At 45.6% G+C, this 60,948-nt stretch overlaps 1 protein-coding gene across 2 annotated transcripts; it reads left to right on the forward strand.

The window, feature by feature from the left end:
- The first annotated feature begins 25,418 nt into the window (after positions 1-25,418).
- On the forward strand, positions 25,419-60,296 carry SLC14A1 (solute carrier family 14 member 1 (Kidd blood group)). Of its 2 annotated transcripts, none has more exons than XM_053408525.1 (9): positions 25,419-25,801; positions 31,751-31,883; positions 35,529-35,718; positions 36,933-37,061; positions 44,669-44,861; positions 55,734-55,881; positions 56,805-56,939; positions 57,859-57,908; positions 59,243-60,296. In XM_053408525.1, exons 1-9 carry the CDS (start codon positions 25,655-25,657, stop codon positions 59,423-59,425), a joined length of 1,308 nt encoding a protein of 435 aa, XP_053264500.1. In that variant the 5' UTR covers positions 25,419-25,654; the 3' UTR covers positions 59,426-60,296. The 2 variants fall into 2 exon arrangements, with proteins under 2 accessions (XP_053264500.1, XP_053264499.1); XM_053408524.1 differs by lacking the exon at positions 25,419-25,801 and adding an exon at positions 30,412-30,884.
- Positions 60,297-60,948: the final 652 nt, after the last annotated feature.

The raw sequence follows: 60,948 nt of genomic DNA on the forward strand, positions 1-60,948 counted from the left end.
TTCCCAACTCTTAAGTACCCTTTGCTAATGGAGCTCTTGAAGTCACAAAAGCTAAACCCCTCCAAATCCTAAAGTACCATATTTTTCGCTCTATAAGACGCACCAGACCATATGACGCACCTAGTTTTTGGAGGAGGAAAACAAAAAAAAAAGTATTCTGAATCTCAGAAGCCAGAACAACAAGAGGGATCAATGTGCAGCGAAAACAGCGATCCCTCTTGCTGTTCTGGCTTCTGGGATAGCTGCGCAGCCTGCATTCGCTCCATAAGACGCACACACATTTCTCCTTACTTTTTAGGAGGGAAAAAGTGAGTCTTATAGAGCAAAAAATATGGTAATCAAATCAGTATCCTGCTGCTCATTAACTGACAATGTTGAGCACCCTGTGTTCTTTTGTGATCTTCCAAACATACCAGCCCAGCACCTGATGCCCCTCTTTCCAGAAAGTAGCCTGAAAGCTCCTTCCAGTAGTCACCCCAGCGTCTGTTTTCTAAAACAGTTACTTGGGGGTGGGATCAGTGCAAGTGATGCTGGACTACAACTCCCATCATCCTTGATCGTTATCCATGCCGCCTAGGACTGATGGGAGTTGTAGTCCGTTATATCTGAAGGCACACATGCTTTCCGCCCTAGCTATAGGTGCTCTTGGACCTCTGGAGTCCACACGGCACACAAGTCCCTTCCAGCTCCTGTTTGTACTCTCATCTTGTATTTCAACACAAGGACACACATACACCAGGTTTCTGCTCAATGGAGAATCAGATGGGACCAGGAATCACCTGAGATGAAGGGAAAGCATGGAGTCTTTGTGTTGGATATTGAAGCAGACGAAGAGCTAGTTAACTTCATGTTTTCTTAGAAGGCTTCCTTTCCGCTCCTTTTATTTTCCCTCATGTTAGAATATATTGCTGGCTACCAGTTACTTACCAGGCTTAGTTCAAGGTGCTGGATTGGTGCATAAAACCCCTATACAGCTCGGGACTAGGATACTTAAAAGTCATCTCACCCCTTATATACCCAATTGATCACTGCACTGTGCAGGTTAGGGCCTCCAGTAGATACGCTCTTCTCAGGAGATCATTTCTGTACAATGTAGGAATTTGCTCTTTTGTGTTATGGCATCACCTCCCATTAAATACAGACAGGCACCATCTCTGTTGTCTATTTGGCATCTACTGAAGACGTTCCTGCTCCAAAAAGCCTTTCAGGTTGAGAGCTTTCCTAGTCTGCACCAGTATTGGAATTGCTATATATATATATTTGTTATTGTTCTATCACTTGTTGTTTGCTGTTCTGGGCTCCTTTGGGAAGAAGGGTGGGTTGTGGTTCGAGGACCCGACCCCCGCGAAGTGAAATGAAGACACAAGGACAAGTGATATAAGGTTGATGGGCTAGAAAAGGCCACAACTTTATTGATTACAGCAATGAAAAGGTATTGGCTTAGGCATTGGATCGAAACAAGTGGGTTTATTCACCAGTAGGTGGAGCCTGTTGATGCTAATCCAACTATAGGCTCACCCCTGCTGTCACCGAGGGTCGTGCCATGGCCTCCCGCCAAGCAGGCATCGGACAGAATACACGACCGCCAGATTCCTTTAACGGAATACCCCTAAAAATTGAAGGCATAGGCGATGGCCACACCTAGCACTTCGACACACAACACATTATTCCAATGCCTAACCTGCCCACCAATACCACAAAAGTTGTGACGATTGCTACGAGGTAGGCGAAAAAACCAAAAAGCCTAATGCCAAATGGAAAAACTCCTACCAGGCCCCCCGGGCAACCAGGGCGACCAACCTAAGGTCCATAGCAAGGCCAATGACCTAAGCCCTAACTAAAAGGGAGTGGAGGGTGGGTGACTTGCGATGGGCGATGATGAGGAATGAGGCCAGGGAGAGGCTGGCACTGCAGCAAAAGGCTGCTGAACACGCCCCCTCCACGGCACCTGGTTGGGTGGCCATCGGGGGGGCGTGAGTGCCAGCCAGGTGAGCTGGAGGCAGGGGGATAACGCCCCCTGCTAGGGGCGGTGCTCGGGCTCCCGCCCACAACCACTCCCCTCTCTTTCAGGGAGGAGAGTCTTTGTGGTTCGAGGACCCGACCCCCGCGAAGTGAAATGAAGACACAAGGACAAGTGATATAAGGTTGATGGGCTAGAAAAGGCCACAACTTTATTGATTACAGCAATGAAAAGGTATTGGCTTAGGCATTGGATCGAAACAAGTGGGTTTATTCAACAGTAGGTGGAGCCTGTTGATGCTAATCCAACTATAGGCTCACCCCTGATGTCACCGAGGGTCGTGCCATGGCCTCCCGCCAAGCAGGCATCGGACAGAATACACGACCGCCAGATTCCTTTAACGGAATACCCCTAAAAATTGAAGGCATAGGCGATGGCCACACCTAGCACTTCGACACACAGGATGAGGAATGAGGCCAGGGAGAGGCTGGCACTGCAGCAAAAGGCTGCTGAACACGCCCCCTCCACGGCACCTGGTTGGGTGGCCATCGGGGGGGCGTGAGTGCCAGCCAGGTGAGCTGGAGGCAGGGGGATAACGCCCCCTGCTAGGGGCGGTGCTCGGGCTCCCGCCCACAACCACTCCCCTCTCTTTCAGGGAGGAGAGTCTATATAAATTTAAAGAAGGAGAAAGAGGAGGAGGAGAATAAATAATCCTCGGGGCAAAGACCTTGCTATTTTGTTCTGTCTGTCTGTAAGACACCAATTACATTCATAAGTAATAAGCAATAGAGATTTGTTTTTTGAAACTGGGCAATGCAAACCATCCAGAAAGTTGGCCAAGGGGTGTGTGTGTGTGTGTTGGCTGCTCAACAGAGGTTAGATTCAAACCTGAATTCTGCTGCCTGGCTTCTGAGCTCCTTGGAACCTCATTTAATATCCTTGGAAGAACTGCAAAATTCTAATTTTCCCATTTCCAGATTTCCAGCTTCTTAAGTATTGCAGCTCAACAGAAGTCACTCTCCCTCAGCCGGTCTGTCAATGTGTCAACCAAAGAACATTTTGGCAAAATGAACTGCCCAATACTTGTTCTCCATCTTCTTCCTCCTTCCAAAGTACACATATTACAGTATGTGCAATGCACCCTAACTCAGCCTGGGTTTATTCCAGGGCTGCTGGGCAAAGCAGCCTTTGCAAAAAGAAGAAGTAATAATAATAATCTATTTTGCAGAGGGATGTTTGCTTCTGCTGCAACTGAAAGGAGCTGGGGTGGGCAGGGTGGAATTCTCAAGCACAAATTATCCTAGCTTGAATTTGCTTGCAAATAAGTGAATAGATAGGGACTCGGGTGGCGCTGTGGTATAAACCACAGAGCCTAGGACTTGCCGATCAGAAGGTCGGCGGTTCGAATCCCCGTGACGGGGTGAGCTCCCATTGCTCAGTCCCTGCTCCTGCCAACCTAGCAGTTCAAAAGCACGTCAAAGTGCAAGTAGATAAATAGGTACCACTCCGTCAGGAAGGTAAACGGCGTTTCCGTACGCTGCTCTGGTTCGCCAGAAGCGGCTTAGTCATGCTGGCCACATGACCCAGAAGCTGTACACCGGCTCCCTCGGCCAATAAAGCGAGATGAGCACCTCAACCCCAGAGTCATCCGTGACTGGACCTAATGGTCAGGGGTCCCTTTACCTTTAAGTGAATAGATAAGCGATCCATTTATTTGTTAATTTATATGCCACTTAATGCCAGCATGGCTTCTAAGTGGTTTACAAAACATAGAAAACCAACAGCACAAAATTGATAAAATGCACAAGAGAACAAGCCCACACAGCCAAACAGCAAAATTTAAACCCCATTCATCGGCTGACGACCGAGACTAACATTTTTGTCAATTTGGCTTCACGCACCTCCCTGTGGGAGGAAAGGAATAAGTGCTTTGGGGAGCATCAGTCATAGGGCAGGCAAAGTACTTCCTTTCCCCTCTAACCCTGAGAAGGGGAAGATGCCATACCTATCTACTGCAGAACATATGGACATAGACAACTGCCTTATACGAAGCCAGACAACTGGTCCATCTAACTCAGTATTGTCTATCCTGACTGGCAACAGCTCTCCAAGGTTTCAGACAGCGAGTTTTCCCCAGGCTCATCTGAAGATGCCAGAAATTGAACCCGGTCCTTTCTTCATGCAAAGTAGATGTTCGGCCACTGAGCTACAGCAGAAGCAGGCTTTGGTTTTTCAAATTTCGGCAGTGCCCTGTGCAAGGCTAAAATCTGGCGTGCTCCCTCAACTCTCAGCTTCTGTTCTGCTCAATCCACTACAGTGGTACCTCGGTTTAAGAACTTAATTCGTTCCAGAGGTCTGTTCTTAACCTGAAACTGTTCTTAACCTGAAGCACCACTTTAGCTAATGGGGCCTCCCGCTGCCGCCATGCTGCCGCTGCGTGATTTATGTTCTCATCCTGAAGCAAAGTTCTTAACCCGGGGTACTATTTCTGGGTTAGCAGAGTCTGTAACCTGAAGTGTCTGTAACCTGAAGCATCTGTAACCCGAGGTACCACTGTATGTCATAGTTATGGCACCCTGTGGCGCCCCCTAGAGTCAGCGCCCAGTGCGGAGGAAGCAGTCACACTGCCCAAAATCCACCTCTGGCTACAGCCCTTGCCTTTGTCCTTTGGGATGATTTAGGGTTTACTTTATTTATTCAAAAAAATAACTGGATTGGTGTAATTGCACCAGGGCATCTACACTATTGTAGAGGTTTAAAAACTTTTTTTCCCCAGAAAAAGGAAGTTGGGTGTAAATAACTTCTACTCTAGTTCTGTTCCACAATCACTTAACTGGCGTTGACAGAAGATACTGTGCAGTGCTTTTATATTGAGGCATGTTTGCACAAAAAATAATTATTATTATTATTATTATTATTATTATTATTATTATTATTATTATTATGATGATGATGATGATGCTTCCCTTTCCTCATGCAACACCCCAGTGCAAGGTTTGGATTTGTCTGTGCAATATAAAAAAAATTCCCTGGCTTCCAGTTGTGAGGACCCATGATGCTGTTCTTATGAACTCCCGCTAGAGGGTGCAAGAGCATCAGATATAGAGGCCATTGTGATGAGATCGCTCGATGTGTTCCTTCTGCAATTGATTTATTAGAGCCTGCAATGAGATAATGAGGCTCTGGCGCAGGTCACAACAGCTATTTCACTTTGTGCCTTTCTTTGCCTGTGAAATTCCTCTCCTTCCCCAAGCCAAATGGCCTTGTCTCCTTGCATCTTGAAACCTCTGGCTTCCCCAAGCAGACCAGCCTTAAGAATATTTATTCAAAGTCAAAGCCAACGTGAAAGCAATGGGATTTACTTATGAGCAAACATGCTCTGAAAAATTTGGATGGCTTAGAGTAAATAGTCCAAATCATCAATTTGTTGTTCATGCGATCTAGTCCGGCTCCCTGCTATACTCAGGAATTTAAGAACTGAGGCATGCAAGAGATGTTCATTCTCCAACATCTCCATGTAGGGATGAAGAAGACTTCTGCTGCTGTCAACCCATGTCAACAATGCTGAGCTAGGTGGACATTGCTTGGTCAAAGGCAGCTGCCTATGCAATCTGAGGAATTTAATGCTACGAATTGTGGTGATGACTCCACCAGGATTCCTGTATCCAGTTCTGGGCACCACAGTTTAAGAGAAGTATTAATTATTATTTCATTTTTTTTAAAATATTTTTATTAAGCAATTTTTATATTAATACAAACAAAACATACATAAACAAACAACAAATAATAACAGAACAAAAAACAGGTACCATTTCATATCCTAATTTCTTAAACCTTTCTTCCTCGACTTCCTCTTGCCTCCCGTTTCTGTATTCCAAATTCTTATAATTATTCAGCGAATCTTCCCTTATTTTACTATAAATTTATGCTAATCATCCTTATTCTCTTTGTCTTAACCATTACTAATAGTAACCATTTATTTTAATCCAACATCATTCTAACTGTCATTAATTTTGTAGTATTTCTTTAAATAGTCCTTGAACTTTTTCCATTCTTCTTCCGCCGCTTCTCTTCCCTGGTTTCGGATTCTGCTCGTCATTTCTGCCAAGCCCATGTAGTCCATCACCTTCATCTGCCATTCTTCCAGTGTGGGTAGATCCTGTGTCTTCCAGTACTTTGCAATGAGTATTCTGGCTGCTGTTGTAGCATACATAAAAAAAGTTGTATCTGTCTTTAACACCCCCTGGCCGACAATACCCAAGAGAAAGGCCTCTGGTTTCTTGGGGAAAGTATATTTAAATACCTTTTTCAGTTCATTATAAATCATTTCCCAGAATGCCTTAATCTTCGGGCACGTCCACCAGAGGTGAAAGAATGTACCTTCCTTTTCTTTACATTTCCAACATTTATTGTCAGGCAAATGGTAGATCTTTGCAAGCTTGACTGGGGTTATGTACCACCTATAAATCATTTTCATTATATTTTCTCTTAAGGCGTTACACGCCGTAAACTTCAACCCGGTGGTCCACAACTTTTCCCAATCAGCAAACATGATGTTATGACCAATGTCCTGAGCCCATTTAATCATACTTGATTTTACCATTTCATCTTGTGTATTCCATTTCAGCAGCAGATCATACATTTTTGACAAATTCTTAGTACTGGATTCTAACAGTTCAGTCTCTAATTTTGATTTTTCCACCTGGAAGCCTATTTTACTGTCCAGTTTAAACACTTCATTTATTTGATGATAATGTAACCAATAGAAGTATTAATTATTATTTCAATTAATTTATTTATTATTTACACCCTGCCCATCTGGCTGGGCTTCCCTAGCCACCCTGGGCCCCTTCCAACACAATATTAAAATACAGTAATGCATTCAACATCAAAAGCTTCCCTAAACAGGGCTGCCTTCAGATGTCATCTAAAAGTCTGGTAGTTGTTCTCTTTGATATCTGGTTGGGAGGGCGTTCCACAGGGCGGGTGCCACTACCGAGAAGGCCCTCTGCCTGATTCCCTGTAACTTGGCTTCTCGCAATGAGGGAACCGCCAGAAGGCCCTTGGAGCTGGACCTCAGTGTCCGGATAGAACGATGGGGGTGGAGACGCTCCTTCAGATATACTGGACTGAGGCCGTTTAGGGCTTTAAAGGTCAACACCAACACTTTGAATTGTGCTCAGAAATGTATTGATAAGCTTGAAGGTGTGCAAAGGAGATTGACTCAGATGATCAAGGGTCTGGAAAGCAAGCCTTGAGGGGAATTGTTGAGGGAGTTGGTTACATTTAGACCAGGGGAGGAGGAGAGTGAGAGGAAGTACAATAGCCATCTTCAAGTAAAAGGTTTTTTTAAAAAAGGTAAAGGACCCCTGGACGGTTAAGTCCAGTCAAAGGTGACTATGGGGTTGTAGCGCTCATCTCGCTTTCAGGCCGAGGGAGTCGGTGTTTGTCCACAGACAGCTTTCCAGGTCATGTGGCCAGCTTGACTAAACCGCTTCTGGCGCAACGGGACACCGTGATGGAAACCAAAGTGCACGGAAATGTCGTTTACCTTCCCGCCACAGCGGTACCTATTTATCTACTTGCACTGGCGTGCTTTCGAACTGCTAGGTTGGCAGGAGCTGGGACAGAGCAATGGGAGCTCACTCCATCGTGGGGATTCAAACCATTGACCTTCTGATCGGCAAGCCCAAGAGGCTCAGTGGTTTCTCGAGGGCTGTCACATGGAAGATGCAGCAATCATGTCTATTCCTGCTTTGGAGGGTAGAACCTGAACCGATAACTTCAAGTTACAAGGAAGGAGATTCCGACTAAACATCAGGAAGAATGTTGGGACAGTAAGAGCTGTTTGACAGTGGGATGGACTCCCAAGAGAGGTGGTAGACTTTGCTTCCTTGGAGGTTTTTAAGCAGTGCTTATTAGCCATGAAAGGCTATAAGAACCTCCATGGTCAGAGGCAGTATACCTCAATGTACCTGTCACTCAGGGGTATGCAGCGGCAATCATAGACTGCTTGTGGGCATCCCAGGAGCCAGAAAGCTCGGGTGTTTGTTTGTTTGAATTTATATACTGCCCTTCATCCGAGGACCACAGGTTGGTTTACAGCAGAAATGCACAAAGATATAATAATAATAATAATAATAATAATAATAATAATAATAATAATAAATTATTTATATCCCACCCATCTGACTGGGCTTCCCCAGCCACTCTGGGCAGATTCCAACGAAAGATTAAAATACAGTAATGCATCAAACATTAAAAGTTTCCCTTCAGATGTCGTCTAAAAGTCTGGTAGTTGTTGTTCTCTTTGACATCTGGTGGGAGGGCATTCCACAGGGAGGGTGCCACTACCAAGAAGGCCCTCTGCCTGGTTCCCTGTAACTCTGGGTGGCTTCCAACAGAACATTAAAATCATGATAAACGATCAAACATTAACAACAGGGCTGCTTTCAAATGTCTTCTAAAAGTCAGATAGTTGTTTATTTCTTTGACATCTGATGGGAAGGTGTTCCACAGGGTGGGCGCCACTACCGAGAAGGCCCTCTGCCTGGTTTCCTGTAACCTCACTTCTCGCAGTAAGGGAACTGCCAGAAGGCCCTCGGCGCTGGACCTCAGTGTCCAGGTAGAACGATGGGAGTGGAGACATTCCTTCAGATATACTGGGCTGAGGCCATTTAGGGCTTTAAAGGTCAGCACCAACACTTTGAATTGTGCTCGGAAACTTACTGGGAGCCAACGTAGGTCTTGAAGACCAGTGTTATGTGGTCTCGGCAGCTGCTCCCAGTCACCAGTCTAGCTGCCGCATTCTGGATTAGTTGTAGTTTCCGGGTCACCTTCAAAGGTAGCCCCATGTAGAGCACATTGCAGTAGTCCAAGCGGGAGATAACCAGAGCATGCACCACTCTGGCAAGACAGTCTGTGGTCAGGCAGGGTCTCAGCCTGCGTACCAGATGGAGCTGATAAACAGCTGCCATGGACACAGAATTGACCTGTGCCTCCATGGACAGCTGTGAATCCAGAATGACTCCCAGGCTGTGCACCTGGTCCTTCAGGGGCACAGTGACCCCATTCAGGACCAGGGAGTCCTCCACACCCACCCGCCTCCTGTCCCCCTAAAACAGTACTTCTGTCTTGCCAGGATTCAACCTCAATCTGTTAGCCGCCATCCATCCTCCAGCCGCCTCCAGGCACTCACACAGGACCTTCACCGCCTTCACATAATAACAACATAATAACAAATGAAACAATAACTCTCCGCTCCTTGCTCTCTGGGATGGATCCTGCACCTGAAGGTGCCAGGCTTTCCTTATGTCCTTAGGCTCCTGTCCCCAGGACAGTGTAATTTGGCCACCTGCCATACCCTTCCATCTTTAAACCCTCAGCAGGCCCTGCCCTGCCCCACTCCCACCCTTCTCAAAGCAGAAAACAGTTTATCCCCCTAGTTAAATTTACTGTGGGATCTTGATGCAGCATACCTTGAAGAACAGCCTGTTTGGGGGGCCGTTGTAAATAAGGCATTTTCCTCTTATTAGCCAGCCATGCATTTTATGGGAATGAACTCTCCCAAAGTTGAAGTACATCTCTGTTAGCTTCTTCAAGCGCCAGATGCAAGGCATCTGCAGCCGGCCATAAATCCGAGATGGGTTTTACAGTCGCATCAACAAGCGCACAGCTCTGTCCCTCTGCCAGATGTAATCCTTTCAAGAAGGGTGCCTTCGCCCCACACAAACTTCTGGCTCAAGGTTGTCGACTCTGGGCCACTTGAAACACATCTTGGGATGTTTCACACATTCAGTCCTGGCTCCAGGGTTAATAATAATAATAATAATAATAATAATAATAATAATAATTTTATTATTTATAGCCTGCCCATTATTTATACCCTGCCCATTATACCCTAACTCTAACTCTAACCCTAGCCCTAACCCTAAGCAGAGACATCACCTTGCCAACAAAGGTCCGTATAGTTAAAGCTATGGTTTTCCCAGTAATGATGTATGGAAGTGAGAGCTGGACCATAAAGAAGGCTGATCGCCGAAGAATTGATGCTTTTGAATTATGGTGCTGGAGGAGACTCTGGAGAGTCCCATGGACTGCAAGAAGATCAAACATATCCATTCTGAAGGAAATCAGCCCTGAGTGCTCACTGGAAGGACAGATCCTGAAGCTGAGGCTCCAATACTTTGGCCACCTCATGAGAAGAGAAGGCTCCCTGGAAAAGACCCTGATGTTGGGAAAGATGGAGGGCACAAGGAGAAGGGGGCGACAGAGGACAAGATGGTTGGACAGTGTTCTCGAAGCTACCAGCATGAGTTTGACCAAACTGCGGGAGGCAGTGGAAGACAGGAGCGCCTGGCATGCTCTGGTCCATGGGGTCACGAAGAGTTGGACACGACTAAACAACTAAACAACAACAACAAATCTTCACTGGACACAGTCTATATCTGCAGAACCCAATTTCCCATCAACTCGAGGTGATATCTCCTACAACCATGTTCACGTTCCACTGAATTCAAGAAGGAGAGCGTTACAGATGCGTTTAACTCCCTCCAGCTGAAATTTATAACTTTATGACTTTGGCCAAATCCTGACGTGCCCCTCCTGCATTCCACCTTATTTGTTTTATTGCTTGCAGCATATTTTATTTATCTGTTTTAAGGTCTGATAAATCCACATCGCCCTTAGATTAATCTTTGCAAACACAAACCGTGGCAGAGGAATGTGTACCATTAACTCCCTCTCTTGGCCCAGTGTTCCTGAAGCGTGATGTTCCAAGCCATTTCCTCGCTGCTAATTTGCTGGAGCAATAAATCTCTATGAAGGCAATTGCCTGAACTTTTCACATCACTGGATATATACATACCTGCACTGTTTGGTACTGAAAAGAAAATAGTTTTCTATGAATGTCCTTCTAGGCCGAGAGCACATGTTCTGCAAAGGACCCGTCAGAATGTGGCAAAGCAGTTCAGCAATGGAAGGCTGATGATTCTATTTCCTTGACTTGAGGACTCCAAATAGAAGTTCTTCCTACAAAACAACTCTATAATACACAACAAGAAAGGAGTTTCTTGAGGAGATTCTGACTCAACCTCAGGAAGAACATTCTGAGAGCTGTTGGACAGTGGTATAGACTCCCTTAGAAAGTGCCGGAGGTGAAATGAGGTTGAGAGAACGTTCTTTCATATGTGGTGAACCTCTAAAAGAGTAAAAGAGTACAGTAGTACCTCGGGTTACATACACTTCAGATTACAGACTCTGCTAACCCAGAAATAGTACCTCGGATTAAGAACTTTGCTTCAGGATGAGAACAGAAATCGTGCCTTGGCGGCGCGGCGGCAGCTGGAGGCCCCATTAGTTAAAGTGGTGCTTCAGGTTAAGAACAGTTTCAGGTTAAGAACGGACCTCTGGAACGAATTAAGTACTTAACCCGAGGTACCACTGTATTGGGAAATAATCCACAATGAATTGAAAAAAAATGTTTACAAGTAATTTTCTAAATGTTTATTGAATATACGGGGGGGAATTGTGTACACTTGAAAACGTTGGCAGCATTAAGATAAATTCAACAGTGTAAATGATGGATGTGATAATGGAATACCGAATGGTTATTTTTTGTAAAGTATGCAGGGATTTATGATATGCAAAATGAACCATGGAAAGAGAAGAAGGGAAATCATTGATATTTTAAGGATGTTTAAATGAGTATTCTAAATTGTAAAACAGAAAAATTAATAAAAATTATATAACCCCCCCCCCAAAAAAAGACTCACTCAGAAGGTGGACCAAACCTAAGAGGAGGCGTGTAGTGGTGATAGGGGATTCCCTACTGAGGGGAACAGAAACAGTGATCTGTGGGCCTGACAAGATGTCTCGGGAAGTGTGCTGTCTCCCCGGGGCTAAGATCCAAGATGTAACTGAACGACTGCAAGGAATCATAAAACCCACTGACAAATACCCCTTCCTCTTGGTTCATGTGGGAACCAATGACACTGCAAGCAATAACCTCCAGAAGATCAAAAGAGACTACGAGGCTCTGGGCAGGAAATTGAAGCAATTAAATGCACAAATTGTCATCTCATCTGTCCTCCCAGTTGAACGACGTGGCCCAGGGAGAGAGGGAAAAATAGTGGAAGTGAACAGCTGGCTTCGCAAATGGTGTAAACAGGAACGGTTTGGATTCTTAGATCACGGACTGCAGTTTCTTGAAGATGGACTTCTGGCAAGCAATGGGCTGCACCTCACAACGGTTGGGAGGAATGTTTTTGCCAAAAATCTCAGAAACCTCATCAGGAGGGCTTTAAACTGACTAATGTGGGGGAGGGAGACAGTGCTCCTGAAGGTAGGAGTCTATCAATTGATGAAGATGTCATAGACCAAATGGAGCAAACAGCACGCAGACCTAGTGGTGGGAGGAAAAAATCCTTAAATAAGAGACACGGGGGAATGATTAATGGACTTCAATGTCTGTACACTAATGCGCAAAGCATGGGAAATAAACAAGATGAGCTTGAGCTCTTGGTACAGCAAACTAAATATGACATAATAGGCATCACTGAAACCTGGTGGGATAAGTCCCACGATTGGAATGTAATAATGGAGGGATACAATCTATTTCAGAGAAACAGACCATACAAGAAAGGAGGAGGAGTGGCGTTATATGTCAGGGATGTGTATACCTGTGAAGAGATCCAAGATTTAGAACCTCAAAGCCAAAGTGAGAGCATTTGGGTCAAAATTAAGGGAGAGAAGAATAACAGTGACCTCATTGTGGGAGTTTACTATAGATCCCCAAGCCAAACGGAGGACATAGATGATGCCTTCCTGGAACAGATGGCCAAGCATGCAAAAGGAAGGGAGATAGTAGTAATGGGGGACTTCAATTACCCGGATATTTGTTGGATGTCAAACTCAGCCAAGAGCATAAGGTCAAACAGATTCCTCACTGGCCTTGCAGACAACTTCATTGTCCAGAAAGTGGGAGAAGCAACAAGAGGAACAGCCATTTTAGATCTGGTCCTAACCAATGTTGATGACCTGGTTAGTGGGGTAGAAGTGGAAGGATCATTAGGCGCAAGTGATCATGCTCTTCTGAAGTTTACTATACAGCGGAAAGGAGCAGCCAAGCATACTAGGACTCAATTTCTTGACTTTAAGAAAGCCGACTTCATAAAACTTAGGGAAGTGCTGGGAGAGATCCCATGGACAGTAATACTAAAAGGAAAGGGAGTTCATGATGGCTGGGAGTTTGTTAAGAGGGAGATAGTAAAAGCACAACTTCAGGCAATACCAATGAGACGGAAACATGGAAGGTTCCTAAAGAAGCCAGGGTGGCTATCTAAAGAACTTTTAACTGAGTTAAGATTAAAAAAGGATGTGTACAAAAAATGGAAAAGGGGGGAAACCACCAAAGAGGAATTCAAACAAATAGCCAGCATGTGTAGACACAAAGTCAGAAAAGCTAAAGCACAGAATGAACTCAGGCTTGCTAGAGAGGTTAAAAGCAACAAAAAAGGCTTTTATGGGTATGTTCGTAGCAAAAGGAGGAACAAAGAAACAGTGGGGTCACTCAGAGGAGAAGATGGTGAAATGCAAACAGGGGACACAGAAAGGGCTGAACTCCTCAATGCCTTCTTTGTCTCAGTCTTCTCCGATAAAGAAAACAATGCCCGACCTGAAGAATTTGGAGCAAATGATTCAGCAGAGGAAACACAGCCCAGAATAACTAAGGAGATAGTACAAGAATACTTGGTTAGTTTAGATGTATTCAAGTCTCCAGGGCCAGATGAACTGCATCCAAGAGTATTAAAAGAACTGGCAGATGTGATCTCAGAACCACTGGCAGTCATCTTTGATAATTCCTGGAGAACAGGCGAAGTCCCGGCAGACTGGAGGAGGGCAAATGTTGTCCCTATTTTCAAAAAGGGGGAAAGAGAGGACCCAAATAATTACTGCCCAGTCAGTCTGACATCAATACCAGGGAAGATTCTGGAGCAGATCATTAAGCAAACAGTCTGTGAGCACCTAGAAAGGAATGCTGTGATCACCAATAGTCAGCATGGATTTCTGAAAAATAAGTCATGTCAGACTAACCTGATCTCGTTTTTTGACAGAATTACAAGCCTGGTAGATGAAGGGAACGCAGTGGATGTAGCAGCAAGGCATTTGACAAGGTGCCCCATGATATTCTTGTAAAGAAGCTGGTAAAATGCGGTCTTGACTATGCTACCACTCAGTGGATTTGTAACTGGCTGACTGACCGAACCCAAAGGGTGCTCATCAATGGTTCCTCTTCATCCTGGAGAAGAGTGACTAGTGGGGTGCCACAGGGTTCTGTCTTGGGCCCGGTCTTATTCAACATCTTTATCAACGACTTGGATGATGGACTCAAGGGCATCCTGATCAAATTTGCAGATGACGCCAAACTGGGAGGGGTGGCTAACACCCCAGAGGACAGGATCACACTTCAAAACGACCTTGACAGATTAGAGAACTGGGCCAAAACAAACAAGATGAATTTTAACAGGGAGAAATGTAAAGTATTGCACTTGGGCAAAAAAAATGAGAGGCACAAATACAAGATGGGTGACACCTGGCTTGAGAGCAGTACATGTGAAAAGGATCTAGGAGTCTTGGTTGACCACAAACTTGACATGAGCCAACAGTGTGACGCGGCAGCTAAAAAAGCCAATGCAATTCTGGGCTGCATCAATAGGAGTATAGCATCTAGATCAAGGGAAGTAATAGTGCCACTGTATTCTGCTCTGGTCAGACCTCACCTGGAGTACTGTGTCCAGTTCTGGGCACCACAGTTCAAGAAGGACACTGACAAACTGGAACGTGTCCAGAGGAGGGCAACCAAAATGGTCAAAGGCCTGGAAACGATGCCTTATGAGGAACGGCTAAGGGAGCTGGGCATGTTTAGCCTGGAGAAGAGGAGGTTAAGGGGTGATATGATAGCCATGTTCAAATATATAAAAGGATGTCACATAGAGGAGGGAGAAAGGTTGTTTTCTGCTGCTCCAGAGAAGCAGACACGGAGCATTGGTTCCAAACTACAAGAAAGAAGATTCCACCTAAACATTAGGAAGAACTTCCTGACAGTAAGAGCTGTTTGACAGTGGAATTTGCTGCCAAGGAGTGTGGTGGAGTCTCCTTCTTTGGAGGTCTTTAAGCAGAGGCTTGACAACCATATGTCAGGAGTGCTCTGATGGTGTTTCCTGCTTGGCAGGGGGTTGGACTCGATGGCCCTTGTGGTCTCTTCCAACTCTATGATTCTATGATTCTATGGACGTTCTGCACACACACGCTGCACGATTGAGCACTTTTGCGCATGCATGCAAAGCCCTTCTGAGCATGCGCATGGGGCAAAACCCGGAAGTATACACTTCCGGGTTTGCTGCATTCGCAACCCAGAGTTTACGTATCCAGAGAGATACGTAAGCAGAGGTACGACTGTATCTCATCCACAGATACTGAGTTTTCAGGCAAATGCCTGGGCACTTCTAACATTGAACACTTGGAAACCCCACTGAGGAATTGGGCCTTGGAACAGAATAAGTTATTATTGTGGAAGTCAGCATCAAGACTTTTTTGTCTTTTGACCTTCAACCCTCTTACTGAGTTTTCAACAACAACTGTGCTGTGCTGAATAAGAAGCTCAAAGTATACAGCAGCTGCTATTACTGGTGTCCAGAGTTCATTTATGATAAGGTTAATACCACAAATATTTTGGAAAGAAGTCATGCCAAAATTATTTCTGCGTCTCCTGTGGTTTCGCAAGTCCATACAGTCTTCCAATATGGGCAATAAGGGGATCCCAACAGAGCCAAATTAAGACCTTTAGAGGTCTTTAACACCGAAAGATTATGGGTTAACATTAATTGCATGAAAGCAATGTAATATTTTGAACATCTTTTTTAATTGCAAGGAGGGACTCCCTGGTCCTGAATGGGGTAACTGTGCCCCTGAAGGACCAGGTGTGCAACCTGGGAGTCATTTTGGACTCACATCTGTCCATGGAGGTGCAGGTCAATTCTGTGTCCACGGCAGCTGTTTATCAGCTCCATCTGGTATGCAAGCTGAGACCCTGCCTGACCACAGACTGTCTTGCCAGAGTGGTGCATGCTCTAGTTATCTCCCACTTGGAGTACTGCAATGTGCTCTGCATGGGGCTACCTTTGAAGGTGACCCAGAAACTACAATTAATTCAGAATGCAGCAGTTAGACTGGTGATTGGGAGCAGCTGCCGAACCACATAACGCCAGTCTTTCAAGAGCTACATTGACTCCCAGTACGTTTCTGAGCACAGTTCAAAGTGTTGGTGCTGACCTTTAAAGCCCTAAATGGCCTTGGCCCAGTATACCTGAAGAAGTGTCTCCACCCCCATCATTCAGCCCGGACACTGAGGTCTAGCTCTGAGGGCCTTCTGGCAGTTCCCTCACTGCGAGAAGTGAGGTTACAGGGAACCAGGCAGAGGGCCTTCTCGGTAGTGGCGCCCGCCCTGTGGAACACCCTCCCATCAGATGTCAAAGAAATAAACAACTATGTGACTTTTAGAAGACATCTGAAAGCAGCCCTGTTGTTAATGTTTGATCGTTTATCATGATTTTAATGTTCTGTTGGGAGCCTCCCGGAGTGGTTGGTGAAGCCCAGGCTGATGGACAGGGTATAAATAACAAAGCATTATTATTATTATTATTATTATTCCTACCACAAAAATGTACCCTCTCCCTAAACTGGCATCCAGGAATTAAGTGTTGCTGGTCCTTAGGAACACTCTTCCAGCAGAGATGCAATTAAGTTTTACTCCAAGCAGACCTGCTGAAATGGGGAGGACTAAGTTAGGGCAATTACCGCATTTTTTGCTCTATAAGACTCACATTTTCCCTCCTAAAAAGTAAGGGGAAATGTGTGTGCGTCTTATGGAGCGAATGCAGGCTGCGCAGCTGTCCCAGAAGCCAGAACAGCAAGAGGGATTGCTGCTTTCACTGCGCAGCGATCCCTCTTGTTGTTCTGGCTTCTGAGATTCAGAATATTTTTTTTCTTGTTTTCCTCCTCCAAAAAATAGTTGCGTCTTGTGGTCTGATGCATCTTATAGAGCAAAAAATACGGTAATTTCAATGGGTCTACTCTGAGTAAAGTTTAGTTAATTGTCAGCCTGGGTTTCACACTCCAAGAATACAGCTGTTGGGTTACAGCTGAACTGGCAGTGGGGGGGGGGTATACATTTGCCAAACAAGAGTTTACAAAGGCACCCTTCTCAAACACATCAGGTGGAAAAAGATTTGCTGCTATGGCTTGTGAGTTTCCCTTCAACCACCGGATGGAGCCAGAGACAAAGTCTTCAGCAATCTTGAACTCAAGAGTAAACAGGGAGTAAATATCCCAATTTAATTCTGTGCGTCTTCTGATCATACATAAGATCATACGCCAGAAAGCTGGGGGGGCTAATTTTATTTACTTAATCAATAACACATATTTCAATATCATATAAGAATAAAGGAAAACAATTCAATTGAATGGAAATTGAAATTAAACATGCACACATACAAATTGCAATTTTGGGTCATTTAACTCACAATCTCTAGAAAAGTATTAGTATATTACTGATGCTGGCAGTTGGTAACATTTAAAAAAAAAAGATTTGTCTTATTTTTACATGACAGGATATTTTCCTTAAGGTCTTATGATATTCTCACCTAAAGCTGAAATGCTACAAAAATTCCCACTGATATTTCAGAGAAGGAATTGAAACATTGTTTTCGACATTGTTTCCACGTAGCTGAAAACAAATCTTTTTCCTGTCTTCAAGTGTACCTTCAAATCTTAGTTCAATTTTGAGCGATAGCTATGGACCAAATTTGGCTACACCATAAACACTTATTTATTTTCATTTTCTTGAGAGAACCATCCCAGCTGCTGACAATAAATATAAAAACAATTCTTTATCCAGCCCATATTTAATATGGCCCATTCCCAGTAATCAAAGGAACTGGTGTCCATTATTATTTTGCTATTAAATTAATTGCTAGGAAACATCATCTCCCCCAAAGCTGCAACTGAGTGACACTCCAAGTACCTATAACTGGGAATGCTTTGTGTGTTTTTAAACCATCAGCACTTGAGGGGGACAGGTTGGGTTTAAAGTGTGTCATGCCACTTAAAAAATATTTTAGGAGTAGATTCTTGAATCTTTACTGAGGCTGATGTCATAGGCACCTTCTTCCATATTCTTTCCTACTTAATAGAGTCCGTATGGAAGTGAAAGCTGGACCATAAAGAAGGCTGATCGCCGAAGAATTGATGCTTTTGAATTCTGGTGCTGGAGGAGACTCTTGAGAGTCCCATGGACTACAAGAAGATCAAACCTACCCATTCTTAAGGAAATCAGCCCTGAGTGTTGGGAAACCCTGAGATGTTGGGAAAGATTGAGGGCACAAGGAGAAGGGGACGACAGAGGACGAGATGGTTGGACAGTGTTCTCGAAGCTACCAGCATGAGTTTGACCAAACTGCAGGAGGTAGTGGAAGACAGAAGTGCCTGGTGTGCTCTGGTCCATGGGGTCATGAAGAGTCGGATACGACTAAACGACTAAACAACAACAACATCAAAACCAAAATCCTTTTCTGAAATCCTGTTAGATTGCATGTATCTAATTCTGTTAATATTTCCTAAATCTGGGTGATCTATCCTTCGGCATTGAAATGATGAGCTGCAATGATGAGCTGCAATCCAAATGACATGAACACTCTTTTTACCTGCTGTTTAATTGCATCTTTTTAAATATAACTAATTTTTATTACATTTTGCAGTTTTGTATTCAACATAATCATCATTATCACAAAAGGAATATGTAAATCCCAGTTTCCCTCCACCCCCTCTCCCATGACCATAGCTGTCAACTTTCCCCTTTTTTTAAGGGAAATTCCCTTATTCCGAATAGGATTCCTCGCAAGAAAAGGGAAAAGTTGACAGCTATGCCCACGTCAGATAGTTGTTTATCTCTTTGACATCTGATGGCAGTGCGTTCCACAGGGCGGGCGCCACCACCGAGAAGGCCCTCTGCCTGGTTCCCTGTAGCTTGGCTTCTCACAGGGAGAGAACCGCCAGAAGGCCCTCGGAGTGGAATCTCAGTGTCTGGGCAGAATGACGGGGGTGGAGCATTTGAGTTATTATTTTCACAAGCAAAGCCAACCCAAGAGATTTTGGTACCCAAGGAAAAAAGATTGCACACACATACATAAAATTTCACATACAAAGTCTAATTTGACTACTAGCAGTTGAATTTTATTTTGACAGTAGGATAGGACAATGTACTCTGCTGGACCCAAGAGCAACCAACTAGCTTTCATGGTGCTGGGGAGGCCGCAGTATGGTTCACAGAGTTCTGTCCTCCATCTAAACATCACTGCCTGCCCTAGAGCTTGTGCAACCTAAGGCAGCCGCCTCACTCTGCCCCATGGTAGGGCCAGCCTGGAACAAAATGATGCAATTCAGTGCAAGGGGGCCTGCCGGCTAACAACCCAAAGATTCCCCTTCTATATTTACATCTTGCTTCTGCAAATCCCAACCCCACATCCTTCCCCTTCCACCACCTGATTTTCCGGTGTGATGGGCCCAGTCAAAAAGACTGGGGTGGGAAGGGAAAGAGGGAAAGGAGTAACAGCTACTTTGGTTTTCAATACAGCTGCAGATTTCAAGGTATTGGGGAAATTTCTGAGTAGTGAGCCATCAACCTATAATGTGATCAAGGGAACATTCAGAGGACACACACACACACAAACAATAACACCATTGTGCTCCATGTTAATTAATCTGCAGCCACAGAGCCATCTGGCTTGATGGGACTCATGATTAGTTTCTAAAATGAGAAAGTCCACGTGTTCAAGCTTGGAACTGCTTTCACTCCAATTACTCCCATTTATGGATGAGGACTTCCACCGTCCAATCCCTTTATGGTTTGGGGGTGTCACTGCCCGGCAGTCCCCTGCTCCTGAATTCCTGTTTAATTGGGAGGCTCTCTCAAATCAATTCCATAACAGAAATAGGTCTGGCCTTGATGGTGAGCCCACAATCCATCATCAAGCAATGTTAGTTCTGTATGAGAAATTGGCTCCAATGATGTCCAAGAGGGAACTGAATGTTTTTCTGTTCCCTGTGTCAAATCACCCTCCCAGGATCCATCCCTTTGCTGGACTCCACCACCCCTGTGGAGGGATTGAAGATCTTAAAGGGACAGGCTTCTAGGTCAAGTTCCTCCATTCTAAAGCAAGTTCCTCCATTCATGTTGCCGCCATTGAAATGTTGGCTTGGAGATGTAGGTTCCTGCTGGGGAAGTGGCTGAAATTTGTGACCTTAAGGTCCACCACCGTTGCAAACCTTACTGGAACCTTAGAGTGAAGGAGAGGCAATAATAATAATAATAATAATAATAATAATAATAATAATAATGTGTATTTTAGGTAAAAGGACCCCCGACCATTAGGTCCAGTCGTGGCCGACTCTGGGGTTGCTCATCTCGCTTTACTGGCCAAGGGAACCAGCGTACAGCTTCCGGGTAATGTGGCCAGCCTGACTAAGGCGCTTCTGGCGAACCAGAGCAGCACACGGAAACGCCGTTTACCTTCCCGCTGGAGTGGTACCTATTTATCTACTTGCACTTTGACGTGCTTTCGAACTGCTAGGTTGGCAGGAGCAGGGACCGAGCAACGGGAGCTCACCCCGTCGCGGGGATTCGAACCGCCTACCTTCTGATCGGCAAGTCCTAGGCTCTGTGGTTTAACCCACAGCGCCACCCACAATGCTTTAATACAGGAGTTAGGAACTTTTGGCTCTCCAAATGTTGCTGAACTGCAACTCCCACCAGCCTCAGCAACCATGACCAGGGATCAGGAATGATGACAGTTGCAGTTCAGCAACATTTGGAGGGCCAAAGGTTCTCCACTCCTGCTCTTATGAACCTACTCATTTATGCCTTGGATCAAAGGAACTTCAAGGGATAGCACAGTCAGTAGAATACGAGACTCTTAATCTCAGGTTTGTGGGTTGAAGTCCCACATTGGGCAAAGGATTCTCACCTTGCAGATGACCCTCTTGGTCCCCTTCAACTCTGCAATCCTATGATTCGATGATTCAAAGGAAGATTTCAACAAATACAAGAATTACAATTCATCAAGAACTCAGTTGCCCTCACGTGTGGATTCTGGGACACAAGTGACTCCTGAAATAGCTCACATCATATATGTCCAAGGACAGAATGTTTTAATAGAATGTTTTGATTTGCTGTTCACAAGGGCATGAATAAAAAATTTACAGACGGCAATGAAACCAAGCAAACAATAACATTAGCATATTTGAACGTGTTGAGGGACAATAAAACCTTAATCAGTCTCCATATCGATATCCGTGAAGCTGTCTTCCGCGCCAGCGAAGCTATTTCACAACGAAGCTGAATGCTTAGAGGTGCAGGACAGGAAAAAGAAAATACTTCTGCAGACGACAAATAAAGAAATTTATGGAATTTGGTACCACAAGAAATGGTGATGGCCTCCAGCTCTGATGGCTTTGGAAGAGGATTAGACAGATTCATAGAGAAGGCTGTCAGTGCCTACCAGCCACAACAGATATGTTCTAAGTTCCCCTGTTGGAGGCAGTATGCCTTTGAATAGTGCTTGCTGGGAATCACAGGTGGGGAAAAGCGCTGTTGACCTCAGGTCCCGCTTGCTGGCTTTTCAGAGGCACCTGGTTGGCTGCTGTGAGAATAGAATGCTGGTCTAGATAGGTCTTTCCAGCAGGGTAAGCAAGATGATCAAGCCTTATGAGGAGTGGTTGAAGTAGGACCCTGGCAGAGACACATGCCCGACTGGCATGTTCTCTCCCTCCTGGTCTGGGAGCTTCAAAAGCTTCCTTCAGCCCAAACATCACAGTGACCGATGCCAACCAACATCGGCACACTTACGGATCCGCAGAGTTTGCGCAGCTTGCGTAACAGAACCCCAGCGACTCAGCATTTTGGCTAATCTACTTTATTTACATATAAATTCACACAGAGCACTGCAACATGGCTCCCTCTCTCTCTAGCATCAGACAGCAAAGAACAAAGGACAATAGTCCCACTTCACGGAACACAGTAACACAAACGTCCTGTCTCCGTCACTTCCCACTCTGTGGAGTCAAAACATACATTGTCATGTGATAGACAACAATCCTATGACTGCAATCATGGAGCAGGAATTCTAACATGTTTAGCCTGGAAAAGAGGAGACTGAGAGGAGATACAAGAGTCATCTTCAAATATCTTAAGGGCTGCCTCATGGAAGAGGGAACAAGCTTGTTTTCTTCTGCTCTGGAGGGTAGGACCCGAACCAATGGCTTCAAGTTACAAGAAAGGAGATTCCATCTTAACATCAGGAAGAACTTTCTGATGGTCAGAGCTGTTCAGCAATAGAATGGTCTGCCTTGAGAGGCAGTGGACTCTCCTTCCTTGTAGTTTTTTAAGCAGAGGTTGGATGGCCATCTGCCATGGATGCTTTAGCTGAGATTCCTGCATTGCAAGGGGTTGGACTAGATGACCCTTGGGGTCCCTTCCAACTCTACAATTTTATGAATCTGTGTCCTTGCACATTACAGTCGTACCTCTGCTTATGTATCCCTCTGGGATGCACCCGACCATAAGACACACCTAGTTTTTAGAGGAGGAAAACAAGAGAAGCCAGGAGGAGCCGCAGAAACGCTCGCTTGGCATGGCTCTTTAAAGATAGAGCGGCTCTTGCTGGCTTTTCTGGGAGGTGGGAGAAAGGACTGACGGGCTGCATCCCTTCTCCCTCCTCCCTGAAAAGCCAGAGCAAGCTGTGCAGCTACCGCTGAAGCCAGCACAGCAAGAGGGAGAGCTGCGCAGCGCCTCTTGTTTTGCTGCCTTCCCAGCGATGCAGGATGAGGGAAGGAAAGGGGCTCCGTAAGGACTCCCTTTCGTTCCTCCTCCTGCTTCGCTGGGAAGCCAGCAGAACAAGAGGCGCTGCGCAGCTCTTGCTCTGCTGGTTTCAGCGAGACCTGCGTGGCCTGCATTCTCTCCATAAGATGCACACATATTTCCCCTTACTTTTTAGGAGGAAAAAATTGTGTCTTATGGAGCGAAAAATACAGTACTTCTGGGTTTCGCCTCGCGCTCATGTGCAGAAGCGCTCTGCACTTTGTGTGTGTGTGTGCAAAAGTGCTCCATCGTGCCACGTGTGTGCACAGAAGGGCGCCTCCAGTTACGAGGTTTTCGGGATGCGGCCGGGCCTCTGGAACAGATGCCGTTCGTAACCGGAGGTACCACTGTATGTGGCAATGAACCCAGATGTACTATCGAGCATGTATAATCCAACAAGGAACTACAGCTTGCCCCAGCTCCCCAATAAATGTATTTGTAAAATACACATTAAGGGACGCGGGTAGCGCTGTGGGTTAAACCACAGAGCCTAGGGCTTGCCGATCAGAAAGTTGGCGGTTCGAATACCCGTGACGGGGTGAGCTTCCGTTGCTCGGTCCCCGCTCCTGCCAACCTAGCAGTTCAAAAGCATGTCAAAGTGCAAGTAGATAAATAGGTACCACTCCGGCGGGAAGGTAAACGGCATTTCTGTGTGCTGCTCTGGTTCGCCAGAAGCGGCTTAGTCATGCTGGCTCCCTCGGCCAATAAAGTGAGATGAGCGCCGCAACCCCAGAGTTGGTCACGACTGGACCTAATGGCCAGGGGTCCTTTTACCTTGAAGTTCTGGGTCAGGACCCAATATTGGGCTACAGCCTGAGCATAGGTGAATAACAAGAGCAGTCCTGCTGCCAAACAAATGTATGGTTTGAAAAAATTAAGAAATTCAGGTTTGGACTACAGGGGAACCCCAAGTTTGAAAGAGCTGAAAACTTTAGGGTATATTCTACCGGTGGAGACCATTTTGCATGGGGGGGGCTCCATTTCTGGCCCTAACATGCATCGGCGGAGCGCACATAAGCCCATTCCACCCCCTTCTGTCCTCTTCCAGGTCCAAAAGAACCCACATATCCGCCATCGTGTGTCAATTGGACTTGCACAAAACGGTTGCCGGCAATCCCATCAGCATTGCTTCTCCCCATGGTAGGCCTCCCCGCGTCAAATATAGGTCATTTGGTTTACAGAAAAGGAAGTTTTACAGGAAAGGACAGTGAGAAATACAGAGCTGGGGAGACGAAAGAATTTACTGTCTGCCGTAAAGAGGATTAACAAGCTCTCTGTGACATAACATGCCTCGTTGGTCTACTTGGCTAAAGTTACCAGATGTCCCCATTTCCTGGGGACAGTCCCCAGATTTACAAATCAGTCCCCATACAAATGCATCTCTGGGTGATTTGTGGGGCATAGGAATTCGTTCATATTTTTTTTTTCAAAATATAGTCCGGCCCCCCACAAGGTCTGAGGGACAGTGGACCAGCCCCCTGCTGAAAGAGTTTGCTGACCCCTGCCATAGTGGAACACACCCAAAAGATGACAGCACGGGGAAGACATATCTATGGAGGAAATTCTGCCTAGTGGAAGACCAGCAGTCTGCCCCCGATGGGCTATATAGCAGGAATGCATATCCTGCAGTCTTCCAAACACCAATGAACTACAACTCCCTTTTGCCCCGGCCAGCATGGCCAATAGCCAGGGGTGATGGGAACTGTACTTCGGCCACAACCAGAGAGCCACAGTTTCCCCTCTGTGGCACCATGCAAGACTTAACATCTGTACATGCACTTGTCTTGGAAGACAATGCTTTGTTTGTGAAGCTTTTGATAAATCATAGAATTGTAGAAGGGACACCAAGGGTCATCTAGTCCAACCCCTGCAATGCAGGAATCTCAGCTCAAGCATCCATGGCAGATGCCCATCCAGCCTCTGCTTAGAAACCTCCAAGGAAGGAGAGTCCACAATCTCCAGAGGGAGACCATTCCACTGTCAAACAGCTCTTACAGTCAGAAAGATTTTCCTGATCTGAAGTCGGAATCTCCTTTCTTGTAACTTGAAGCCATTGGTTCGAGTCCTACCCTCCAGAGCAGGAGTTTCAAATACAGTGGTACCTTGGGTTAAGAACTTAATTCGTTCTGCAGGTCTGTCCTTAACCTGAAACTGTTCTTAGCCTGAGGTACCACTTTAGCTAATGGGGCCTCACGCTGCCGCCGCGCGATTTCTGTTCTCATCCTGAAGCAAAGTTCTTAGCCCGAGGTACTATTTCTGGGTTAGCAGAGTCTGTAACCTGAAGCGTCTGTAACCCGAGGTACCACTGTAATATTAAAGGGCTGGCCACCCTCCTTGGTCTCTCCCCCATTATGTGGTACGGCAAATTTTGTTCCTTCCACTCAAAGAAATCTAGCAGGTGCGATCCAGGCACAGTTTTGCACTTTTAAGCCCTCCCTGAAAGAAAACATGTACTTAGCTCTCCCAGAGAGAGAGCGAAAATGTGTGTGTGTGTGTGTGTGTTTGAATCTTCCATTGCTGGAGAGAAAAGTAGGCGTACAGAGGGTGGAAAGACAGGTGAGAGCAAGGAAACATCAAGAAGAAAACAGGATGCATGCTTTGTAGTTCCAAGCGACTTGGTCAAAACGCCAAGAGGAGGGGAAGAAGGCAAAAAGCTCCCCTCCTAAGACCACCTGGGAGAGAGCCAGGTGAATGTGTGGAATGGGCGGAGAAAGGCTGCCAGGATGACTTATGGTGTGCTTGGAGTTGCTGTGGGCTATATAAAGCAATGCAGTGCAGGCACCCTCCCACTAGCGCTGTCTCTGCACGCTCTCTGCAAAGCGATAAAACTTGGCAGAGAAGGAGGCTTCCTGGCCAGGCAGCTGCTCACGGTAAGATGAGATGACATCTTTGCTTGTTTAAGGCAGTGTGGGAGTGCTAGGGTGCCTGGCCTGGTCAGATGCAGAAGAGAATAAGATCCCTGCACTTTTTAGCAGTTGGATTCCAAAGGGGGGATTTCAACAGGTGTAAGTTTGCTGTAGTAATCCCCCCCCTTTTCCCCGCATCTCGTCACCCTAACAGTGGACTTTCCTGGTTTGGGGCTCTCTGAAGTATCTGATTCTGCACACCTTGCTAGGAAAGGTTTTTTTCTTTTTTAACTATCCAGAAGGAAATAAATTGAGCTAGAATGCAACTGTGCAACTCCTAAGGTTGCGCACAGTTAGGCAGTCATTCAGTGGGACACATGAGTTAAGATGCGCCAGGGCAGGCTCAGGCTGCAACCCTATATGCCCACTTACTTGGCAGTAGAGATTGTGGTGAAATTCAATATGCTTTGCACTTTTTCGAAACAAGGGGCGAAGCAAAACGTAGCTGTCCTTCAAGAGCTGCCCTTCTCTGAATTTTGCAATGCAGCGTTTACCCAAATGCATGTGCTAGGGCAAGGTCTGCCTAATCAGGCATTGATTAATGAAAATAGCGTACGATAATGCATTGCATATGGGGAAATTGCTTTGTGAAAATGTGTACTTTAAGGGAAGCAGCCAGCAAAAAAATGTGCATGCAGAAATTTGAACAGAAATACTAATGAATTTTCATACGACTTTTTACAAAAAATTACGAATTGCCATGGAAATGTAGAGAACTGGATGCAAGTTTGGAAAAATGAGAAACCAGAACTGAAAGATTCACACATCCCTAAGAGTAGGGACCATTAAACGCAATTGGTTGCAAACTTTACTCAGAGCACTCGTTGAATTGAATGAACATAATGAAGTTAGCTCCACTAATTTAAATGGGTCTACTCTGTGTAAAACTTAATTTCAAGGATATGCATATAGGCTTGCACTGTAAACTATTCCTAATTCTACACCAACCACTTGTGGCAGGTGTTTTTGTTGCTTTACGGTGTCCCACCATCAGACAGACCGTGACTGCAATCCTAGGCGCACTGACTTGGGAGTAAACCCCCATTGAGCTCAGTGGGATCTGTTTCTGAGTAAACATGTTCTGGCTGACTCTGCGCATCTTGCTTATCTGGCTTCTTGCTGTCTGTTAAAAGCGTCCCCGACAAACTACAACCAGCAGGAAGAGATAAGAGGCAGGAACAGACAGCAAGTACAGTACTTTGAAATTAAGATGAGTCTCTGGAAGCTGAACCACCTTGTGCTTTTTATTCATGCTTAATCCTAACCGATGGGCAGTTTGCTTGTTTTGAAGACATTCGTGCTGGCAAAATTGGGAGAGTTCATCCTAGTAGCAGAAACGGATTATTGACTTGTCAAGAGGTGTGGAACTAATCGTCAAATTTCTTGGGCTGGTGGGATAGATGTTTAATGGACATCAGCAGACTGGTGTTGGTTTGTGCCCTCCGGGCATCTAGCTACTTAAGCAGCTCCCTACTAGAAGATTAAAAGCAGCAAATCCATGAGGAACATACGCTATTTTTTGCTCCATAAGACTTACTTTTTCCCCTCCTAAAAAGTAAGGGGAAATGTGTGTGTGTCTTATGGAGCGAATGCAGGCTGCGCAGCTATCCCAGAAGCCAAAGCAGCAAAAGGGATTGCTCCTTTCACTGCGCAGCGATCTCTCTTGCTGTTCTGGCTTCTGAGATACAGAATATATTTTTTTCTTGTTTTCCTCCTCCAAAAACTAGGTGCGTCTTGTGGTCTGGTGCATCTTATAGAGCGAAAAATACGGTAATTCATACAGAGATAGTTCAGAGATCTGCTTCCCAGAAATGGGCATTCTTGATAGATGATGATTTCAACAGCTTGACTCGAACCAGGGTGAGCTAAAGACATTTTTCTGCATCAAGTGCAGCAATTTGAGGATCCTGCCCACCTCCAGCCCTCACAAACCAGGATGCAGAATATGAACCCCGGCCGAGTTATTTTGGCAGCTGTGGCAGAAGATCCCACAAGCGCGTTTCTCACTGGCAATGCAAACACCGATCGTAATGAATTTGTGGCCCTTTCATAACACCCAAAACCAGCTTCCTCAGCATAGTACGGCTGGCCCTATATTACCAAACTTGGTTGCCCTTCTCCACAACCCTAGATTTGTTGTTGTTGTTTAGTCGTTTAGTCGTGTCCGACTCTTCGTGACCCCATGGACCAGAGCACGCCAGGCACTCCTGTCTTCCACTGCCTCCCGCGGTTTGGTCAAACTCATGCTGGTAGCTTCGAGAACACTGTCCAACCATCTCGTCCTCTGTCCTCCCCTTCTCCTTGTGCCCTCCATCTTTCCCAGCATCAGGGTCTTTTCCAGGGAGTCTTCTCTTCTCATGAGGTGGCCAAATTATTGGAGTCTCAGCTTCAGGATCTGTCCTTCCAGTGAGCACACAGGGCTGATTTCCTTCAGAATGGATAGGTTTGATCTTCTTGCAGTCCATGGGACTCTCAAGAGTCTCCTCCAGCACCATAACTCAAAAGCATCAATTCTTCAGCGATCAGCCTTCTTTATGGTCCAGTTCTCACTTCCATAACAGGTTATAAAACCCAATTCTCACTAACCATCTCACTCGGAAAGGAAATTTCAGATTCGGGAAGCAAATTAGGCATTTCCTGCTCATTGTTTGGGGCTCAAGGTGAATTTTGAAGGCCAGAATGCAAAATGAAACAACAACAACACACACACACACAGCTTCTTGACACTGTTTTTAGTACTCCAGGATTGATGTTACACTGCAATTCAGAGCAGCCTTCTGGGAGAAGAAATCGGCACCCCTCCATTTGGTTCTTGTTATGTGTTGTTGTTTTTAAGCCTTGAGATTTTATGTTGCTGTGTGTGTGAAAAGCAGGGTGTAAATAAAATAAAATAATAAAACAGAATAGGGGGTTGCTAGCCCAATAAGTCAAGGGAAACATTGCTGAATTTTGCACTCCCGCCTTCAGAATGTACTTCAGCCCCCACTCCCAAGTTGTTGGCATCCATCTGTCTTGAGAGACAATGGAGTGTGCCTCTCAGGGTGAAATCAAACCATTGGAGAATCACAGCACCTGCAGTAGCTGCAGAGGCTGGTAACTCATAACTGCTGCCTGTGACTCCTAACTGTGTGGCCTGATGAGCGAGATAATCTTGGGGTGATTCTGCCTTGCATCGGGGGGATTGGGTTCAATTTACAATTCTGTGCTCAAAACAAGGAGATCCTGTCCGAATCAGGCCTGTGATCTGAGAAGTAGCAAGGACTTTCCTCCTGCATAATATTATTTCACCATATCTTTACAACTGCATGTGAAACTCTTTTTTTTATTGCTTTTTGTCAATCTGTCAGAACCAGTGCAATAATAAAGCTACAGGCTTCTAGAGAGTTGCTACAGCTCTGTGCTGTAGTAACCCCTTTGTTCTCACTAGAGCCTTTCCAACATTTCAGTCCTGTGGGCACTTAAGGGGGTGAGGGGACCTGAGAGGGGGCCTCAGTGGGAGGGGGGCACAGTTCAAAATACCAGCGTGCCGAAAAGAGAAAAGAGGAGCGAACAAATGTAAACTTTGCTCTTGGGTAAACCAAACAGCTCCGTTGAGTCAGTCAACACACATCGCAGGCAAAGAAAGTTCCCTTACCCAGGTGAAAATGTAGTCCTATCCTTAGCAGCAAAGAATACCTATGTAAACTGCAAAGCACGATCTGTACACCACGTTTTTTCCAAAAGCACATTCTCAGTCCTCTGTCTTGACTCTGCAAGTGGTTACTAGTTTCTGTTCAAGGCTTGGGGGAAAGGCACCCTGCACATGTTGGGTTTCCCTCTGATCATTTCTGCTTTTCAGCGAACAGAAAGAGAAGTGCTGGATTTTCTGTGAAGGCATTTCCCCCTAAGAACATTTGTGAGAATAAGAAAGTGCAGTTGGTTCTTGTGTGAAGGGAGGTAGAAGAGTTAGAGTGAGTTAGAGACAGGATAAAATAAGACTAAGAGGGTAAAGGGTAACAGCATTTTGAATGCATTTAAATTTTACAGTGGTACCTCAGGTTAAGTACTTAATTTGTTCCAGAGGTCTGTTCTTAATCTGAAATTGTTCTTAACCTGAGGTACTATTTCTGGGTTAGTGGAGTCTGTAACCTGAAGCGTCTGTAACCTGAAGTGTATGCAACCCGAGGTACCACTGTAGTTGTGTTTGCAGTAAACTACAATCTTCGTTGCTAACTTGAAAACCGAACTGGGACTAAGTGTTTCACCGGGGAGAACCTGGTTGGTGGCAGCAGATTAGTGGTGTACAGGTCAATAGTCCATCAAACGACCGGGGGCTCCGTACACAAAAATTCAGGAGAAACAGTAGCGGATGGTGGGGTAGGATGACAGCACTTACCTAACCTCCTGGCTGTGGAGTCTCTGCTGTTTACCAGAGGGAAGTGAGAGGGGCAAGGTGGTGGTGACATTGATGCTGTGGAAACGCACCAGCAGGAACACTCTGCCTGCACAATTGCACAGCACTGACCTCTCTGCTGCCTTGCTCCTTTCACTCTCCCTCCCAGTAAGAAGCAGGGACTCTGCTGCCGGGAAGTCAGGTAAGCACCGTTGTCCCACCAACCACTACAGCAGAGAGCCTTTCAGCAGTTGTGTTGGAAATGCAAAACCTCCACTTGCGGAAGAGAGACCAACAAAAGATGACATTCCACCTGCATTGTGCATCTCATTCAACAAAGGCCAGCACAGTAGTCACGAGAGATATAATCAAACAAGAGCAGAATGAGGGCACCCAACCAGGCACCTATAAAACAATAAACGTCTTGCCAAGGCAGAGAATGGGTTCATTTACTGACTTCCTTCTCCCTGCCCTTTATCACACATGCCATGCTAGGGAGAGATGGATGGATGTTCTCTCGCCGACATTTCCGGGCACTCCGCCATTCTAGTCCCAACAAACACCCCCCCAGATGGACACAAGCCTTATGACTCTGAATTTAAGAGCCAGCGCTGCCCAGCTTATGCCCACGACCCCTCTCAAAGCATGCCACTACTGGAGAGGCTGCAAGGCCAGGTAGGCATACTTGGAACATGGCCAGCATCTACAGCATCAGGTTCAGAGGTCAGCTTGGTGGAAGGCCTACTGGGTGGATCTGATTATTCCTGGACCCCTTTTGTTTTTCATGTTCCGGCAGAATTAGTTGGACCACGACTCCTGTCATTGCTGGTCATTGGCCTTGCTGGCTGAGGCTGATGGGACTTGGGAGGGCATGATGTTGGCTGTCCCTGTGGATTTCACAGGAGTACCTTTGGACCAGCTGCTTCTCCCCGGCCAGCTTTTCTCTGAATTGCTTCTAGTCCTAATATGGGAAAGGAGGTGTCAGGAATGAGCCAACTCCTAATGAAACTCTACAGCCTGCTGCAGAACAGAGAGAGTTAGATCTGCTGCAGGCTGAACAGTGCCCAGTGCCCAGTGCAACTCCCATGGGCACTGGAATGTGGGTTACCAAGAGAATGACTGAGAGCTGGCTGGAACACAGCCAAAGCTCTCTGGAAGATTGGTTAGGCGCAAACAGGCAAGGAGATAGTTTGTTGGAACAGGAAGAGGTTGGAGCAAGCCAATCAGTCCCAAAAGCCAGCAAATGGGAGGGTTGTTAGACCGGAAGCAAAACAAGAGACGTAAAAGTCGTAAGTTCAATATCTTCTTTAGATCCCAGAAGGACTCCTTAGAAGGGTCATCTTGAGTAACGATATCGGTCAGAAGTTTTGTTAGAGTTGTCCAGAGCTATCTGTTTGTTTGGTTTTTTTGCAACAAATCCTCCTTTTTAATTAGCTAAGCTTCTGGGAACCTGGACTTCTGACAGGAGGAGCACATCAACTTGGGAGATATTCATGATCACAGTGTGAAGTCCTATGTATTGTTGCTTTTGTTCCTGGCAGGGTCTGAACACTGCAATGGAAATGGAAGACGCCGGAGAAAAGTCTAGCAAAATGCAACCCCAGACGGGGAAAATCTGCAGAGCCCTGAGCTACATCACGGGGGACATGAAGGCATTGGGAGACTGGCTGAAAGGTAAGCACATAGCAGATGATGCACCGATGAGAACCAGAATGATGCAACATTGCTTTTGGACCTGGAGACCTTTGCTTGAGTGCCTGCTCATCTTCAAAGCTTCTCCTGTACCAACAGCACAATCCTGGGAAGCCTGTTGTCTTCCAGGAGATGATGGACTACAACTTTCATTATCTCTCACCACTGGGACTCAGGACACATTTCCTGAGTCCAAGAAGAACATAATATGGAGGATGCCTTCTGGATTAGACCAATGGTCCATTCTAGCCCAGTGTTGCAGTCTAGGTGGCTCCATCAAACCACGAAGCTCAGTTTAGTAGTTTTGCAGTGGGTGGGAACAGGAAGTAAGGCAGCAGAGCTCAGAGACCAGGAGCCTCAGGTTCAAAACATCCCTGGTCACTCTGCACTGAGGGCCTCCCACAATCCTGGGCCTGTCCTGCTAGGTCTGGTGTTGTCCTCTCTTTTCCCCCATGCACATATCACAATATGTTTATTCCTTTGTTCCTAAGTTTCCTATTTTTGAGATCCACTCCGCCACCCTGCTCCCAGACCATCGGTTTATCTTGCCCAAATTCCAACACGAAGTTTTAAGTTATACACATGGAGCGGGTGTGTCGCAATCCCAGCACAAGCTGGCAGGGACACACTCACGCCATCTGCCATCTTAGATGTAAGCAACATAAATAAGCTGGGTTTTTTATCTCCGGCATGAACTCTGCCAGCAGTTGACGCGCTGCTCAGTCAACTCCCCAATTGCAAAACGGTGTGGTTTATTTTATTTTTTTATAAACAATAATAAACATGTGTCATATTTTACAACTCTGTCAGTGGTAAGGGCCCTACCAGATGCTGCTGAGAATATGTGCGTTGGAAACTGTCCCAGACTATAAACTTTCAAACAACGGTAACAAAGACCTACTGGAGTGTGCTACAATTTGCGCCCCAAAATCTGCCTCTTTGTGCATTTTGACAGTGCATGGTCAGTGAGTGTTTAAATACTTGCCCAATGCTTGCTAAGTATTCAGGATCCAGTGAGTGCACCTAATAAAATGTCCTGCGGAAACATAGATCAAACTGTGGGTTCATCTAGCTCAGCATTGCGGGTGGCGCTGTGGTCTAAACCACTGAGCCTCTTGGGCTTGCTGATCAGAAGGTTGGCGGTTCGAATCCCCGCGACGGGGTGAGCTCCCGTTGCTCTGTCCCAGCTCCTGCCAACCTAGCAGTTTGAAAGCACACCAGTACAAGTAGATAAATAGGTACCAGTGGGGCGGGAAGATAAACGGCGTTTCCGTGTGCTCTGGTTTCCGTCACGGTGTTCCATTGCGCCAGAAGTGGTTTAGTCATGGTGGCTGTGGAAAGCTGTCTGTGGACAAACGCCGGCTCCCTCAGCCTGAAAGCAAGATGAGCGCCGCAAACCCAGAGTCGCCTTTGACTGGACTTAAGCGTCCAGGGGTCCTTTACCTTTTTACAATGACTGGCAGCAGATGTTCTCCAGGATTTTAGGCAGCGTTCTCTCCCGACCCACATGGATATGATGGGGAATGAATCTGGGACCTTCTGCACACACAGCAGATGTGTTTCTGCTGAGCTACAGCTCTTCCACAAGGGCTGAGCGATGCTGCCCTTTTGCTCCGCAGAGAATAATGGCCAGTGCACATTGCTGTGCTTGCTATTGATCTTGTTACATTGCCTTGGTTAAAAGTGTGCAGTTTATTTGCTTTTCCTCCAGAGACGGTCAAGGCTGTGTACACAGCATTCCCAGGTGGTCACTTATCTAAGTCCAGCCCTTGTTAGCATTAACAAAGTTAGTGTGTCATGTGCCTTGGATGGCTTTGAAAGAGGATTGGACAAATTCATGGAACATAAGGCTATCAATGCTTCCAGTTGTTGGTAACTGCAAGAGGGGAGGGTGCATACCCTCCAACATTTCTCCAATGAAAATAGGAACATCCTATTCAATAATAACAATAATAATAATAATAATAATAATAATAATAATAATAATAATAATACAGTGCAGTGGTACCTCAGGTTAAGTACTTAATTCGTTCTGGAGGTCCGTTCTTAACCTGAAACTGTTCTTAACCTGAAGCACCACTTTAGCTAATGGGGCCTCCCGCTGCCGCTGCTCCTCTGTTGCACGATTTCTGTTCTCCTCCTGAAGCAAAGTTCTTAACCTGAGGTACTATTTCTGGGTTAGTGGAGTCTTTAACCAGAAGCGTATGTAACCTGAAGCGTATGTAACCCGAGGTACCACTGTAATAATAATAATAATAATAATAATAATAATAATAATAATAATAATATTCTGCCCATATGACTGGGTTTCCCCAGCCACTCTGGGCAGCTTCCAACATATATAAAAACATAATAAAACATTAAACATAAACAACTTTCCTATAAAGGGCTGCCTTCTGATGTCTTCTAAAGGTTGTATAGTTATATATAACTCCATACCCTCCAACATTTCTCTGATTAAAATAGGGACATCCTAAGGAAAAGTGGGACATTCCGGGATCAAATCAGAAACCAGGACGGCTTCTGTAAATCCGGGACTGTCCCTGGAAAATAGGAGAACTTTTAGGGTCTGAGGGTGTTCTTGTTCTAGAGCCCTGTTTGAGATGCATCTGGGTGGCCACTGCGAGAACAAGAGGCTGGGCTAGATGGGCCCTTGGCCTGATCCAGCAAAGGCTCTTCTTATCTTCTTCTGCCTCTCCCTTTGGACCCCTCCCTCGTCATCTTGTGTGTGAGCCTTTAGTCATGTTTTCAGGCACCATCTTTTTTTGCACTTAGGTGCTCCAATGTATACATTTTTATTGTTTTTTTTTTTACATATCATTTCCAACATTCATTTAACATAACTTCTTATCTTATACAATATTTTAGACTTCCGTCAACACCTCTGATGATTTTCCATTCTTTATCCCTTGTTCTGCATTTCTTAATTTCTCTATTACTCTTAATTATCATTAACTAATAATTCTCCTCATAGTTTTTCTTGCAATATTTCACAAAGTCCTCCTTACAGAACTTCTTGCAGTCCTACTAGCATAATCTGTTCACTACAATTGCTTTTCAAATAGTTCATATATTTACTCCAGTCTTCTAAGAATCTCTGGTCCCGGAGGTTTTGAATCCTTCCTGTTAATTTATCCAATTCTGAATAGTCCATCAATTTCATCCGCCATTCTTCTTTCATTGGTAACTCTTCTTGCTTCCATTTTTGTGCCAATAATATTCTTGCTGCCATCACTGCATATAAAAACAACTTATAATCCTGTCTGTTAATATCATCTCCTACAATGCCAAGTAAAAATGCTTCTGGTTTCTTAATAAATGTATATTTCAACATTTTTTTCATCTCATTATATATCATTTCCCAGAAGTTTTTCACTTTTTTACATTCCCACCACATGTGATAGAAAGTTCCTTCCTTGTCTTTACATTTCCAACATTTATTACTTGTTTTATACATTTTAGCTAATTTCACAGGGGTGATATACCACCTATACATCATTTTCATCACATTTTCTTTCAAAGCATTGCATGCACTAAATTTTAACCCTTCTTTCCACAGTTTTTCCCAGTCTTTTAACTGTATACTATACCCAAAATCTTTGGCCCAATGGGGACATTCTCTTTCAGATAAGCCTCTGGTGTTTCAGTTTGTCGACTGGGTCCTGCGTGGCATCTCTCAGGTGATGTTTGTCAGCAACCCGCTGAGTGGTCTGCTCATGTTAGCCGGATTCCTTGTCCAGAGCCCTTGGATCACACTGACATGTTGCACTGGAGTCATTGTCTCAACATTAACAGCACTGATCCTGTGCCAGGAGAGGTAGGTTTGCCCCTGAATTATTCTTTCATGCCTCAAATCCCTTCTCTTTTCTTGTTTTACATGCTTATATATACATATCTTTAGGCACCAGGCAAAAGCATTCCTCTTCTCCCAAGCCTTTGGCCAATTAAATAATCTGCGGCCTCTTAAACTGGGGGTGTTTTTGTTTTTATTTGTTATTATGGTGTGTGTGTTTTGTGTGTGTGCGTGTGTGTTTATGTTGTAAACAGTCCTGTGATCCTCAGGTGAAGGGCGATATAGAAATTATTATTATTATTATTATTATTATTATTATTATTATTATTATTATTAGGCTACTGGGCTTATTGACAACTCCACAAATATCCTATGTTCTGCAATACATTAGACTGAAATTTTGGACACAGAAAGCTGAAGTTCTGTGAGCAGAATTATACTGTTCAGTGGAGGGGAATAATAAGTGTTATGTACTGAGCTTGGTCCTGCCAACCTAGCAGTTCGAAAGCACGTCAAAATGCAAGTAGATAAATAGGTACTGCTCTGGTGGGAAGGTAAACGGCGTTTCCGTGCGCTGCTCTGGTTCGCCAGAAGTGGCTTAGTCATGCTGGCCACATGACCCAGAAGCTGTACACCAGCTCCCTCGGCCAGTAAAGCGAGATGAGCACCACAAGCCCAGAGTCAGCCACGACTGGACCTAATGGTCAGGGGTCCCTTTACCTTTTTACCGAGCTTGGATTCTAGAACAATAGGCAGGTAGGGTCCTAGAAGGCAGCAACCTGATTGGTCTGCAGCAGCCGCCCAATCCGGCTCCAGGAGGAAGTGAATCAGCAACCTGATTGGCCTGCAGGAGCAGACCAATCAGGCTCCAGGAGGGGAGTTGAATCAGCCAATCACACATTGTTAAAATAATGTATATATAGCCAGAGGTTTTGAGGGAAAACGCACTCACTCACTGTTTACCATGAGCTGAAATAAAGAGCATGAAATCAACACTCAGCTCCGAGTATATTTCAGAGAATGTGGTCAGGAATCATCCCTTCCTTGCCAGCAACCCACAGAGACCCTCAACCATTAGGCAAGGGCAGACATTGTCCATTATCACTCTTGGTCACAGCCTGGGGCAGAGGCAAATATCTGCAGTCATCAAGACTGCTCCTCAGACCCTCAGCTTCAGCAGCGACTGCGGATGAGGATACAGTTGTAAGCATTTCTGACCTCTTTTGCTCCTCACACAGGTCAGCCATTGCTGCAGGACTCTACGGCTACAATGGCGTGCTGGTAGGAATGCTCATGGCTGTGTTTTCCGACAAGGGCGAATATTACTGGTGGCTTCTGCTTCCTGTTGCTCTCATGTCCATGACGTGGTAAGTATTTTGGGTTCCAAGTGTGCATTTTGTGTGTGTGTGTGCTTCTCCACTTTGCCCCCTGTCCACTTTCTACTCCTCTCACCATCAGGCCATAAGGTGCATTTATATTATACAAGGGTAGCCAACCTGGTGCCCCAGATATAGCTGGATTACAGTTCCTTTCAGCCCTAAGCATGGACCATGTTGGCTGCAGCTGATGGGTGCTGGAATTCAGATATTGGGTGATGGGTGTTGGAATCCAATATTTGGATTGGCAGCATGTTGCCAATTGGCCTTCCTTCCTTCCTTCCTTCCCTCCTTCCTTCCTGGAAGCATAGAAGCTATCATACCCCCCCATTAAGGTCCCAATCCAGATTCTCCCCACCTCCTAATGTATGCATGATCAACTAAATATCTGGCCTTTCGGGACATCTTCAGGAGAAGAAAATACAGTGGTATCTTGGGTTACAGACACTTCACGTTATGTTTTTTCGGGTGGTGCACCGTGCTGAACCCAGAAGTACTGGAACGGGTTACTTCTGGGTTTCGGCACTCGCGCATGCGCAGAAACACTAAATCACGCTTTGCGCATGCGCAGAAGCGCCGAATTGCGACCCATGCGTGCGCAGACACAGCGCTGCGGGTTGCAAACATGCCTCCCACAAGGATCACATTCGCAACCCAAGGTTCCACTGTACTAAGGAGTAAACCCTACACAAATCCATAGTGGATTCCCTAAAACTGTTGGGTGGCTCCTTGCATGCCTCCATCTTCAACTCCTGCAGCCAGACTGGCGCCAAACATCTTGCTCTGCTTTCTTTTGGTCCACATCAGTGAGGCTGAGAAGGGGGTCTTGTCATCTGGGCATCCCAGGACACACACTGCCCAGGCTTGCGCCCCAGGGAAGTCACTTGGATGCTGTTAATGCAGCAAAAAGCAATGCAGGAGGTAGCAGTTGTGAATTACCAGTCTTTGCAATCACAGCAAGTGCCGCAATCCTCCAGCAGTTTGACTTCACCCTCAGAGGCACACACACATTATCTCTCAAGACAGAGGGATGCCAAAAAGAACCGGCTCCTTTAAGAGAAGCAACTATGACCCAGAAGGCCAGCTCCTGAACTTTTGTTATACCATTCATTAAGCTTGCAATGGGATTTTGCATAAACAGCAGATGACAATGCACTCTGTTAGAATTCCTGCTCCATGATTGCAGTCATGGGATTTTGTCTATCACATGACGGTGTATGTTTTGACTCCACAGAGTGGAAAGTGATGGAGACAGGATGTTTGTGTTACTGTGTTCCGTGAAGTGGGACTATTGTCCTTTGTTCTCTTTCTCTTTGCTGTCTGATGCTAGAGAGAGAGGGAGCCATGTTACAGTGCTCCGTGTGTGTTTATATGTAAATAAAATAGATTAGCCAAAATGCTGAGTTGCTGAGGTCTGTCACACAAGTTGTGAAGACTCTGTGGATCCCTAAGTGTGCCGGTGTCTGTTGGCATCAGTTGCTGTGATGTTCGGGCAGAAGAAAGCTTTTGAAGCTCCCAAACAATCGACCAGGAGGGAGAGAACATGCCAGTCAGACAGGTGTCTCTGCCAGGGTCCTACTTGAGTGTAGGACGAGCTCCTGACACACTCATGTTGATATTTGGTGTGGTTTCTTAAAAAAAAAAAATCCTTCACCTAAAGGCACACATGCAGAGCTAATGTATTATGTGGTTTCATTCTAAGTGAGTAATTGAGTCTGGGTTTTACAGGCCTTGTCCAATATTCTAACTACAGTGGTGCCTCCGTTTATGAACTTAAGCCATTCTGGAAGTCCGTTCTTAAACCAAAACCATTCTTAAACTGAGGCACGCTTTCCCTAATGAGGCCTCCCGCCACCAGTGCCCTTCCACCGTTTGGATTCCGTTCTTAGACTGAGGTAAAGTTCTCAAACCGGGACACTATTTCCGGTTTTGCGGAGTTTGTAAACTGAATCATTCTTAAACCAGACTGTTCTTAAACCAAGGTACCACTGTGCTTCACTATATCCTGTGTGTCTGCTAAACCAGAAATTACCTCAAGTTCCTTTTTGGTTTTTTGTTTTGTGATTTTTCATTGACATAGTTCTACAAACTCCCACTAACTGGTTCCTTTCTTTCCATTCATTTCAAAAACAATTTTCCCTCCCTTCATATAAACTGAACACTGAACCGAAACAAGTTTATCGCATGAGGTTTATTCAACAGGAAGGTTACATTCCATGCTGCGCATTGTGTATTGTGTATCACTTTGAGAAATATGAGCCAGTAACGCCAAAACAAAATAAAACAAACCAAAAATGCCAATGTGATAAAACTTCTCCCTTTGGCTCTGAGGACAAAAAAAAACCCAGTTACTGAGCATGCATTCCAATCTGTTTCCAAAGGGGGAGCACTTTTGCTCTCTGCTGAGCACTCATTCTGATCTTTTTGTGGGGAGATTCGACAAAGGTCTTATCCACACCAAATTTCCTCCTCACTTTCTAGCCACTGGTTCATGCTTTTGCAGTCGTGTGCAAGCACTTTTTTCTTCCCTGCCACTTTCCCTGCAAAACCCACTCTTTTAGATGCAGATAGTGTATGGATAAGAGACGCGGGTGGTGCTGTGGTCTAAACCACTGAGCCTCTTGGGCTTGCTGATCAGAAGGTCGGCGTTTCAAACCCCCGCAATGGGGTGAGCTCCCATTGCTCTGTCCCAGCTCCTGCCATCCTAGCAGTTCGAAAGCACACCAATGAGAGTAGATAAATAGGTACCACTGCAGCGGGAAGGTAAATGGCATTTCCGTGCGCTCTGGTTTCCATCACAGTGTTCTGTTGCACCAGAAGCAGTTTAGTCATGCTGGCCACATGACCTGGAAAGCTGTCTGTCGACAAACGCTGACTTCCTCAGCCTGAAAGCAAGATGAGTGCCGCAACCCCATAGTCACCTTTGACTGGACTTAACTGTCCAGAGGTCCTTCACCTTTACCTTTATTGTATGGATAAATGCAACAATGTTTGGAATCCATTCATAAAAAGTGTAATGTCTTGTTAATAATAATTTTACATTTATTCGATTAATTGCATCACTTATATACTCTAGTTGTGTACTCTAGTCTATTGTATTGGTTATTTTCCCTCTTTCTTTCTTTTCATATTATTCACATCTTTCATATTCCTTTTCTTTCGTTGAAGATTTTTCACTGAAAACATATATATATATATTTCGCCCTATAGGACGCACCGTCCCATAAGGCGCACCTAGTTTTTTTGGGGGGGAAATAAAGGGGGGGAAATTATTTTTCCCCCAGGCGCGGGGCTGTGGCGGGGGAGGCCCGCCCTAGCTTCCCCCGACCCCAGCCCCCAAACAGGCAGCTCTCTGCAAGCTGTGGGAGCCCAGCGCTGGCTCCCGCTGCTTGCGGAGAGGTCCGCGAAGCCTGGACGCGCTGATCTCAGCGAGGGCAGGCTTCAGCATGCAGGCAACTCTCCGCAAGACACACACACTCTCTCTTTAACATTCTTGGCAACCCACAGAAAACCCTAATTGCCCGACTTCCGGGTTAACGCCATCGACTAATGGCGGATTCCCTCCGAGCTCCGGAGGGAATCGGCTCCGCAGGATTTGGGTCTTGCCGCTGCGGTGACACGGGGACCCTCAGAAATCACATGCGCTGAAGCCTGTGAACCTGGTGACTCGGCGGGCACCATTTGCGCCCCCCCCGACCCGCGAAGGAGCCTTTTTAAAGGCTTCGGAACGGGGGACGGGGCGAGCGGCGCGGTGCTGAGAGTCGACTGCTTCTCCTGCGGAGTGAAGCCGCATGCCATGGTCGGAGAGCGCTGACTTCTTCTTGTGAACAATTGGACTTTAAAAGCAACAACCCGTGAGTAGTACAGAAATTGGATTTGCAAAGAAAAAAATTTTTTGAATTAGGCACGATCGGGGAAGGCACAAACAGGAAGTCCGTCTCCCCATCTTGTAAATAATTTAAAGCAAGGACTAGTTAACTAAGGTCGAGAGAACTTCTTCTTCTTTATTGGGTAAAAGACATTAATTTCACGATTTGGCAGTATAAGTAATTTTACTGGAGGATAAGAGCTAATTTTGAGAGCTGAAGTGCCACCCCCCCGGACCCGGGAGTGATCCACGAGAGAGCCTGTTGAGGAGATATAGAAGAGTTTGACAGCTGTCAAATTAGCTGTCAAGAAGGAAAAAGAGAACTTTGTTTCTGCTGTCTCTGCTGGATATATTTGTTACAATTTGGTTATATTTTGTTGAAAACAAGGAAGAACTGATACAAACTAACTTGATTTTTGGATTTGAACTGGAAGGAAGATTAAGTAACCAAAAGAATGGCTGAAGGAGGAAAAATTCAAGCTATATTAGACAGAGTTTTTCTTCTCTTGGGAAAGTTACAAGGCCAAATTGATGTTTTGGCTACCAATGTTGCAACTCTGGACTTAACAGTAAACAAATTCATTGAATTTGATAAGGATTTGACTCAGGAAGTTCATGCAGCTGGACAAGAAGAAAAACTTGAGAGATTTGAGAGTGTGGAGAAAGAGATATATGTTGTTTCTGAGGAAAAGGAAGGAGGAGAGGTAATGTTGCAGATGACAAAGGAGAGCCAGAGGCCTGACAAGATGGTTACAAAGGAAAATAAGTACTGGATGATGAAAATCTGGTCTGAATTGGAGATTGAAGAATGGAGAGATCCCCTTATGTGGAGATCTGAAGACCTACGGATTACAAATTTGATTAAGGTGGAAGTTGGAGCTTTCGGGACATTTGGACTTAAAAGGAGTAAGAAACAAGATTCGGGCTCCACTTTTAAGTATGGAGGTCTGGCTGGAAGAAACATGGACCCTATTGGGACAGAGCTTCTCCGAGATCTGGTGTTTAATACTAAGGACTACCAAAAAAACCGGCAGAGAAGAATTGAGAGAGAATTAAGAGCCTCGGACATGAGGTCTCCAGGCTGATAGTAGACTAAGACTGATGGACATTTGTTGGGGATCAAAACCGGGAAAGGGGGGGTGGGGTTTGGGAATCCAAAGGGTGCGCAATTATAATCTGTTTTTTTATTTTGTTTTGTTATTAGTATGAAAATTGGGGAATTCGTGGAAGGGAATTTGGGTCGACTTTAGAAAAAGGTTTTAAGAATGAGCACTGATGTACAAATATTGATGTTTATAAGTTAAAATTGGTTTTTCTAAAATGAATTAAATATAAAAAGGTCAAAAATTGGGGATAAGAACTTGTTGAACTAATAATTTGAATTGGAATATAAGAAGGGGAGGTGTGGGGAAGTCAAGGAAATATGTTATTGAAAATACGGATTGTAAACTTTATGTGTTTTTAACTTTTTTGTTTTTTGTTTTTTGATTTTTTAATGTATTAAGGTGGAAAATCTCAATAAATATCTTTGTTATACCATTCATTAAGCTTGCAATGGGATTTTGCATAAAACCACATAGGGGGTCTTGTCATCTGGGCATCCCAGGACACACACTCTCTTTAATATTCTTGGCAACCCGCAGAAAACCCTAATTGCCCTTTGCTCCGATTCAGTGTGAAAGAGCAGGTTTCCTACAGAAAGCTGTGGGGCAAAAAAGGGGGGGGCTCAGAAATGGACTGGGGAAATGCAAACATATGCCTAGAAAGCATGGGGGGAGATAAGGGGGAGGGGCCCTCAAAGTTGCATCAAGCAACTGTCAACCTACACTTTCCAGCACATTTTTCTAATTGCTTTCCTTATCACAAAACAGTCCGATTTGGATGGGGAAGCAGGTTTGTTTCGCAAGATCTCCTAAACAACTTTCATTGTGCAACCTGCATTTGCCTGTACGTGGTTGAATTCCACCAGAAAATAGCTACAGTTTGGAAGCCTGCTGGGGCTTCTGTAGCAGCAGCAGCTAGCTGGGTAGAATTTTGTTCACCATTTCTCCAGGCTTTCTGTAAAAATATAAAAAAAATAAACAGAAGCCAACTCCCCCTCCCAATACGATTATTAGACATTTAAGTGTTTTCTGGTTCCGTGCTTTCCAGTGCACATTGGGTATGAGCCAAAACTCCTCAAGGCTCCTATTTGCGAAAGCAACTCTGTGCACACAGGACGCTGCCCCATTTTCCTTTGAGTAGGGATGGGAGGGAAATTCAATTCAGTTTACATGCAAAGGCAAATCTACCTGATTCACACGTTCCAGGGCGGGGGGGGGGGGAATATGCAGGTTGACACACAGCCATCCGGCAAAATTTGTGCTCCCCTGAATGTTGCAATGCAGATTGGCAGCCAACTTTTTGCTGGCATCCATCTGTCTCGGAAGTTGATGGAGGAGTGCGCCTTCGGGGCTGAAGTCAAACCGTTGGAGAGTTGCAGCGCCTGCTGTGGCTGTAGGGACTGAGATGGGAGAGACATGTTTTGTTGCAGCTGGGGCAGATGAAGGTGTCCAGTTGTGCTGCTGCAGATGCACCATGGCATTTCGTCTCTCTATGCTCCTCTCAGTGGTCACTCCTCATCTGGTCACAGCTATGGATGAACAACTTGACTGCTTGTCTCCAGGCACTGCGGTTGTCTGCAAGGGATTCTCGCGTATCTGGGTTGATGTCATCAGCCTCCATTTCACGTTTGCAGACATCTTTGCAACGCCAGAGTTGGTCTGCCAATGCGCCTGGTGCAAATCCATATACTACACTAAAACGTGCTTTAAAATGCATACACAGTGGTACCTTGGTTCTCAAACACCTTGCCTCCCAAATAAATTGGCTCCCGAATGCTGCAAACCTGGAAGTAAGTATGCGAACGTTTTTCAGAAGCTGAACGTCCGACATTACTTCTGCTTGAGTGCAGCCAATCGGAAGCTACGCTTTGGTTTTTGAACGGTTTCAGGAGTAGAACAGAGTCCCGGAACAGATAATAATAATAATAATAATAATAATAATAATAATAATAATAATAATAATAATAATAATAATAATTATTATTATTTATTTATACCCCACCCATCTGGCTGGGTTTCCCCAGCCACTCTGGGCGGCTTCCAACATAATATTAAAATACAATTGTCTATTTAACATTAAAAGCTTCCCTAAAGCTTGAGAACCAAGGTACCACAGTAATAATGAAAGTAACATTAGAAATGCATTATATTCATGGAAACTGCTTTGCAAAAACATGTACAGTGGTATCTCTGGTTGCGAAGGGGATCCGTCCGCAACATGAAAAGAGTGCAAGCCACAGCGGCATGTCTGTGCATGTGCTGGTTGTGATTCGCTGCTTCTGCGCATGCGCGTGACGTCATTTTGCGTGTCTGTGCATGCGCGAGCGGCGAAACCCAGAAGTAACCTTTTCCGGTACTTCCATGTCTCCGCGGGACATAACCTGAAAGAACGTAACATGAAGCGGACGTAACATGAGGTATGACTGCATGCAAAAAATTGCATGGGACATCCCGTTGTGCAAATCACTGCTGGCAGGACCTCTTAGCTGAATCCCACGCAATATTACTAACTGTGAATCTATACATATAAGTTAGCGTAAGCACATTTTAACGCCAAACTGTGTCCCCTTAGCTCTGTTGTGTTTCCTCTCTGTGTATGTTGATGCTCTTTTGTTTTTCTATTCCAGTCCTATTTTCACGAGTGCCTTGGCCTCCGTCTTCAGGAAATGGGACCTGCCAGTTTTCACGCTGCCCTTCAACCTGGCTTTGAGCATGTACATTGCCGCCACTGGCCCCCACAACCCCTTCTTCCCCTCGACGCTCATTCAACCCGTGACCTCGGTGCCCAACATAACGTGGTGGGAGGCCGAGGCATCTTTGGTAAGGGCCATTTCAAATGCTCGCATCTCTCAGCCAAGGGAATTCATACGGGGGGGGGGGAGAGGAACCTCCGAATGAGGGAACATGGGGTGGAAACAAACCACTTTCAGACAAAGGATTGCGGAGCCCGATTCCTGCATCTATTACCCTTTACATTCTGGTTGCTCCTATACTGGGCTGAGCACAATAGGATTCTGCACCAAGGGACAAGACAATTGCAAAACATCGAGCTGAGAACAAGCCTTGAGTCATGGACACTGGACAAGGAATCCAGTGAAAATTATTCTCTATTTTTTTAAAAAAAAATGTGGATGGAACTGTGTGATTAACAGGTAATAGACAGTCTTTCAAGAAAGCACCATAACTCAATAAATAATCAATGTATAACAACTGTACTGGAGGTAAAAATTTGACCCAAACACATTTTGACTTTGATGCCTTCCTCGTTGGCCCTAACTGAGTGCATGTATATAAATAAGGATGGAATGTGGGTGGCGCTGTGGTCTAAACCACTGAGCCTAGGGCTTGCCGATCAGAAGGTTGGCGGTTTGAATCCCCGTGACGGGGTGAGATCCCATTGTTCAGTCCCAGCTCCTGGCAACCTAGCAGTTTGAAACCACATCAAAGTGCAAGTAGATAAATAGGTACCGCTCCAGCGGGAAGGTAAACAGCGTTTCCGTGCGCTGCTCTGGTTCGCCAGAAGCAGCTTAGTCATGCTGGCCACATGACCCGGAAGCTGTCTGCGGACAAACGCCGGCTCCCTCTGCCTATAGAGCGAGATGAGCACACAACTCCAGAGTCGTCCGTGACTGGACTTAATGGTCAGGGGTCCCTTTACCTTTATATAAATAAGCATCAAATATCAAATACAGTTTTAATAAGTTGATTACATGACTCAAGGTTTCATCCTGGCTTGTGGTTTCACAGTGCTTCTATGCTGGGGCCCAAGTACGTATAAGATTGCCTCCCCCAATATCAACCGCCTCAGGCCCTATGGCTCTCAGAGTGGTGATATTATGGCATGTTGCCTAAATGGTCTACTTAGTAGCAGTCCCGTGCTTCTGCAATCCCCTCCCTGGTGGTGTCCATCTGCTCCCCCCCTCCTTGCTCTTAATATTTCAGTAGTTTTTTATAATGTTCCTGTTCACCCACTCATGTGGTGGCTGAAACAGGGGATTTGAGGAGCAAACTTGGAATTATTAGCAGTGAGGATGCTTGGTTTGCCTGAGGTGGTCACTGCACTCTGCCTAATGGCATTATTAATATTATTGTTATTATTATTATTATTATTTTATATAACACCCTTCACTCGAAGAACACAGGGTGGTTTACAACATGTTGTTGTTGTTTAGTCGTTTAGTTGTGTCCGCCTCTTCGTGACCCCATGGACACTCCTGTCTTCCACTGCCTCCCGCAGTTTGGTCAAACTCATGCTGGTAGCTTCGAGAACAGTGTCCAACCATCTCGTCCTCTGTCGTCTCCTTCTCCTTGTGCCCTCCATCTTTCCCAACATCAGGGTCTTTTCCAGGGATTCGTCTCTTCTCATGAGGTGGCCAAAGTCTTGGAGCCTCAGCTTCAGGATCTGTCCTTCCAGTGAGCACTCAGGGCTGATTTCCTTCAGAATGGATACGTTTGATCTTCTTGCAGTCCATGGGACTCTCAAGAGTCTCCTCCAGCACCATTCTTCGGCGATCAGCCTTCTTTATGGTCCAGCTCTCACTTCCATACATCACTACTGGGAAAACCATCGCTTTAACTATACAGGCCTTTGTTGGCAAGGTGATGTCTCTACTTTTCAAGATGCTGTCTAGGTTTGTCATTGCTTTTCTCTCAAGAAGCAGATGTCTTTTAATTTCGTGGCTGCTGTCACCATCTGCAGTGATCATGGAGCCCAAGAAAGTGAAATCTCTCACTGCCTCCATTTCTTCCCCTTCTATTTGTGGTTTACAACATAAAAACACCAGATACATCCCAGGCAGGATCTCCTCCCCGCTCCTCGATTTGTGGGTGCTGTGTGTGAGTAATTGTCTGTGGCCCATGCGCAACACCAAATTTGCCTAGGTAAGCCACAAACAGTGCCGGTTTACCAAATAGGCAGAGTAGGCACTGACCTCTGGGCCCCACAGCCTTTAGGAGCCCTGCGACAACAGATCAAAATATTATTGGTGTGATATTGATGGAAAATTACAATCTAGCCTTCTTCGTTCAGTGTGAGAGGGGGCCCTGATATTTTGACTGACTAGGGGCCTCCACAGGGTTTAATCTGGCATGGGTCACACTGGAAATAGCAGCAGCAAACCTTGCGCTGATTTTAAGCAGTTTCCTTTGCCCCCTAACCCACAAAGCGGCTGTTTGTGGGTTTGGTTTACATGACAACCCCAGAGCCATAGAAAAACACCCGGGTGGTAAAGTTGTGCATAAGATTTTATTGTGGCAATCGACTTTTATATGCGCCACCAACTAACTCCCCTAACTGCCTAATTGGGCCCAATTGACACGTTATGGCATCCAAGTGATCTTTCCAACTTCCAAACACCCTGGATCTCGGAGACTTTGGTCTCTCGTTGGCACGAGGGCAAATAAACGTGATCAGGTGGGAAAGGAGCAGCGCCATGCTTCCTGCGAACAGATCCAAGCTCTTTTTTTTTATAATATTTTTATTAAGAAATTTTTATAACCACGAAAACATAACTTGACATTACAATAAACACAACAAATACATAAACAAACAAAGACAAAAACAAAACAAAAAACAAGTACAATTTCATATCTTATTTTCTTATGCCTTTCTTCCCCGACTTCCTCATGCCTCCCTTTTCTGTATTCCAGATTCTAATCAATTATTCAGCAAATCTTCCCTTATTTTGATTTAATTTTAATTTAATCTTCCTTATTCTCCTTGTCTTAACCATTACTAATAGTAACCATTTACTTTCTGGTCCAACATCATTCTAACTTTCATTAATTTTATAATATTTCTTTAAATAGTCCTTAAATTTTTTCCATTCTTCTTCCGCTGCTTCTCTTCCCTGGTTTCGGATTCTGCTCGTCATTTCTGCCAAGCCCATGTAGTCAATCACCTTCATCTGCCATTCTTCCAGAGTGGGTAGATCTTGTGTCTTCCAGTACTTCGCAATAAGTATTCTAGCTGCTGTTGTAGCATACATAAAAAAGGTTATATCCGTCTTTAACACCCCTTGGCCGACAATACCCAAGAGAAAGGCCTCTGGTTTCTTAGAGAAGGTATATTTAAATACCTTTTTCAGTTCATTATAGATCATTTCCCAAAATGCCTTAATCTTCGGGCACGTCCACCAAAGGTGAAAGAATGTACCTTCCTTTTCTTTACATTTCCAACATTTATTATCAGGCAAATGGTAAATCTTTGCAAGCTTGACTGGGGTTATGTACCACCTATAGATCATTTTCATAATATTTTCTCTTAAGGCATTACATGCCGTAAATTTCATCCCGGTGGTCCACAACTTTTCCCAATCAGCAAACAAGATGTTATGCCCAATGTCCTAAGCCCATTTAATCATACTTGATTTGACCGTTTCATCTTGTGTGTTCCATTTCAGCAGCAAGTTATACATTTTTGACAAATTTCTAGTACTTGGTTCTAACAGTTCAGTCTCCAATTTTGATTTTTCCACCTGGAAGCCAATTTTACTGTCCATTTTAAACACTTCATTTATTTGATGATAATGCAACCAATCCCTCACCTTGTGCAGGTTCAATATTTTATCTCTTTCCTCCTTTGATCTCAAAGTTATTAAGCAGTCTCTGGGTCTGTTCTTCCTCTGCCTTGTTCCCAGTCTAAATGCACTCTCTATCTTGAATTCTTCCTTGTCCAGCTCCTGCTTCCAAAAGTCAGAGAATTCTTTTGTCAAGTAATCCACCAAGTTGTCTCCTTCCTTTTCCGGCACAAGTCTGATCCTCAGGTTCCTCTCCTTGCATTGCATATCCTGCATAGAGAGTGCCAGTTCATACTCATCTAATTTCCTGTACACCGGTGGAAACTTTTCCTCAGCAGCCGTTGCAATTTCTTTAGCTTCCTCAGCTATCTTTCGTGTTGTAGATGAATCCTCCAGTAGTTTCCCAATTGCTTCTGCATTAGAATTCACTTTATTCCCAAGGTCAGTTATACTTTTTGTATTTAAATCGATTTTCCCAGAGATTTCTTCAATTTTCTTATTTGTTTCAGCAAGTTGTACTTTAGTTTCTGCTCCTTGCTTTTTTAATTCCTCCAATGAATCATTTATTTTCCCAAGTACTTTAGCAAATGCTTCTTCAGAAGACATAGTTTTCGCTTTAATCTTTGAGACAGCTGCAGTTCCAGAGGCTCCTGATACAGAGGCCCTTCTTTGCATAAAGGAATCTATTTTGTATTGTCTGCCAGATCTCAGAGTTGTTTCTTGTGAGTCCTCTTTCTCTTTACCATCTGCCATAACAAAATCTTTCACTCAAGGTCATTCCCACACTCTTGAGCTGTCAAACAAAAGTTCTCAAGTTTTAAATTCCACTTGTTGCTGAAACCATTCACAAGTCCTCTAGAGGGCGTAAAGCAAATTCTTTACCTTCAAGTCAGTCCCACACTTTCCAAAAAACAAACAAAAGCCCTCCAAGTCCCTTTCAAATATATATATTTTCTTTTAAACGATCCAGGTCAATAGTGTCCTGCATATAACTTTACAGTGCAACAAAGTAAAGTATTTCTGAGTTGAGAGTAGCCAAAGTCAATATTTCAGTTACTTTTTTACCTTCTTGTAGCGACAGTCCTTAGCCGGTTCCTTTACTCCGGCAGTCCGATCCCCAGGTTTAAGAGCAGCGGTGAACAGTTCAATTTCTTTTTAAGCAGGCAGAAAAAGTACTGTAAAATCTTTTTTCCCCCCTCCTGCCTTCGGGGAGGGAGCTCTTTGCTTTGGTGGTGGATTTCTTAAGTCCCGCAACTTTCCTTTCAAAAGTTACAGCTTGAATGCCTTTTGCTTTGATCTTGCTAAAGAGCGGAAAGCAGACTTCCTTTTTAGTGCTTGTCCGTCTCGGTGCCTAATTTCCTTAAATTTAGCGTCCGATTACATTTTAAAGTTCAATCCTACTCACGGAAAGTTGTTCTTATTAGTCCAAATTCACCGGAAGAAATCAGCGCTCTCCGCTAATGGCGACGCGGCTTCACTTCGCAGGCTGGGTGAAAGCGACTCTCAGCACCGCTCCACACACCCTCCGCTGTTCCGTAGCCTTTAAAAAGGCTATTTCACAACGTCGGGGGGGCGCAAAGGTGCCCGCCGAGTCTCCAGTTCACAGGCTACGCGCCTGTGATTTTTGAGGGTCCCCGCTCTGCCGTGGCTGCTGGACCCGAACCCACGAAGCAGATCTCTCCCGGGAGCTCCGGGAGAAATCCGCCATTAAGCGCTGGCGCTGACCGGAAGTCCGAACAGATCCAAGCTCAGCAATCGTCCTAGCCTTAGCTATAACCACTTTAGCTTCAGTTGGTCACCCACTGAATAATTACGTGAAGAGACCTTCAAAGTGTGAAGCTGCCAAGATGATGATGATGATGATGATTTTATTTATACCCCGCCCTCCCCAGCCAGAGCCAGGCTCAGGGCTGCTAACACCAGAAAAATTGCAGTAAAATCATAATGGGGGGGCAATTTAAAATACAGGTTAAAATGCAATTTAAAATGCAGCCTCATTTTAAAAGTAGCAGATAGATCAAGACCGTAAGGGGAGGGAAACGTAAGGGTCAGATTGAGTCCAAACCAAAGGCCAGGTGGAACAGCTCTGTCTTGCAGGCCCTGCAGAAAGATGTCAAGTCCTGCAGGGCTCTAGTCTCTTGTGACAGAGCATTCCACCAAATCGGGGCCAGTGCTGAAAAGGCCCTGGCCCTAGTTGTGACCAATCTAACCACCTTGCAACCTGGGACCTCCAAAATGTTGCCATTTGTGGACTTTAAGGTCCTCCGCGGGGCATAGCAGGAGAGGCGGTCCTGTAGATGTGCAGAGGGGGGTTGAATTTATGTGTCAAGGTAGCCTGAGGTCCGCATTCCCTTCCAGATTGTCCGTGGAAGGTCAGAAGCAACTCACATGCGCACTACAACGTACAGTGGTGCCCCGCAAGACGAACGCCTCACAAAACGAAAAACTCACAAGACGAAAGAGATTTCCGTTTTGAAGGTGCTTCGCAAAACGAATTTCCCTATGGGCTTGCTTCGCAAGAAGAAAGCCCATAGGGAAATCTCCGCCGGCCTTCAGAAGAGGTCCTGGACCTCTTCTGAAGGCCGGCGGGGGGCCAAAGTCTTTGCTCCCCCCCGCCTGCCTTCCCGGGATAGCGGAGAAGCGCAGCGCGTTTCTCCGCTATTCCGATGGCTTTTGAAGGCAGGCGGGGGGGAGCAAAGACTTTGGCCCCCCGCCGGCCTTCCCGGGAGACTTCTCTGCTGTCCGGGGGCTTTTAAAATGCTGGCGGGCGGCAGCGCAGCGTTCGCTGCCGCCCGCCAGCATTTTCAGATCGCCCCCGGGACAGCGGAGACTTCTCTGCTGTCCCGGGGCGATCTGAACAGCCTTCTGAAGGCTGGCGGTGGGAAGAAAAGCCCTTGTCCCCCCCCCCAGCCTTCAGAAGAGGTCGGGGGACAGACTGTCCCCGGACCTGGTCTGAAGGCGGTTTCCCTAGGAACGCATTGATTGATTTTCAATGCATTCCTATGGGAAACCGTGCTTCGCAAGACGAAAAACTCACAAGAAGAACGAGTTAATTTCGTCTTGCGAGGCACCACTGTACTCATAAGCCACCTTCTCTCGGCAGTCAGGAGCATCATAGCCAGACACTGGAGGGACCTGTCAGGAGTAAACATGGACCACTGTTACCAAACCTTATGGGAAACAGCCCTACTAGAAAAATAAACCAACAAATTGAAACTAGCATGGGGACGAATAAAAGAGGACATCTTCACCCCTGTGTGGCTCCCCTTTGTTACATATGCAGCCCAACAAGACAACAACAGGAACCCACCAACAGCATATGAATCAGTATGGCTAAATTGACCCAACAATTCTCACACATGCAAACAAAACCCACTGCAGTGAACTATAGGCAACCAACCATGCCCTGTGTCCTAACCTCTCTCTCCGACAACAAAAACTAATAAATGAATAGAAATAGGACCAACCCATGTGATGCTGACACAAAAACCTTATGCGTACACTATGCAGAAGAACAAAAGATTGCTGCCCTCCTTCTCTTCTCCCCCAATTTTATATGGTCTATAACATTAGCATCTCGCATTGAATATGAATGATCTGTAGAAAACTCTATGAACTGAAAGCAGAGACGCCGTATGTGCTTTTGTAACCAAGAAAATATTTAATAGAAACAATTTTTAAAAAAACAAATAAGTGAATTACTCGCACGGCATCCGTGAAGTTAAGAGAATCAAATTTCTCCCCCACTCATAGCATGGAGAAGAGTCTTCTCCACCAAAAATTACGTTGGAGGGAGGGAAGGAGAATGTGGTTTTCCCCTCAAATGCTCCTCTGGATTTTAACCCCAATTGTCCTAATGGTGTTCTTCATAACCCCCATCACTTCCCATAGTTGTCTCTTCTAACCTGAGAGTTAGATTCAAGATCATATTGATTCAGGGCCACACACCCGGCCCCTCAATCGCTCGCTCAGTTAGCTGTAATGAAATATTTGGGATATGCACAGAATTGTACGTTCTGGAGCCGCGTTCCTGAAAACCGTCAAGACTCTGTTGACGAGAGCAGTGCTGCGTCCCACAAACTCAGTGGAAAAGTACAGCTTGGGGCCTCCGTTGGGCAAATGGGTTTTTTGGCATTGAGACCAGTCACCTCCAGCTTCCACGGAGGGGAGACGTATTATGTGAGATTAACAGGTTATTAGAAATATTTTTTATTCTTATCTCCGCAAGAGACTTCAGAAAGCGTGTGCCAGCAGCGTCATTTAGTGGAACGCTCCCCTGTGACTTAGCCAAAGCAGTAATGAGTTTTCTGCTGTCAAGCTGAAGCAGACTCATGCGTCGGGCATTTAATTTCATTTAAAAGGGGGCCTTTGTTTCGGCGGCCGTCTCATCACGGTTCAGATTCATAACATTCACTGCCTGACATTGGCTGCTTGTTTGAAAGGAAGGAAGGGTGCATACCAGCTCAGGGGTCGAGAGTTCAGCTCACAAAAGACCAGTTTATATGTCCCTGGAACAGAAGCAAACTTCATTCAACTGGAGGGGGAGCAGTAACAGCGTCCCTCAACTCCCCTTAGCAGACAGTGTCATGTCTTAAGATGGGAGCTCCCTGTTGATAGCTAACTTTCCACTCCGTGCAGGTGGCTGAGATGCCCAATTCTCCTTTCAGGAGAAGGAGGAATTTAATGAATGGAATGTCCTTGCAGAATCCTCGCCACAGAGATGGGGAACATGCAGCCCTCCAGACCAGGACCGGTCCACCGATTAGACAAGGTGACACAGCTGCCTCAGGCGGCAGGATCCACCGGGTTGTCAGATCACTCTTTTCCCCTTTGTTCCTGATACTGTTATGTATTGGGTTTAACACATCTTATGTTACAAGGCATAATTGATGCCGAAGAATTGATGCTTTTGAATTCTGGTGCTGGAGGAGACTCTGGAGAGTCCCATGGACTGCAAGAAGATCAAACCTATCCATTCTGAAGGAAATCAGCCCTGAGTGCTCACTGGAAGGACAGATCCTGAAGCTGAGGCTCCAATACTTTGGCCACCTCATGAGAAGAGAAGACTCCCTGGAAAAGACCCTGATGTTGGGAAAGATGGAGGGCACAAGGAGAAGGGAATGACAGAGGACGAGATGGTGGGACAGTGTTCTCGAACCTACCAGCATGAGTTTGACCAAACTGGAGGAGGCAGTGGAAGACAGGAGTGCCTGGCATGCTCTGGTCCATGGAGTCACGAAGAGTCGGACACGACTAAATGACTAAACAACAACATGTTACAAGGCGCGTTCTAACCAATCGTATAAGCGTTGGTAGTCGAACGTTCTAATGGCAAGTAAGCACATGCATTTTGAACATTAACTGTCAACGGTCAGTTCATGCTCGGTTTATTATTGTGTTGTCCAGTCAGTTCAGCTCTTGTTTTCCTGTGAGTGAGCTGTTGAATAAACCTAGTTGAGGAACTTACACTGCCTTGGGCTTCTGACTTTTCCCGAACATTTAACATTTTGTGATCTGCCTCAGGTGCCAAAACGTCTTGGGACAGCCCTGCTCCAGATGTTGCTGAACACCAACTCCCATCAACCCCAGGGATCACGGGGCTGAAGATCAGCAGCATCTGGAAGCCACAGTGTCCATCACCCAGGAGGGCTGACAAGGGGAGGCCAGTATTTCTGGGTTCCTCAGGTAGCAAGGCAGCATAGATGGTGCCCTTGAGCAACAGTGGCCGACTCTGGGGTTGCGGCGCTCATCTCGCTTTATTGGCCGAGGGAGCCGGTGTACAGCTTCCGGGTCACGTGGCCAGCATGACTAAGCTGCTTCTGGTAAACCAGAGCAGCACACGGAAACGCTGTTCACCTTCTCGCTGGAGTGGTACCTATTTATCTACTTGCAGTTTGACGTGCTTTCGAACTGCTAGGTTGGCAGGAGCAGGGACCGAGCAATGGGAGCTCACCCCATCACAGGGATTCGAACCACCGAACTTCTGATCTGCAAGTCCTAGGCTCTGTGGTTTAACCCACAGCGCCACCCGCGTCCCTGTAAACAGAGCATTGGTTATTGGTTATTGGAAACAGAGCATTGGTTATTGTTCATTCATGGTGATTTGTGTTCATAATGCTAATGGGTCGGTCACATGAGACCCCACTCTTCATGTCTGCAAAAGTTCTGGGGTGGTCAAACTGCTTCATTTTCAAGCAGAGCATCTCCTGTAATGTCCTGCTGAAACCTCATAACCTGTTTCATAGAATCACAGATTTGTAGAGTTGGAGGATCATCTAGTCCAACCCACTTCAATGCAGGAAACTTTTGCTTGAACTCACGACCTTGAGATTAATAGTCTCATGCTCTACAGACTGACCTATCGCAAATGTTCTTGTTTGGTTTTTTTCCACTTTTGTTGCGCTGTAGTCCCTACGGCAGGCATAGGCAAACTCGGCCCTCCAGATGTTTTGAGACTACAATTCCCATCATCCCTGACCACTGGTCCTGTTGGCTAGGGACGATGGGAGCTGTAGTCCCAAAATATCTGGAGGGCCAAGTTTGCCTATGCCTGCCCTAAGGAGAGCAATAATGTGGTAGCATGAGAAAAACATCACAGAAACAAACAGAATAACAAGCAGAAGAAACCCATCACTCATACACTACTAATGTGCCAGTATCGTGTTGCAGAATGCACCTGCATTAAAACACAAGTCAAGAGGGGCTTTAGGATGCCAGAGCCTGGTTTCTGAGAGCCCCGATAAGAGACTCACAAATGAGAATGTAAGAAGAGTCCGCTGGATCAGGCCAATGGCCCATCTAGTCCAGCATTTATTTCTCACAATGGCCAACCAGATGCCTATGGAACCCACCTAAATACACACACGTACACAGAGTGCCCTAAATAAAGCTTGCACTCTGCAAGCATAGATACATGTTCCTGGTGACATAATCCAGGAATCGAATACACCCATATTTTAAAACTATTGAAGGCTGAGAATATACATCAGAAATGGTACCTTTTATCACTATCCTATGCTGTCATAAATTCTCTGAATCATTTAGACCCGAGTATGGTGGGAGACTGGATTCTGGGCAATTGATGGTCCTTATTAATATGGGGGCATTTGTATGGAAGACCATTATCATACAACCTTGAAACCTGATATATCTTTTCCCAATACCTGTTCCACAGATATTGCAGTCCGTCCCAGTGGGAGTTGGGCAAGTGTACGGCTGTGATAACCCTTGGGCCGGAGGCATTATCATGGTGGCTCTGTTCATTTCCTCCCCGCTCATCTTCATCCATGCCGTGATTGGCTCGGCACTGGGGGTGCCTGCAGGTATGAGAATGCCCTAGGCAGCCAGAACTGGCTTAAACCATTATCCTAAGTACTCCATCATATATCCAGCCAAACTGGGGTTATAACTGAGATGTTAGTATCTGGTTAGCTTGCCAGATAAAACCAACAAACCATGCTTGGGGTCTAAAGAGGGAAGAACTTGCCTCTAGGTGAAATGAGGGGGGGAGTCGCCACAGATACCTTTGCATGTCAAATTCCATCTTGAGATCCTAGTGTAGAAGGTTTCTAGAGATTGTGTGGGCCTAATCAAATAATAATAATAATAATAATAATAATAATAATAATACCTCACCCATCTGGCGGGGTTTCCCCAACCACTCTGGGCGGCTTCCAACAGAACATTAAAATACAATAACCTATTAAACATTACAAGCTTCCCTAAACAGGGCTGCCTTCAGATGTCTTCTAAAAGTCTGGTAGTTGTTGTTCTCTTTGACATCTGACGGGAGGGCGTTCCACAGGGCTGGTGCCACTACCGAGAAGGTCCTCTGCCTGGTTCCCTGTAACTTGGCTTCTTGCAGTGAGGGAACCGCCAGAAGACCCTTGGCACTGGACCTCGGTGTCTGGGTTGAACAATGGGGGTGGAGACGCTCCTTCAGGTATACTGGACCAAGACCATTTAGGGCTTTAAAGGTCAGCACCAACACTTTGAATTGTGCTCGGAAACATACTGGGAGCCAGTGTAGGTCTTTCAAGACCGGTGTTATATGGTCTTGGAAGCCGCTCCTATTATTTCCTAGGTATCAAGGCTGGGGAACACTTGACCCTCCAGATGTGGCAGGACACCATCTCCCATCAGATGGGCCAAATTTTACTTCAGCAACATCTGGAGGGCCAAAGGTGCCTCGCCCTGCCTTCAGCCCAGGAGTGACGTGTCTTCTTCTCACCTGTCTTCTTTGCAGCCCTGAGCCTAGCCACACCTTTCAACAATATTTACGCCGGCTTGTGGAATTACAACAGTTGCCTCTCCTGCATCGCAATCGGGGGCATGTTCTATGCCCTCACCTGGCAGACCTTCCTTCTTGCACTTGCTTGTGGTAGGTACCCAGTTTCATCCCTATTGTGCTCACACAACCCATAGGAAACTGTCAGAGCATTTGTCCCTGTTGCCCAGTATTAAAGGTAAAGGTACCCCTGCCCGTACGGGCCAGTCTTGCCAGACTCTAGGGTTGTGCGCTCATCTCACTCTATAGGCCGGGAGCCAGCGCTGTCCGCAGACACTTCCGGGTCACGTGGCCAGCGTGACGAAGCTGCTCTGGCGAGCCAGAGCCGCACACGGAAACACCGTTTACCTTCCCGCTAGTAAGCGGTCCCTATTTATCTACTTGCACCCGGGGGTGCTTTCGAACTGCTAGGTTGGCAGGCGCTGGGACCGAGCAACGGGAGCACACCCCGCCGCGCGGATTCGAACCGCCGACCATGCGATCGGCAAGTCCTAGGCACTGAGGTTTTACCCACAGCGCCACCCGCGTCCCTTGCCCAGTATTAGCCTCCTATGATTGCTAGCTTCTCTCCAGAGTCTCATTTCCTATCACTCGCTCCCTGAAGATGCCAAGGATTGAACTTGGGGAATATCTCTTGGATTTTAAAAAATATACATTGACTTAGTTTATAGCAGAATTTAAAGCTTGGAAGCTGGGTCTACCCATTTCCTCTGTCACCCATTCTGTCTCATTCTCACATCATTAGCATTACTTAAGTTTTAAAAAAGGGAAATAGAGGGGTCCCATTGGAATAGAAAAATAAGTTATTTCCTTAAAAACAGTCTTGAAAACAGACTTCTGTTTAATTGGTTCTATGTTTTCAAGAGAATCCATCCAGAGTGCATGTTTTGTGACTTTCAGAGATTTATAAGATTTCTGTTTATTTGGTTTCGCTGAGAGTGCATATTTCATATATTTCATGCTGTTCAAGGTTCTCGTCTCCCCGCACCCATGACTCTCTTTTTTCCCCCAGCTCTGTTTACTGCCTACTCAGGAGGAGCACTGGGCCATATGTTTTCCGTGGTGAGTTTTGCAGGCTTTAAGGGGTTGAATTCATCATTAAGTGTTCAGAGTCACTTTCTTAGTGATAAGGTCACCATCCCCTTTAAAAAAAAATGGAAGCACACAAAAAGGAACTTGTTGGTCTTGGCTCCTGACTCTGGGAGATTTAAAAGGGGAATAAAAAAAAGTAAAGCTGCTATTCTACAGCACTCCTGTCTTCTTGCAATGATTCATTATTTAGAAAATGTGTAAACTGCTGGATCGAAAGGTTTTACAGCCAGTATACTAATGAAATTGGAATCCACTGTCCAGAACACACATACATAAGGTCATTCATCATTAAAATTCAAACTCAATACACCTTTTAAAACAGATACAGGCAAACAAATGTTATACGTGATGGCATACATTGTTCCATGCCACCTGCATAACCCCACTGTTTCATTTTGGGGTTTCCCCGACAACTGGGCAAACCCCTGAAATGGAATTAAATGAAATGAGAGGAGACCACAGAATAGTAAAGAGATGCAATGCAGAAAATCCTCTGTTCCTTACTTTATCGTGTTGTCTTTTCACTTTGAATACCTGTTGCCTGTTCAGAGCCAGAACAAATGAACAAACCAACCTAAGATGCTTAAAAAGCATAAGCCCCTGGTCCATAATAAGTACTTCCAAAATCTTCCAATGGCTAATATCCTTTTTGGGGACCAAACAACATGTCATGAACTACTGCGAAAGCCACTGAGAGCCAGTGTGGTGTAGTGGTTAAGAGCGGTAGTCTCGTAATCTGGGGAACCGGGTTCTCGTCTCCGCTCCTCCACATGCAGCTGCTGGGTGACCTTGGGCCAGTCACACTTCTTTGAAGTCTCTCAGCCCCACTCACCTCACAGAGTGTTTGTTGGGGGGGAGGAAGGGAAAGGAGAATGTTAGCCGCTTTGAGACTCCTTAAAGGGAGTGAAAGGCAGGATATCAAATCCAAACTCTTCTTCTGTAGAGTTCTACAGAACTCTTCATTTGGCCAGATACTGCAATGGCCTTTCCCAACCTCAGTTGTGACTGGACACTAGCTTCCATCATTCCTGAACACAGGAGTTTGAGTTCCTCCAAGTACCATGTTGGAGGAAGGTTGCGTTTGACAAAGCAACAAGCGGAAGTGGGCAGATGGAGTGAACAAACAAGAAGCAAAACAAGTTGGGGATGTTACAGCCCATAGGGTTCTGCATCTAGATTCAGGTCCAAAAAGGAGATTGGGTTAGTCTCTTCTAGATGCAATGGGTACCAAGTTTACGCATTTAGGAATCTGGGATAAAGAAGCAATGACTGATCCCCATTTCTGAACCTCTCTTCTCCTTCAGTTCGGAATGCCTTTGGGAACATGGCCTTTCTGTTTATCTTCGCTCACTTTCCTGCTCTTAACTACCACCAACGACGCCATCTACAAACTTCCTCTCTCCAAAGTCTCCTACCCAGAAGCCAACCGGGCCTATTACTTGTCGAGAAACGACGGACAAAACGCCAAGTCCACCTGCGACGTGTGACAGGCTGAGCCTCGTACATCTTCCTGTCCGTAGTGGTGTCTGGACTTCCCAAGGAAGATAAACAGCTCAGAAGGAAAACAAAGCTGTTGGTGGAGCTCTTCATCCATTTTAAGTCGCAAATAACTTCACTCAGATCAGCAAGTCTCGGAATTCTCTCCGTATGCCAGTCAGAAGTGAGCAGAATATCCTGTTTGTTTGGAAAGGGGTGTGACATTGATGGAACAAATGAGGGCTGAGATCTGTGGTGGCCAACTGCAGGTTCACTGGCTGGAGCCAGTCTTCTAAAGCAATATTAGCTGATACCACCAACATACATATATATGTATGTGTGTATATATATATATAATCACAGTGTGGTTTTTTAAACAATGCTATACAGCGTCACTTGTAAGGAATAGGAGGAAAACGTTATTGTGTGTCACAATGCAATATTGTATGCAAGTTACATTCACAGGACTTTAGTGCTGGAGAGCACCAACTTTATTGTGGAGACTGAGCACTCATATAGGGGCCAGTTCATATGAAAAAGAGACATATTGAAGACCCAGACCACTTTCGGGAACAGAACGGTTCCTGAGAAAAGAGGTTTGCTGATTTCTAGATTAGATGATATTCAATCAAGAGGACATCTAATTGAGAAGACAAAGCAAGCAATGGGAGAGTTGCATGTCTGGGGAGAGTATTTTTGTATTAATTGTATGCAATGGGAGTGTCTGATTACAGGTAACAGAAGAGATGTGGGCTAACCATACTTGCATAGTCTGTATCACCTTGCTGGAATCCCCATGGTTGACTGGTGGGTTTTTAATTTGCAAACTGAGAGAGCATACTCCAGATCACTGGACAGGTAAGGCAAAACTACCGTATTTTTCGCCCTATAGGATGCACTTTTTCCCCTCCAAAAATGTTCCCCGACCTGGTTTGGAGGCTGGCGCTGGGAGAAGCGGTCTTCTCCCCAGCGCCAGCCCCACAAGCTCGGGGGACAGATATCCGCAAGCCTGGAAAGACCGGCGCGGCTTCCCACCGGGCTCCCTAGGCTTGCGGATAACAGCCTGTTCTGGGGGCTGGGGTCAGGGGAAGCTCGGGCATCCCCCGCCCCAGCTCCGCACCTGGGGGGGAAATAATTTTCCCCCCTTTATTTCCCCCCCAAAAAAACTTGGTGTGTCCTATGGGCCGTTGCGCCCTATGGGGCAAAAAATACGGTAATCTGTGTTCAGCGCTCCTGAGTATCCACGCTTCTTTAATGGCATTGGAAGTGTCTTCTTGGTGGATCAGACTAATATCCTAGGTAAGAACTGCAGCAGCCAGAAGGCACTCAAATCTCCTGCCTCCCGTGCAGAATGGCGCTGGTGGGAGTTGGAATCCAGTATCTTGAAGACCACAAGTTCCCAAGGTCAGTCCCTGCCATTTCCAGGTAGGGGCTGGGAGAGACCTCAGTCTTAACAAACAAAAAAATCCTGGAGAACTTCCAGTCAATACTGAGCTAGTTAGACCAATGGCCTGACTCTGTGCATGCTTCCTGC

The sequence above is a fragment of the Podarcis raffonei genome, chromosome 11 (assembly GCF_027172205.1).
Source record: "Podarcis raffonei isolate rPodRaf1 chromosome 11, rPodRaf1.pri, whole genome shotgun sequence".
Taxonomy (NCBI): Eukaryota; Metazoa; Chordata; class Lepidosauria; order Squamata; family Lacertidae; genus Podarcis; species Podarcis raffonei.

Excerpts from the sequence above, each read along its gene's own strand:
- SLC14A1 (XM_053408524.1), top strand. The coding sequence starts at position 30,711 with ATGGATGGATGTTCTCTCGCCGACATTTCCGGGCACTCCGCCATTCTA. Across the intron at positions 30,885-31,750 it reads TGGAGAGGCTGCAAGGCCAG|GGTCTGAACACTGCAATGGA; the intron begins GTAGGCATACTT and ends TGTTCCTGGCAG. Across the intron at positions 35,719-36,932 it reads CTGATCCTGTGCCAGGAGAG|GTCAGCCATTGCTGCAGGAC; the intron begins GTAGGTTTGCCC and ends CTCCTCACACAG.